This window comes from Pseudorasbora parva, chromosome 3 (genome assembly GCF_024679245.1).
Source record: "Pseudorasbora parva isolate DD20220531a chromosome 3, ASM2467924v1, whole genome shotgun sequence".
NCBI lineage: Eukaryota > Metazoa > Chordata > Actinopteri > Cypriniformes > Gobionidae > Pseudorasbora > Pseudorasbora parva.
Genome location: NC_090174.1, coordinates 15691542 through 15763630, shown reverse-complemented (window position 1 = coordinate 15763630; position 72089 = coordinate 15691542). Strand labels below are relative to the sequence as shown.

At 42.4% G+C, this 72089-nt stretch overlaps 3 protein-coding genes across 4 annotated transcripts in view; 1 reads left to right on the top strand and 2 right to left on the bottom strand.

Annotated features, from left to right (window-relative positions):
- npr2 (natriuretic peptide receptor 2) overlaps positions 1-7005 on the top strand; it is a 72949-nt gene extending 65944 nt beyond the window's left edge. The window contains 3 exon segments of the mRNA XM_067437918.1: positions 514-605; positions 6528-6575; positions 6577-7005. Coding sequence (XP_067294019.1) covers positions 514-605; positions 6528-6575; positions 6577-6666 — 230 coding nt within the window. The 3' untranslated portion in view covers positions 6667-7005.
- Positions 7006-32218: 25213 nt separating this feature from the next.
- On the bottom strand, positions 32219-62647 carry spag8 (sperm associated antigen 8). 2 transcript variants are annotated; one of them, XM_067439986.1, is made up of 7 exons: positions 62593-62647; positions 62404-62500; positions 62136-62301; positions 55417-55462; positions 33309-33423; positions 33053-33115; positions 32219-32977 (listed from the first exon to the last, which is right to left on the bottom strand). In XM_067439986.1, the coding sequence occupies exons 2-7, from the start codon at positions 62470-62472 to the stop codon at positions 32846-32848; spliced, it is 591 nt and encodes a 196-aa protein (XP_067296087.1). In that variant the 5' UTR covers positions 62473-62500; positions 62593-62647; the 3' UTR covers positions 32219-32845. The 2 variants fall into 2 exon arrangements, with proteins under 2 accessions (XP_067296087.1, XP_067296088.1); XM_067439987.1 differs by having other exon boundaries at positions 62136-62295.
- LOC137072158 (uncharacterized) lies at positions 50408-52750 on the bottom strand. The gene is made up of 5 exons (XM_067440375.1): positions 51766-52750; positions 51592-51651; positions 51460-51507; positions 51136-51375; positions 50408-50952 (listed from the first exon to the last, which is right to left on the bottom strand). Exons 1-5 carry the CDS (start codon positions 51860-51862, stop codon positions 50408-50410), a joined length of 990 nt encoding a protein of 329 aa, XP_067296476.1. The 5' UTR covers positions 51863-52750.
- Positions 62648-72089: the final 9442 nt, after the last annotated feature.

Genomic DNA, 72089 nt, shown 5'->3' with positions numbered 1-72089 from the left:
AGTTTACTCAGAAATAAAAATTCTGCCTTTGTTTGCTCCTACGACTCGTATGACTTTCTTTCTAATGGAATATGGAAATATGTTCTGTAAAATCAAAACATACAGTGACATGGGGCTGTAAAGAAAAACAATATATCATACTGTACAAGTAATCCTTCATTTTATAAAATAAGATTTTCCTTAAAATGTAAAATGCTTTATTAATAAAATGTATTATTAAATTAGTATTAGTATTATTATTATTAATCCATTCAGTCCTCTGAAAGTATGTGCAAATATGATATTTTAACTATATATGTATTTTTTACATATATAGTTAAAAATATGTATTTTTTATTACCTTTTTGGAGCTCGACAGTACCTAGTCACTGTATGCTGCATGGAAAAGTGCAGATTTTACATTCTTCAAAATATTTGATAGTGTGTTACACAGAAAATAAACAAGTTTTGTAAGTGATAATCATTTTCATCTTTCGATTAACTCTTGATTTATGATTATAATTTCCTCCCCAGCTCTGAGGATACATTTGTCCTCAGCCACCAAAGAGGTTCTGGACGAGTTTGGCTACTTTGAACTCCAGCTGCGAGGAGATGTGGAGATGAAGGTATGGAGCTCCAGTTGTGCTAATTTTCTAAAGTTGTTCACACACACACACACACACACACACACACACACACACACACACACACACACACACACACACACACACACACACACACACACACACACACACACACACACACACACACACACACACACACACACACACACACACACACACACACATATATAATGAGATAAATAGTTTTTATATACACTGCCTGGCCAAAAAAAAAAAAAAAACAGTCGCTGTTTGGATTTAAATGGGCAAATGCTTAAGAGTCAGTGATTTGATCAACTGGCAACATTTCTAATTGATGGAGTGTGTTAGCTTTTCATTTCTTAAACAACCATGTAGGAAGACACATCATGGCCATATTCCAGGATAACTATGTCAAGATTTATACGGCTCAAATTGGGAAAGAATGGTTGGGAGGGAGCATGAAGAATAATTTTCACACATGAATTGGTACCTCTTAGTCCTAAATTAATTTAAAGTCCTTGGGATGTGTTGGCGGAGACTTGACAGTGCTTGACTCTTGCATTGTCAATACATGATCTTGACCAAACATTAATGCACGTCTTGATGAAAATAAATGCTATGATGTTGGCCGGGCAGCATACTTTTTTTTTCTGCTCAGGTGAGCTATTTTGTGTGAGTAATTTTAAGGAATGTGTGCAGATTTTCTAAATTGATCCCATTTTCTTATAGATTTCAACATAACACTAAATTAAAAATGTCTATTCACAGCAAGTGCACATAGTGTGCCTTGTTGGCATGTGCTATTTGCACTAGCTTCAACTAACAATGCCTGGCTGTGTTTATTTGGCAACATATAAAATACAGCTCTCAATTCACCATCTTCAGTGGCGCAATCAGTAAAGCATATGGCTAATGGATCATTGTTTTGACGCAAATCTACCCTTTGCAGAGCTCGCTCTTCTCTCTTTTCTCATCACAAATCACATCGGAAAGGCATTTACTTTCAATAAAAATTTAGAAAATTTTCTAATAAAGTGCCTAACGAAATGTTTAATAATAAAAGCATTTATTGGGTAGGGTTAGGGGTAGGTGTAGGGATGGCTTTTATTGTCCCATCAAAGACAGCATCCATTTAATAATTTAAATGAATATAATAATTTACACTCTGTTATTATTATATCCTGTTAATGTACAACAACACTGAGGTGCAAATAGTATGTATCTGTCAAAATAAAGTATAAAACGTAATTACTACTTATATTGCAAATAATTGCTACTTTTATATAAATATCACTATTTTCACTTAAGCATCTACAGCTATTTGTGCTTAGTTTAAAGGTCCACTGAAGTCAAAATTGAAGTTTTTTTAGCTTTTAGTATAAGTATGTTAGCCTTAAAGTTATGAATAAGCTGGTGTGTTCAACAACAATGACAAAATTTGCCTTTTAGGAGATATAAGCATTTACAACTTACAGTCTCTACAGTCTCTCACTTCCGTTAAGATTCTGTTAAGAAATTACAGGTTTTGATGACATCATCGCAGATTTCACCTTCTCGTCAAATCTTCTGTCCAATCAAAATGCTCTCTAGAATCTAAAGCCCATCCCCTATACTGCTAGCCTGACAAGCCAGACCCACATCAAGATGTTTGGTCTGGAAACTCACTATTGACAGGGCCCAATCCGAAGGGCGGTATAAACGGTTGTCTTTCAAAATCCCTCTGCACGGCGTGCACGCAATTGGATAGCGCTAGACTCTTCCAGAGTCGCGGTCAAAGCTGATTCGAAAGACCACCGTTCGCCAGCTTCTATGTTTACTAGTAGCACGCAAGCTCAACTCGGCCGTCATTATGTTAAGCCCCGCCCACCGACTCTATACACAATGTGATTGGCCCGACCAGAGTTTGGCTTTTACAGCTCAGAAGTGTATTGAGAGTTGCTAGACGACACTCGAGGCAGATTAGATTTGCTGCCGATAGGGTGCGTCTAGATTTCTAGGCTAGTCACATGATGAGTTTTAATGTTTTCTTTTTCGTTTATTGTGTAATGTATCTATTTGTGCATGTATACGATCTGAAAAGTTACAAAGTGATTTATTCTGACTGATCCAGACTTGCCTAAAATGCCTTGATCAAAGTTCAGATAATACTTCCTCAAGCATCCACGCCATGGTGTGAAATATTAGCCCGCCCAAAGGCATACGCAAAGAAAGAAGGCGAGGTTTCGGTGAATCGAAATGTTGTAGGTTCAAAAATTGTCGTAGAGAGGCTATGTTTGGATGCGAAAGCAAATCAGAGGTCAATCAGAGGTTACGATTTATTTATTAAGCTGTTTCTGAGCTGTACAACCTCAAGAGTTTGCTTGTGCACAGTGCATTTTACAGAGGACATTTTCCTAAATTTTGGCCAATCACAACACGCTGGGTCAGCTGGCCAATCAGAGCACTCTGATTTTTTCAGAAGGAGGGCCTTTGTAGAAATCAGTGTTTTTAAGACACACTGGCAATAGAGGAGCAACAATAATGTACAGTATTTGAAAAATAATGTGTTTTGAACATTAAGGCATGTTAACCTATTCTATTACACCCAATACTCCAAATAATGAACTTTTAAAATATCATCATATGACCCCTTTAAATTCTGCAGGATGTTACTTCATCCAGATTTTTTTTTCAAATCTTAGTAGACTTTTGATCGGTTCTGTTTGAATCCTTGAGGATTAGTTCCAAAATATGCTTCCAATAGGAATAATTTTAATAGGCAATATGTTCAACATCATAATGATAAATAATCTGTTTCCATTACTTGCAGATTTTCAAATGACAAAATATCTGCTACATTCAATGCTACTTAAGTCCTGTGAAATCTGAACTTTTAGCAATGCTCTCTGTGTTGGCTTTTCATGCCGATCTGAGTCTTATAACGGTTGGATCACAAGAGAGGACCAGCTTCCACCTACTGTGCAGCATTCTTTATTTCAGTGCTTAGTCTATGGCCGCATTTACACTACAGATCTACACTACAGATCACTTTTTTAATTGCATACTACAAGCATTGACTGACAAGGGATAATACAATCTGTCCGCTTACATGGCAGACGCAGATGCATGTATCCGAGTCGTATCAGATTTATTTCCACATATGAGTATGCACGCGATTGGATAGCACTACAACCAACCAGAGCAACGTGAAGCGGAGCTTATTGATAGATTAAACATTCACTGTATCCGGTCAGCAAAACTCTGAACACATCTTCCCTTTTTAAGAACGACTTCAGTGCTGTTCTTTGTTCTTTTCTCAGAGAAAAGCTTAACTCCGTCTTCCAGAGTCACGGTCAAAGCTGATTAGAATGCCGTTCTCCAGCTTCTGTGTTTACTAGTAGCATGCAAGCGCAACTCGGCCATCATTATGTTAAGCCCCACCCACCGACTCTATACACAATGGCCCTCATTTATCAAAAGTGCGTACACCAAATTTCCAGCGTACACCTTGCGTACACCCAACTTTGACTTTGAGATTTATCGATATGGACGTTGGCGTACGGCACGCTCAAATCCTACGCCAGCTCAGGAGGTGGTGTACGCACATTTGAGTTAGTGTGAAAATGCGCAGAAAAACAATTCCTAACACCACGAAACGCACTGACAAAAATATGCTGTATTATGATCCACTGTAAAACAACAACAACAACAACAACAACATAGTAATTATAAACTTCAGTGTTTATTTTTGTGCAACATGGACTTCAATGTTTAATTTGTGTGATACCAAGCATTTGATTTGTAGGCATGTATTCCTCCAGTCGCGAGCCTGTGCACTTTATGACGTTTAAGGCCCGGCAGCTGCGGACAGACTGGGACTGAAAATAATTCAGACTGACAAAATAATAAAAATGACATTCTTCTTCTTTTAAATAATAATAATAATAAATTAAATAATAACGACCTTCTTCTTCTAAATAACAATAAGCTTCATTAATAATAAAAACCATAATAATAATAAGAATCTTACAAATTGTCATGCAATTATTAATGTGAATGAATGGTGCTCCACATTACATCATCATCCCTATCGTACACCCCAATACATGTGATACGAAATTAAATGCTAATTGCTTCAAAACATGTCCTGTAAAATAATGCATTGTAATAATTTCTCATCCAAACAGCTATTTAAACTGCCGGAGTGCGCTTCTCAACCTCCACACTACTAACAATACTCTTAATTTAGGTCCACATTTTGTTTTTGTGGGTGCCTTTAATCCCACTCTTTAAACTCTCAAATAAAACAATTTCGGGTTTTTTTTCCACTTCCCTGGTGATCGGTTTGATGGTCGCGTCTCAATCATATCACTAGTTCAGTAGGCTAGTCAGGGCACTGCTCAGGGAGTCAGCCCATTGACTTCTGTCCTAATCAGTGCCCTGACTAGTGGACTAGTGAGATGATTGAGGCGCGCCCGATCTCCACGTCGGAGAAGTTTCGCTTCTTTGCCGTCTTCCGTGTGTCCATGGCGTAAAATGAGGGCGTGGAGGAGGCGGAGACTTGAATATATAGGGGCGTGTTATTCTAATGACGATCGTTTTCAGCCGCGGCATTTATCAAGGGCAGGTATTGCGTACACCTGAATTGCAGAGGTGCGCACAGCTTCATAAATCAGGCGGTGAGAGGAGTGTAAGCATAATCTTACGCCAAAATATACACCAGTTTCTACGCAAGATTGATAAATGAGGGCCAATGTGATTGGCCTGACCAGAGTTAGTTTTTTTTAGCTCAGATGTGTATTGAGAGTGGCTAGACGATGCTCGCAGCAGATTAGATTTGCTGCCGCTAGGGTGCGTCTGGATTTCTAGACTAATGAGTGAGACCTGAAATATCGGGATCTATGTGCTTTTTTCCTGCTCACACTTTCCTGTTTGTGGGTCAAATCTGATCTGTACCACAAGGGAGGAAAAATCGGAATTGGGTCACTTGAACCATGTAATATAAATGCAGCCTATGTCTCTGTCTTTTCATTAAAGGATTAGTTCACTTTAAAATTAAAATATCCTGATAATTTTCTCACCCCCATCTCATCCAAGACATTCATGCCTTTCTTTCTTCAGTTTTTGAGGAAAACATTCCAGGATTTTTCTTCACATAATGTACTTCAATGGCAACCAAAATGTTGAAGGTCCAAATCAATGCAGTTTAAAAGGGCTTCAGAGGCTCTGCACAATCCCAGCTGATAGATAGGGTCTTATCTAACAAAACCATTGGTTATTTTCAAGTAAAAATGTACATTTATGTACTTTTTAACCTAAATTGCTCATCATGTGCTGCTCTGCGATGTCACACTAGATGTAGGCAGAAGTAACACCCCAAGTGAAAGTGCGAAGACTAATACAAATGCCCTTAACAAAAAATAACTTCAGCTCCAACTTCAAAATTGTCCAACATTTCACTTGCACGGTGTAAACACGTGGGCGGTACTTCTGCCTACGTCTATGGGGACTTTTCTGACATGATTGCGCAATCCGTAGCATTGGCAAGATGAGCAATTTAGGTTAAAATGTATATAAATGTAAATTTTTACTTATAAATGACCAATGTTTTCACTATATAAGACCCTATTTCTCATCTGGGATTATGCAGAGCCTTTGAAGCCCTTCAAAGCCCTTTGAAACTACATTGATTTGGACCTTTAACATTTTAGTTGCCATCGAAGTACATTATGTGGAGAAAAATCCTGAAATGCTTTCCTCAAAAAACTTAATTTCTTTTACACTGAAGAGAGAAATACATGAACATCTTGGATGGCATGGGGTGAGCAAATTATAAAGACATTTTCATTTTGAAGTGAATTAATCCTTTAAGAAAGAGCATATTGCCTATTGTTGTTTAGTTCCTCTAGCTGTCTGAGTGCTCATTGATGCATCCTATTGATCGGTGTTGTTCCTCTCTTTCAGGGTAAAGGCAAAATGAGAACGTATTGGCTTCTGGGAGAGAAGACAGAAGTCTATGTTATCTGAGAGCACTGTTGATGACGGAAAGTCATCAGGATCAGAGCCACTGCTTATATTTGTTCTGTGTCTTGCTCTTACATAGAACAACACATTATAATACCTTTTGAGGGAGGTCAATTCAGGTATATTTCATACCTGCTTAAAAACTGCAAACATTGTATAGTTGTGTTTTTTAACAATGAAGTTTCTTGTGCTGAGAGATAAGTATGTCTTTCCAGGTGAAATTCTTATTTTTTGTGCTTTCTATATTCAGAATTTTGGAAACCAGTTATGTGTATTTGACATTTTCTTAAGCGTTAAGCGCATTGATTAGTGGTTGTCAAGGCTGAGGATAGAGTGATGTTTTACCAATGTAATATTTGTATATATGTATATCCAAGACATTGTATGATATTTTGTTCAATAAACTGAATTAAAAGCAGGTTCTCATGTTTTCATTATTAGAAAAGTTTCTTGTAAATATAGTCTTCACAGTTCTAAACAAATATGAATATTGATGCTTGTCCACTCAACACACCTTCCCAACTAGCTTTGCAGCTTATTATCACAAGAGAAAAAGAGAAAATTGCACACTTGAATATCTCACTTTTCCTCAGAGCTTCATTAACCGAGCTAAATAGATAAATACTCCAGTTTTTCCTCATCATTGTATTTAATCTCATCCAGGTCATCTTTAAACTTTAAATATGATATGATCCACAGCTTATTTCCAACCTATTCTAAAAGTAATACCTATGAAAAGTATATATATATATATATATATATATATATATATATATATATATATATATATACAGTGCCTTGCAAAAGTATTTGGCCCGCTTGAACTTTGCGACCTTTTGCCACTTTTCAGGCTTCAAACATAATGATATGAAACTGTATTTTTTTGTGAAGAATCAACAACAAGTGGGACACAATCATGAAGTGGAACAAAATTTATTGGATATTTCAAACTTTTTGAAAAAATCAAAAACTGAAAAATTTGGCGTGCATTATTTGACCCCTTTACTTTCAGTGCAGCAAACTCTCTCCAGAAGCTCAGTGAGGATCTCTGAATGATCCAATGTTGACCTAAATGACTAATGATAATAAATAGAATCCACCTGTGTGTAACCAAGTCTCCGTATAAATGCACCTGCACTGTGATAGTCTCAGAGGTCCGTTTAAAATCTGATCTGGCCTTTATGGAAGATTGGCAAGAAGAAAGCCATTTCTTAAAGATATCCATAAAAAGTGTCATTTAAAGTTTGCCATAAGCCACCTGGCAAACACACCAAACATGTGGAAGAAGGTGCTCTGGTCAGATGAAACCAAAATTGAACTTTTTGGCAACAATGCAAAATGTTATGTTTGGCGTAAAAGCAACACAGCTCATCACCCTGAACACACCATCCCCACTGTCAAACATGGTGGTGGCAGCATCATGGTTTGGGCCTGCTTTTCTTCAGCAGGGACAGGGATGATGGAGTCTGTAAAAGACCTGAGACTAGGACGGAGATTTGTCTTCCAACAAGACAATAATCCAAAACATAAAGCAAAATCTACAATGGAATGGTTCAAAAATAAACATATCCAGGTGTTAGAATGGCCAATTCAAAGTCCAGACCTGAATCCAATCGAGAATCTGTGGAAAGAACTGAAAACCGCTGTTCACAAACACTCTCCATCCAACCTCACTGAGCTCAAGCTGTTCTGCAAGGAGGAATGGGCAAAAATTTCAGTCTCTCGATGTGCAAAACTGATAGAGACATACCCCAAGCGACTTACAGCTGTAATCGCAGCAAAAGGTGGCGCTACAAAGTATTAACTTAAGGGGGCTGAATAATTTTGCATGCCAAATTTTTCAGTTTTTGATTTGTTAAAAAAGTTTGAAATATCCAATAAATTTCGTTCCACTTCATGATTGTGTCCCACTTGTTGTTGATTATTGATTCTACAGTTTCATATCATTATGTTTGAAGCCTGAAATGTTGAAATGTGGCAAAAGGTCGCAAAGTTCAAGGGGGCCGAATACTTTCGCAAGGCACTGTGTATATTCTATTCACCTAAAGGATTATTAGGAACACCTGTTCAGTTTCTCATTAATGTAATTAATTATTAATCAACCAATTACATGGCAGTTGCTTCAATGCATTTAGGGGTGTGGTCCTGGTCAAGACAATCTCCTGAACTCATATCTGAATGTCAGAATGAGAAAGAAAGGTGAACTTAAGCAATTTTGAGTGTGGCATGGTTTTTGGTGCCAGACGGGCTGGTCTGAGTATTTCATAATCTGCTCAGTTACTGGGATTTTCACGCACAACCATTCCTAGGGTTTACAAAGAATGGTGTGAAAAGGGAAAAACATCCAGAATGCGGCAGTTCTGTGGGCCAAAATGCCTTGTTGATGTTAGAAGTCAGAGGAGAATGGGCCGACTGATTCAAACTGATAGAAGAGCAACCTTGACTGAAATAACCACTCGTTACAACCGAGGTATGCAGCAAAGCATTTGTGAAGCCCCAACACTCACAACCTTGAGGCGGATTGACTACAAAAGCAGAAGACCCCACCGGGTACCACTCATATCCACTACAAATAGGAAAAAGAGGCTACAATTTGTGCATCCCACAAATCTCCATCAACTGCAAGATGCTATCCTATTAATATGGACCAACATTTCTAAATACTGTCATACTGACGCAGGGTCAGTATGGTACTGACCCTGCGTCCCAATTCGCATACTACCCATACTAAATAGTATTCGAAAATAGAATTAGTATTTCCCAAATCGTAGTATGTTGAAAATAGTATTCCAAAGATTCCCGGATGGTTTACTATTTCCGGTCAGAATTCGAAGTGTGGAACGATGCGCATTCTAACGGCTGATATTACCCACAACCCATTGCGAGTTGGACAAGGATTTAATTAGAACTACAAACACGGATAAAAAGTGTTAAAAACCTACAAACATGAAGGATGTGCGAGTCCGACGGTTAAGTAGAGAGGTTTAGATAATGGGCTTTGAGTGACCATCTATCACTATTTAACCTGACTAAAAGATATTTATTCAGTGTTGTCCAAATTATATTTCACCTGCAGCAGCATTGTGAACTTATGCAATGACACGTTTGGCCTTTAATTTTTTAAAGCATCATTATATTTAAACTGCAAACACACGAGGAGAGTCTCTGAATTAAAGTCCCACGAATGGCAGATCAACATGCGGCTATATTTCTCTCCGATAAGGTAAGAAATGAAAACTGTATGTGGAGGATTTGAACTGTGACGATGATTGACGGCAGTTTACACAGTGACGGGATGCACGTAACTAAGCCACAGCGTCCGTTAAAGATGACGAATTAGTGTTCCCCAAAGCTTGCATACTCTTTTTCTACATACTCAAAAGTATGTACTTTTTCTTCACAAAAGAGTACATACTTTTAGGACGTAGTATAAGTAAGCGAATTGGGATGCAGCATGAGTTTCTTTGTGTGAGCAGGGCTGACTTGTTTCCATTCTCCTTGAAAGGATGCGCGATCCTCAACAGCCCAACCGTCAGTTCATTATCCATTTTATATTATTATCCACTAATTATCCGGACACGCCTTAATCTCGAGCCCCAATTTTTTTTAGAAAAAAATTAACAAAAAATTGAACGAAAATGTAACGAAATGTTGTAGAAATGTAGTGGAGTAGAAAGTATAATAATTGCTGCAAAATGTATGCACTTTTGATTCTACTTTGAAGTGTGTTCCACTTCGTGAAGTGGACGAGGTAAGTTAATATGGATAGACCCTCGATTTTGACCGAGGGAGCAAGTCCACTTCATATGTACACTCAGGCAGCTTCATATACCACAATGCAATACAATGTGATGTCACCGCATATTCCGTTTAATTTACCCCACTATTAACAACAAATTTAAACAATATTTTAATTTTTAAAAAACATTTAAAGTAACCCAAACACACATTTGAAAAAATAAAAAAAAAAAATCTCCATAGTGGCTTCCAAATGATCAAGGGCTTAGGACGTTCCAGTTCAGTCCATTGCAAAGGTTCTGCCAGTAGTGGGCACTCATGCAATGTAAGCTATGACGCACACCCGAATAGAGGGACGTTTGCAAGTGAAGGGCATAATAAAAACAATCTGGAACGCAGCATCTTTTGTGTATGGTGGTGTGTCTTCTGCAGGTCTATTTAATGTGTTTCTGTCCTGTGTTTGTCAAATCGTTTGGTTGTCTCCCATGGCCTAGTTCTGCTGCCTGCTTATGTTTGCTGGCATTTCTCCATTCCTGCTGGATTCTGTGTCTGCTTTTCCTGGTTCACCTGTCATACTTCATTCTGTGGACCTGGTTTTGCACCATGCCTGGAGGATCTATGAACCACCTGCCATTGACTCTGACCATCTACAGGGAGAGCAGAATTATTAGGCAAATTAGTATTTTGACCACATCATCCTCGTTATACATGTTGTCTTACTCCAAGCTGTATAGGCTGGAAAGCCTACTACCAATTAAGCATATTAGGTGATGTGCATCTCTGTAATGAGAAGGGGTCTGGTCTAATGACATCAACACCCTATATCAGGTGTGCATAATTATTAGGCAACTTCCTTTCCTTTGGCAAAATGGGTCAAAAGAAGGACTTGACAGGCTCAGAAAAGTCAAAAATAGTGAGATATATTGCAGAGGGATGCAGCAGTCTTAAAATAGCCAAGCTTCTGAAGCGTAATCATCGAACAATCAAGCGTTTCATTCAAAATAGTCAACAGGGTCATAAGAAGCGTGTGGAAAAACCAAGGCGCAAAATAACTGCCCGTGAACTGAGAAAAGTCAAGCATGCAGCTGCCAAGATGCCACTTGCCACCAGTTTGGCCATATTTCAGAGCTGCAACATCACTGGAGTGCCCAAAAGCACAAGGTGTGCAATACTCAGAGACATGGCCAAGGTAAGAAAGGCAGAAAGTCAACCACCACTGAACAAGACACACAAGCTGAAACGTAAAGACTGGGCCAAGAAATATCTCAAGACTGATTTTTCTAAGGTTTTATGGACTGATGAAATGAGAGTGAGTCTTGATGGGCCAGATGGATGGGCCCGTGGCTGGATTGGTAAAGGGCAGAGAGCTCCAGTCCGACTCAGACGCCAGCAAGGTGGAGGTGGAGTACTGGTTTGGGCTGGTATCATCAAAGATGAGCTTGTGGGGCCTTTTCGGGTTGAGGATGGAGTCAAGCTCAACTCCCAGTCCTACTGCCAGTTTCTGAAAGACACCTTCTTCAAGCAGTGGTACAGGAAGAAGTCTGCATCCTTCAAGAAAAACATGATTTTCATGCAGGACAATGCTCCATCACACATACTCCAAGTACTCCACAGCGTGGCTGGCAAGAAAGGGTATAAAAGAAGAAAATCTAATGATATGGCCTCCTTGTTCACCTGATCTGAAATCTGAACCCCATTGAGAACCTGTGGTCCATCATCAAATGTGCGATTTACAAGGAGGGAAAACAGTACACCTCTCTGAACAGTGTCTGGGAGGCTGTGGTTGCTGCTGCACGTAATGTTGATGGTGAACAGATCAAAACACTGACAGAATCCATGGATGGCAGGCTTTTGAGTGTCCTTGCAAAGAAAGGTGGCTATATTGGTCACTGATTTGTTTTTGTTTGGTTTTTGAATGTCAGAAATGTATATTTGTGAATGTTGAGATGTTATATTGGTTTCACTGGTAAAAATAAATAATTGAAATGGGTATAAATTTGTGTTTTGTTAAGTTGCCTAATAATTATGCACAGTAATAGTCACCTGCACACACAGATATCCCCCTAAAATAGCTAAAACTAAAAACTAAAACTTCCAAAAATATTCAGCTTTGATATTAATGAGTTTTTTGTGTTCATTGAGAACATGGTTGTTGTTCAATAATAAAATTAATCCTCAAAGATTCAACTTGCCTAATAATTCTACACTCCCTGTATTTCATCACTGCTGTTTGTTTGAATAAACATCTTTACTTTCATTTGCTATTGAATCCATCTCTGGTTCCTGACAGACCGGCACACAATGAATCTTGGGCCTTCATCATGCCACTGCATGCAGCTTTCAAATGATGCAACCTCTGAATTGGGACACTGTTGAAATGGTCTATTAACAGCCACTAAGAAATTGTATTGTAGCCAACAAAGCACCACACATACAAAGCACCACACAAACGAAGCTATCTGACCTGAAAACGGTGAAGCAGGGTTTTCACTGGCTATAGTGAAAGCTAACCAGCTATTTAAATTGAGCAGAAAGCTAATTGGCTGCAGATGCAATATTTAAGTTTAATTCTTAATGAGATTCATTTTCATGGTATCCCACAGGCAAAAAACAAACAAAAAAGAAAGATTGTGACAGCAGCTAAAAATTAAAACATAATTAATTTAGGTTTCATGACTTTACAAACATTTGACATTAAAGCTACACTGTGTGATATTTCCCCCCATCTAGCGGTGTAAAGGTATGACAATCCAGTGAATATTAGTTTCTGTTCCTCTCAATTCTGATTTCGTTTGAACTCCTATGGTGGCTGATTTAGTCCAAAATTAACATGGCTTCCAGTTCGACCTCGTCCATGAGTGCCATCGAGTGTTAAAACGCGAAAAGCGAAGCTTGGATTTACGGTTATATCCCTCTTTGGCTAATGTACTTTCAAGATGGAGGGGCAACATGGCGACTGGCATTCGAACCCCTCACCCGTATGTATTTTCAATGGCATATTATAAACTTACGAGAATACTTTATTACTTGAAGAAGTAAATATACATTAATGAGCACATATATTTTTGAAAGAACTAAGTGTTTTTAGCTAAGAATAAATGAAAAAAGTTACACAGTGTAGCTTTAAATAAATATTATTCAGTGTCTATTTCCAGGCGCAGCAGCTTTTATGAGGCAACATAACCTAATGCTCTTTTCACACAATTAAATGTTCTCTGATCCCACCTGTTACATTTTTTTTAACTAGGGTAATGAAATAGTTTTAAGTAAAATGTGTTTACTTTAAATGTTAGATTTAATTTATACATTTTCAGATATTTGAAAATGGAATAAGACAAAAATACTCAGTAAGAAAAGCATTTGTGCAGAGTGAATGAACGTAAGAAATATTTAAACACTGTTTATGCCTTAAAAAGTTTACCATATATGCTTTAAAAAATATATATTTTATATATATTTTAAAAGGAAATGTATTTCTGTGCTGGATCAATGTTAAAAACATTTTTGCTGCTTAACATTTTTGATACTCCAACATTTAAAAGTTTGAGGTAAGTATATGATATAAGGTAAGGTAATTATAAGATTATAATTTTTTAAAATACATTATTCAGCAAGAACCGGTAATTGGTTTAAAAATTACATTAAAGACATTTATGTTACAAAATAATTATCAAAACATTTCAATTTCAATAAATGTTTAAATTATTCATATTAAAATGTAAAAGTCATTGTAAAGGGGTGGTTGCATGCAATTTCACTTTTTTTTTTTACTTTAGTTATTGTGTAATGTTGCTGTTTGAGCATAAACAGTATCTGCAAAGTAACAGCGCTGAAAGTTCAATGCAAACGTAGATATTGTCTTTTAAAGATATTGTCACTGATGTGGGTTGGTGACATCAGTCAACCTGTGCTTGGCACTTCAGCCAATAAAAATACATGAAACTACATTTGGCCATCTAACCAATCGAATACCATTGCATTTTTTCGGAGGGATGGGCTTCATAGAAGCAGGAAGCAAGCGAGCCGTTCAAAGGACAGTGGAGACAGCGGTGTGAAATAAAGGTAAAATATAAGAAAAATATGGCGTTTTAAAAAAAGAATTATTAAGATATATTATACTGTGCCCTATAAACACAACCAAGCCCAGAAAACCCCTTTAAATTGCCATAAAATTGCTGTTTTTACGTTTTTGTTTTGTTTTTAATATTTCACATTTAATCAAATATGCAGCTAATCTAAAACCTGTATTAACTGATGTAGGATTAAATCCATCAGTTTAAATTAACAATAATAATATATCCATATCATAAAGCATTGTGTTATACTCTGCTCGTTAAAGAACAGTCCTGATCATTACTGCTCTCTTTGGTGATAAATAGGGATGACATCATAGTCTGATCATTAAGAATCCATTTGGCATCTGGCATCTGTGCCTTTAGTACACTGCATCTGTGTGTATACTCATGTTCACAGCCACTTCTCGCCCCCATGATTCCTAATTACCGCCCACTAGCAGCTCTGTTACAGTCAGTCCTGTTGTTGCCAAGAGGTCATCCTGCAAAGCTTTGCACTGATATACTCGGTTACAAACATGCTTAGCCAGGGCTCTATGAAATATAGTCACAGCTTTCAATTTATAATTATGGTTCATTACAACAACATTACAAAAAAAAAAAAAAAAAATACAGACTTAAACTTAAACAAAATCTTTACTAGAAGTCAAAATCACCCTGCTGGTTTTAAATTTGGACTTTGGACTTTTGTATATGTATAAGTGGGCAGTATAAAAATATTGATGTGGCTAGACACATGACAAAAAGGGATCTAAGTGAGCAACTTTAAAAAAGCCCATTATATAAAAACAAATATTTATAAATGATACAATTGCTTATGAATTAAACCAGTTAAAAAATGATGTTGAGTTCCTCAAAGAAAACTAATTTTGTGAAACAAAAGGAAACTGAAAAATGAAATCTAAAATTACTTGTTGCCATAGTTACCTAGCGTTAATCCCTGCTGAAAGCATGTAAGCGCAGCACAGCGACAGAGTAGCTCTCTGATTGACAGCACAGCTGTAAGAAAGTAAGCCACCCTGATCCAAAGAAACAGCATCCGTCGATTTTCAGCAAATGGCTAGAGCGGATCTTATGGTGAAAAGGGGCAGATGGCTGCTGTCTGCACCCAAATAACCATTTCCTCATTTGTCAGTTTGTTTTATTAGACAAAAATTAAGTGTTTACTTACTCTTCATTAAAATCTTTAAGTCAGAAAGTCATACTTGGCATGGAAAATGTTATTTACAACTTTGCCCACAAAAATAGTATTTAATACTACACACTATAGGGAACATGGGTTCCCATTCGAATGGGAACTCGCGCTGCGACAGCTGACGCTACGTGGAACGCCTTCAGCGTGACAGGTGTCTGAAATCGCTATCAAATCACAATCCTATTGACCGTCGGCAGCTGGTGATGTCATCACCGTGCGACCAGGAAGTATAAAAGGGGCACCGTGCCAACATGATGCTATCCTTTCGTCTTCAGGGACTGTTCTGTCTGGTTCGCTAGAAAGTCTGTCTAAAATGAAATGCACACATAAATCGAAGTTTTTCGATTCATGTGGGGACGGGGTAGGCGTCTCTTCGTGGTGCGAAGTTAGTCTGGTTTTTGCTAGCCCCGCCCCCCAGAGCTAGTGCGGCCGCCACTTCTTGGCGAAACCTCGTCATAAGGTAGGTCCCTGGATGAGTCCCCAGGTAGTGACTGGATATCCAGTCCTCATCAGCCAGCAGACAAGCCACTGTCAGCCCGACTTATGAGGGCTCGCTGAGTTTCAGCACGCCTCAGATGGCGTCCCCTGAGGGGGTGACCTAGGGTTCCGACCACTGGTTGACAGGATCTAGGCCGCTTTAGGCCTCCTGTAGGGTGAGCCCCGGTTCCCAGGTCTTGCAACAGTGTGCGTGGGTGCTAGCCAGGCGGCTAGCATGGTCTGCTATCAGGGGCAGGCCGCTTCAGGCCGTCCTAGGGTCGTTTCCCGGCCCTGCAGGGTTTCCGGTGGGATTTGCCATTGGATAAGCACCGTCTGTCACCAATCTAATAGGGAACTGCCATTCGGCAATAGGCCTCTGCAGGCCACCCTAGAAGACCGGACTATACGTAGGCATCAAACAGGCCTCCCTGGAGGCGAGCCCCGGGAACACAGCAACTCCTGACAGTTTGCACATTGGCTGGCAGGAAGCAGGCCTCTCCAGGCCGCCTGAGGGTGAGCCCCCGAGCCGGGACGCTCGGTAGGCCAGTGTATTATGCTGTCAGGCCTTTCTGGGCCTCTTTGGGAAGGGATTCCCGGACCAGGTCTTGGTGACAAGCTAGCCATTAGCATGGGTGGCTTCTGGGGTTATGGCCTCATGGGCCCCCTGAGGAACCAGTAAAGCCACCTTCCTGCGGCTCTTAACAGCTAGCACTAACGGTGCCAGGTAGAGGAGCCTCCTGGCCTCCCTGGAGGGGAAACGGTTCCCTTGAGCAGGAACGTATAACTGGCTTTGTGCTGACAGCTAGCGGCTGCCCGCCGGTGGGTCCCGGCCTTGGCCGGTATAACTCAAGGGCGGGCTCATGCCCTAGCACGACGAGACTTTATTTCTGCTGCGCAGTCCCTTCAGGACAGGGACTGGCTAGCCTACAGCATGGTTTACCTACCAGGCTGGCTTAAGAGCTTTTCAGGCCTCCTGAGCACCCCTGTAATAAATGTGTTCAGTAGATCCTAGGATCGAGCAGAAGAGACTCTCCTCGCTGGCAAGGGTAGGAAGCACTAAGCTGAGTACTGCTCTCCAGGATTCCCATCTCCGAGTTCCGGTATGAGGAGGACATTGCCAGTTTGCAGTTCCTCAGTCTGGATGCTCATGAGTAAAAGCGATGTCCGGAGGCTCTGTTTTGACAGACAGGGTTGGCCAAGCTGGGGTGTCCCACAGAAGTAATGCCAGGTGAGGCCTCCCTGGTGGCATTCGCTGAAGGTTTTTCCGAATTAGTGATGGCTGGGGCGCCCTCGGGTCCCCTAGCCACATTCCCTTAAGGGACTCCTTCCTTCGAAGTAGTAGGTCCCAGGCCCTCGAGCAAGCCGAGAGTAGGAAACCTCAGATAAAACTTGATAAGGTTCTCTCTTAGGCATATAGCTTGGGCTATGACCGTAGGGGATGATGTCACTGGCAGCCTGTGTGGCTAGAGGGGGAGTGGTTCAGACTTTCTGAGAACTCTCGTCCAGGCAGTTCTCACTGCCAGTAAGGGGCGTGCACTCCCCTCAGCATGGCGGCATGGGTATATCGTTCCTAGGGTTGGCCATCGAGAACCGTTTAAAAAATAACGATTCCATTGGAATCGTTTAGAAAATTTGTTTTCGGTTCCGATCATTGGTTCCAAACGCGCAAGTTTTGGTTTCCATGGCCACCTGATTTGCTTGCGCGCCCGCTTGTTCTTTTAGCCATGGAAGCCCGGTAAACGGCGCTCTGAAGTGTGGATTTATTTCACTTTTAAAAAGCCTGTGTCGGCACAGTGCAACTAGTGTTGTCAAAAATATAGATACTGAAATATCTGAAAAGATACGATAGCCTGCTCAGTTTCTACAATATCGATCCCAGCTGCGCCCTCCTCTCCTCTCCTTCTCTGACCAACAGCGAGTTGACGCGCAGCCGCATATTCTCACTCAGCCCGGTTACACGGCGAACGCGCGTTCTGCTGGACTTTTCCTTACGACAGCGTGTTAGTGTGTGTGATCGGTCTGAATTTCGCGCGGGGCATTGCACATAATTCTACGAATCCCTCAGATTTCAGGCTCACATCTGAAGCGCACACACACACATACCGTAATAAAGCCCTCTCTGACATACAAGTGCAAATATTTGCTTCTTTTTCCAGCTTATTATTGGTCAAATACAATCAACCAAATTGTCAGTGCACATTTTGAAGAGTATTAATGTAAACACCGTCGTAAACAATTCAGGAAGAAATGAAGAATGAGTAACAGGAACAGTGTTCAGGATCCATGAGAGCGGCAGTTCTTAAAGGGACCACAGTCATTTGTTATTCAAAGTCAAACTACAAAAAGACAAAAGATCACACTGCTCTTGACTGATCAACGTGTGTAACTTTAATGGTTTTATATGAAACTATTTAATTTTTTGCAAAAAACATTATCCAATGTTATTTTAAATTTAATTAGCCACTTTGCATTTTTTAATTCAGTTTCTTACCTGCATGTTAGACCTACCTGAAAAAATAAAGCAGTCTTTCATTTATATATTTTATTCTATTTTATATATTTGTGCTATTTTTTGTAATATGTTTATTTGTTCTTATTTAATTACTGTTTAGTCGTCTTTTTAAATTCAATTTACCATTCGAAATCAAGCCTACTTGTGCTGTGTGTAAGCTATGCAACACAATTACCCGTTGTAAAAAATACATTGAGTTAGCAAATATTTGTGAGAGAATTTTAATAGTAATTGATCAATGTTTATATAGGAGACTTTCAAAAGACAAAAAAAAAATAATTATATAGAAAATATCTAATTGACAGTATATGCAGCGTTTTCCCCCCGTGGTATTGAAAATAGCATTGAATATCGATGTGACATGTTTTGACTCCACCCCTCAAAGAATCGGAATCGAGAATCAAAAAGAACCGGAATCGAAAGTAAGAATCGGAATCGGAATCAGAATCGTTCAAATCAAAACGATGCCCAACCCTAATCGTTCCCCGTAGCGTCAGCTGACACAGCGCGAGTTCCCTTTGGAAAGGGAACGTCGCCGGTTATGTATGTAACCTTAGTTCCCTGAGAACAGGGAACGAGACGCTGCGTCACATGGCCATGCTTCAAGGTGTGCCTGCCCACAGTCCCTTCAGACAAAGCGGATAGCGTCATGTTGGCACGGTGCCCCTTTTATACTTCCTGGTCGCACGGTGATTACATCACCAGCTGCCGATGGTCAGTAGGATTGTGATTTGATAGCGATTTCAGACACCTGTCACGCTGAAGGCGTTCCCCCGTAGCGTCAGCTGACGCAGCGTCTCGTTCCCTGTTCTCCGGGAACTAAGGTTACATATGTAACCGGGGACGTTTCCTTTTGAAGGGGGGCCAAAACACGCAAAAAAACAAAAACAAAAAAAAACTCAAGAAACTTTGCACACGCATCAGAAGTGGTGAAAATATACATCTGATGGCTTTCAGAATTAGGCGTGGCAAAATGGTTCAATAGCACCACTTAAAAAAATTTAATCAAGCGTCAGTCGCACTACGTTTCATGTATGAGTATAAAAATTTGGTAGACGCATTCAACAGCCCAATACCTACAAAAAATACCTTGCCAAATCGGAAAAACCTTTTTAATTTTTTTTAGGTAAATTGGGGCAGTTTTTGCCATTGCCAGACGTTGTACTTTAACAAACTCCATGATATGATTTAATCATATCAACATCATATTTGCACAGTCTAATCTAAAGGCCTTTGTGACGTTAAATTGTGAGATCTTGAGTTTTCGCTGAAGGGTGTGTCCGTAGCGGCCTCACACATTTTGATGTTTCGCCATGACACAGGAAGTTGTTATAACTCAGGCATACAATGTCTGATCTGCCCCAAACTTCACATGTTTGATAAGAGCATTGGCCTAAAGACATCTACATGCCAATATTCAGATCACAAGTTATCGCACCACCAACTGGCAGCAGGAAGTGTGTCCATTTTTGAAAATGTTTTGACTCACTGTCTTATTTTCAACCGATTTACCGATTAACTTGTAGACATACAAATGGATTCCTGCTATTTTAAATACTATTGCCATGGCAAAGTGTCAAAGTTTACTTATCTTTTTGGGTATCTATTTAAGAAGCATAGTTTCTTGTTTGCATGGCATGTGGACTTAACAAAATCCTTATCTTGAGGAAAATAAGCAAGCTGATATTTAGTACAATCTATATCTTTTATTTCGAATACATACAAATGTAATTTATGTCTTTTAGTTTGTCAAGAGATTTAAAGCACCTTTTTTGAAGAGTGCACATGTACGTACATGCTCTAGTATTTAAGAACGTGCCTATGACTGAATCTGGAAAAAAAGCTACATAACTTATAAAAGTCATGTCAACTTTATTTATATAGTGCTTTTACAATGACGATTGTTTCAAAGCAGCTTCACAGTGAAAAACAGGAACATATTGCAACAAAATTTGATTTAGCTGTACAGTCACTCTGGAGAAAACATGTGATAGACAGCTCATCTCAATTTATCAGATAGCGACAATGTGGGCAGATCAGTAATATAGCTGAGCCCTGAGACAGTTAATTTAGTAATTAATTTTATTTGGATATTTAGTTGAAAACTTAGATCTAAATTTTAGTGTGCCCAAGTCCCAACCGAGCAAGCTAAGCCAAAGGCAACAGTGACAAGGAACCAAAATTCCATCAGGGCATGATGGACAAAAATAAACCATGGGAGAAACCACTCAGTCGGGATGCCAGTTCTGCTCTGGCCTATTAAAAAGTAATAGTGTCTCATTATTATTCTGACAACCTTACAGATCAGAAATCATATTAGAGCGGAATATTCTAAAGTTCAAAGTATCGTGGAAGAAACGTGTTTATTGAGGTTGCTGCGTTGATTAAACAAAAATAGGAATATTCGGGTAGGATATATCTGAAAAATACAACACGACAGGATGCGCTGATCTTGTCTGGGCGCAGGTCCAAAATCTGATCTGGATACGGCCCGGATATGGCTGAGTGCAGTAAACTTAGGGATAAACAGGGAGACTAACATTAGCGTAGATGCCATTCTTCTTATGATGTAACGAGTACATCAGGTGTTATGGGAAGTGTTGCTGGTTCCAGCTGACCAATGTTAATGCAGCCTAACAATCATTCAATTGATTTGAATAATAAAAGTTAAAAATGTTTTATGTGTATGTCATAGTAAAGAGATGTGTTTTTAGTCTAGATTTAAACTGACAGAGTGTGTCTGCTTCCCGCACAATGCTAGGAAGACTATTCCAGAGTTAATTCCAGAGTCTAGTAAGAACTCGAGCTGTTGTCTTTTGGACAAGCTGGAGTTTGTTTATTAAAAGAGCAGGGCAACAACCTAGTAGAGCATTACAATAATCTAGCCTTGAGCTCATGAATACATGAACTAACTGTTTAGCATTTTGCATTGAAAGCATGTGCCATAATTTAGATATAGTTTAACAATGGTAGAATGCAGTTTTACAGATGCTAGAAATGTGGCTTTCAAATGAAAGATTAGTATCAAAGAGCAAACCCAGGTTCCTTATGATGAGGGCTTGACAGAGCAGTCATCAAGTATTAGACAGTATTCTAGGTTGCTACTTGACTACTAGGAGTTTTTTTGGTCCAATAATATTTGTTCAATTAAGTTGTAGTACTATTCATCCATTTTTTTTATATCAGCTACCCAGAACCAGATGCACAAACTCTTTCAAATGTAAACACAAGTTCACAATGGGAATTTGCATTAATCAAGTCCTATAGACTTGTACGGACGAGAGGCCAAATGGCTGAAAGCCACACCCACCATACACAAAGGCAAGATATCTTTAAACTCTTAAAACATTTATGACATTATAGTTTACTTCTGTGGAGTTGAGATATTTGTACCAGTCGCACTGAGACATTCAAATGATATCAAACACATATTATACTGTATCGTGAGGATTGACATTGTAACAAAGAGATTTCTGGTGCATTTCAGGTGATCTCAATATGAGTGGGGAGCAGGAGTTTGGAGGAAGTTTCATGTGAAAGAAAAGGCATGTAAATTAGTGTCATTCGTAGATGGTTCACTCAGTGTGATGTCATCTCGGATGTAGACACTTAACTGTATGAATGATTTCAGATGCTAATTTCCTTTGTTTTCTCTGAGTCCTTGATTAGACATTTCGGCATCTGCTAGTTTTTTCCAGCCTTACACTAGTAAAGAAGTTCATAAAGTCATTACTGCTTGTGCTTTGTCTAAGCTGTCAATCATAACATCACACCCCCGTTTGTATGGCATCAAATAACTAACTAAAACCAAACTTATTTAAAGAATGAACACTTGAACTAACATCAGTTTGATAAAAACTGCCTAAAAATGACAGAAAACAATATTTGGAAAAAATGTATTTAAAGTGAAATTTAGTGAATAAAGTGATTGTTTAGTTTGTCTATAGCTGTGTCTCATTTTGTTAAATTTCGAAGGCTGCATCCTCCGGCGGACACGTCCTGTGCAGGATGCAGTATACGGAGTGTCCTCAGTCAGAATTAAACGAGACGTCCTTTGTAGGACACACAGGCAGGAAGAATCGTTGCTATGCCAACATGTTCAGCCTCGTTGCGTACTCACGCCACTTCATATGAATGAAAAATATTTATAACTTGAAAATTACTATGAAATGTTTCTTGTCTTGACAGCAATGTACTGTTCTAAATGTTTAAAAAGCACTAAAGCGTTGTAATCCTGTTAACCACAACTATCTGTTTGAGGTAAAAGAGCTTAAAAAACGAAAACAAGCTTGAATTTATTTTAAACACCAAACACGCTTGCATGTATTTCTGGCAGTGGTGCAGTTTTTTTTCTTCATATAATATATTTTTAAAAAAAAATATGACGGTTGTTAACGGCGACACAAAGAATTGCAGGTTATCTCCAGCCACGAAGGCTATACCTCATGCACACTCCGAAATCCTGAGAAAGAAGGACGCATTCGAAGGTCACATTTGGAGTGTCCTACTCACTGTTTTGAAATGAGATGGCCTTATGATGCATGCAGCATCAAATGCGACCTCCGGAGGACGCAGCCTTCTGAAATGAGACACAGCTTATGTCTCATTATAGTTCATGGAGAGGGCGGGGTTTATGACCTATACTGCATACAGCCACCTGGAGGCGATCAAGATGCTTTGGCTTCCCTTTTCAGGACACTTGTGAAGGACAGACGAGGCGAAAGAAAAGGAGATGAGGAGAGACGTTTAGTGAGGAGAGACAGAGGGGAGAGAGGGGAGAGAAGAAAAAAAATCTTGGTCCGGTTCCCAAAACGCATTGCCATCCGGTCCTCCACCAGCTGGGTGAATTCCTCCGCAATGACTGGTGGTGATGCTGGATTATCCCTCTGTGAGCTGCCCTTTGATTCCCCACAGCAATGAGGGCTCTATGCAAGCATGTTCCTTCTTCCTCCTGGGTTTCAGCACCAATGTTACAAAGTTAGTAATCAATCCTTCTTTTATGCTACCGGAGCTCCTCCGTGAGGACTTGAAGCCGGTGTGGCACAGGTGACACTAATTAACACTTGCTCCACCAACTTCGCACTGTTCCTACAGCTCCTGGCCTCATCCTGCTTGCCACATACTCTCTTTCTTCTCCCCCTCCCCTCAGGGTGTGTGTGGGGGCACTAGAGGTTGATCCAAGCACTTGCATCAAGCTCTGAGGCTAAGACTGATGATGTAAAGTTAGTATGTACAGTTTTAGGCTGCATTAACTAGGTCTGCCGGAACCGGGAACACTTCCCATAACACCTTATATACTCATTATGTCATAAAAAGAATGACATCTACACTAATGTTAGTCTCTCTACTTATCCCAAGGTTCACTGCAGTCAGCCCAATCCAGGCCATATCCAGATCAGATGTTGGACGCGACCAACACAACCCTGTGTCTGCAGAGACTGTGTCAACTAGACTCTCCTCCGTGACGGCCTCATTGACATGACATCCAGTGGCACTGATCCTCAACAAACCCCGTCTCCTGCATGATGACTCAGATCTTCGGCCAGATGGAACTGGACAAATATTCCAATCTAATAGGACTTCTGACTTGTAAATATTGCCTGAAACATGTACTGTTGAAGAGAACTGGCACCCCGACTTAGCCTGGTTTCTCCCAAGGTTTTTTCTCCATTCTACCACTGATCTGCCCACATTGACACTACATGATCATTGAACTGAGCTGGATGACATCACTTTTTTCTCCAGAATGGCTGTACAGTCAAATAAAAATCTGTTGTATTGCTTTCCTGTTAACACTGCAAAGCTGCTTTGAAACAATCAGAATTGTAAATCGCGCTATTTAAATAAAGGTGAATTGACTTGACTACAATCCGGTTGTTAAGGCTGACGTCACATGGCAGCGCTTCCGTGTCCAAACACAAGATCTTATTCCACAAGAAAAACTACAAACGGTGCTAATATACACACACAATGTGGTGTGATACTACAAAAAAAGCTATAATCTTAACCTTTTTCTCCATACCAAAATTCCAGATGGCCAGACAGTGATTCATCTTTTTTATATCGTTAAAAATTTGAATGTATGTGATGCTGTGAGCACAGAGACTGTTGTGTAGGCTGTAAGTATTTCAAATGTTAAACTTTTTTAAACGTTTGATGTTTAATATTGATAAATAGCACTCTTAAACTGGTGTTGATTCTCAAGTGAAACGAGTTGAGGCTTGGACCCAGAAACGGCGTTCCTTACTTAACAAGCGGATAACTAATGTGTTTTGCATATATCTTTGCATATATCAACTATCTTCTGGCAAATTGCATAAGAGTAAAGGCCCTTTCACACTGGATGCATAACGAAAAAGCGAAGTGAAAATCGAATATTTTACATGCGAATATTTCATTTTCGTCTTTCAGATAAGATGTTAAACTGAGGTCCTGACTCTGTGGTCATTAAAAATCCCATGGCACTTCTCGTAAAGAGTAGGGGTGTAACCATGGCCAAATTCCCTCGATTGGCCCTTACCAATCATGGCCTTCTAATAATCCCCATCCACTGAATTGGCTCTATCACCCTTTCTCCTCTCCACCTATCGCTCCACCTAGCGCACTGGTGCTGTTGTACTGTGGCTGTCGTCGCATCATCCAAGTGGATGCTGCCCACTGGTGGTGGTTGAGGAGAGACCCCTGTCATGAGTGTAAAGCGCTTTGGATGTACAGTAGTATCTATGAAAGTCCAATATAAATGCCTCATTCATTCATTCAAAACCATAGACTGTAAAAAAATATGGACGTAGTGTCAGTGACATCACCCATAGGATTCCTATAAGCCGCTCTGAAGTGTAAAGTAGAGACGAGCTGGCCGTTGCTATCTTGCTAGCGTGTCCTCGTGTGTCACTTCCGGATAACAGAAAATGGGCAAAGAGGTGGGATGTGGGTGGGACTTAGGTTACACAACGACTATAGACGCCGGATAAATGGCTATCCACCTGTCACTCAGTGGCCACGCCCTGAATTATGCAGAAATTTAAGGCTTTATGTAATGCAAACGAATGAGTTATAAAAAAAATCACCTCCTCACAAATTAGCCGTATAGGCCAAAATCACAATTTGTACCAGGCTGTAAACATGCTTTTTTCTGCTGTAAAGTTGGGAATTTTAATATGGGGCTCAATGAGATTCTGCTCCCTTCTGGAGCCTGTCCCTAGTGGCCAGTTGAGAAATTGCAGTTTACATTACTTCCATATTGGCTTCAAGAGAGATTGCGGGAGGTTGCTGCTTAGTCAAAACCATTCACATCAGCCGCAACACAAATTTGCGACGTCTGTGACGTTTCAGAGTCACAGAGTGTTCCAAAACATTCATGACAACAGCATAGGCGTCGATTTCGGGGAGGATGGGGGGCCAGATTTCGTCATTTTGTACCCACCACTTTTTTGTGTGTTGAAAACCTTCAAATCGCAAAAAGCTAATCGTTTTTTTTATTTAACAATGGCACAATGCAAGTAAACACTGCAATTTTGAACAATGTCTTTCTCTTATTATCTGTATGACCAAAATTACAGATGTTTCCTCTGCTCGTACGGCAGCCGCCTGATGCGCGCACATATTCCAGCATTGCCAACTTGACATCGCAGTCGGTTCATTATCAAAATAAAATAGCCAAACGAATATATAAGAAGTTGCACAGCTCAGTTTAAATAGTCAGTAATAGTCACTGCTCTGTGGTTTTTCCAAGTAGAGACGAATTTTATACCTTTTCCTAACCTTCTCCCGCTACCGTCCACATTAAAGTATAAATAGTTCCCTTTATCGAGGGAACTCGCACTGCGTCGTCGAGTGACGACACTCTGGGGAACGTCTCTGAACGTCTCTGAAGTATGAATGAAATCTGCCACCAATCTGATTGGTGCTACGTCATGATGTAGTAGGTGACGGCATAAGCGGAAGCTATAAGAAGGCGCCATCTCATACTACAGACAGTCTTTGCTCTTCAGCGAGGCGCTCTGTGTATGAATTGTCTGTCTATTTGGTGTTGTTTGTCCAAAAAAGTATCGTGTGAAGTTGGCAGGCTCGTGAGCCAGTGTCGGTCTCGCGTCTGTTGAGGCACCGCGGCAGATCGATGGCTCGCAGATGGACGTCAGAGGGGGAGAAAAAAAAAAGAATTCTGAGAGGCTGGTTCCCCTAGTCGAATATCTAGGCGCATAGTTATGCTCCCGAATATATCGACTTGGGCCCTGTGTACCGTGGGCAAAGGGTACAGACTGCAGTTCAGTGTTCCAATACCAAAGTCATTGGTTTTGTTCTGTACTGGGGTGTACCCAGCCCAGTGGCCTGCTGGCCAGCCCCCTCTCCCAGGGAGGGATCGAGGTCGCCTCCTCTGTGGAGTTTTCTGGGAGTCGATGCTGCAATCCGCCGTCTACGACGCTCGGGCCACATCGATTTCCAGCGGACACATGCTGCTCCAGCTGCCTCTAGAAAGACATGCAGCTGGGCAGCGACCGCGTTCGCACACTGAAAATCCTTCCCGACTAAGCTCTGCAGGGTGGCCTGCTTCAGGGGGTTGGGCAGGGGGTTCGGTGGGTACCAGAGACCAACCCCGAGGTCGGTTCCCCTAGTAGAATATCTCGGCGCATGGTTATGCCTCCCGAATATTTCTGCTCGGGCCCTGTGTACAGTGGGAAGGGGGTACAGACTGCAGTTCAGAATTCCACCAACGAATTCTACGGTGTGGTCTGGACCGTGGTCCCCCCTGCCCAGAGGCAGGTTAGGGAACATACTTCATTGTTCCCAAGAAGGATGTGGATGTTGCGTCCTATAATAGATCTGAGGTACTTGTATCGGTCTCTGAGGAGATTCAGGTTCAAGATGCTCACTATTCCAGACATCATGAGTCAGAGCCAGTTCGAGGACTGGTTCGTCACGATAGATCTAAAGGACACATATTTCCACATCCCTATCCTCCCTGCCCACAGGAAGTTCCTGAGGATCGCTTTTGGGAGCAGAGCGTACCAGTATCAGGTTCTTCTTTTGGCAGCTGCACTGTGAAGCAGTTCCAGGGACGGCTGGGTCTCATGGCAGCAGCGTCCAACGTGGTTCCGTTTGGCCTGCTATACATGAGACCCCTCCAGTGGTGGCTGGGAACCATTCTTGGTTCCTGTCCCAGGGGCCAGTGTAGGGAGCGTCATGTTGCAGGAGGAGCCTTCCAACAGACGCCTCCCTCACTGGTTGGGGCGCGGCCATGGAAAGCCGGTTTGCAAGAGGTCGGTGGGGGCCCCAGCATTCTTCCTGGCACTTCAATTGCCTGGAAAGTTTGGCGGCTTTCAAAGCTCTGAGGAGCTTTCTCCCGGACCTCCACGGCCACCATGTCCTGATACGGTCCGACAGTATATTGGTGGTATCGTATCTGAATCATCAGGAGGGTCTGAGGTCGCGCCCACTATGCAGGTTGGCGCACCAGATCCTTCTGTGGTCCCAGAAAAACTGTCTGGAAACTGTCGTCTCTCAGAGTGATGTATGTCCCAGGGGATCAAAACCAGGGAGCAGACGTCCTGTCGAGGCAGGGGCTGAGGCCCGGGGAGTGGCGGCTCCACCCCGAGGTGGTGGAGGCCATGTGCGAGAGGTTCAGCCCGGTGGAAGTGGATCTGTTTGCTTCTCAAGAAACGACCCACTGTCCACTGTGGTTTTCCCTCAGACATCCGGCCCCTCTGGGGTTGGATGCCATCACTCAGGCGTGGCCGAGGCTACGTCTGTACGCATTTCCCCCGATCGTTCTGCTCCCGGGAGTTCTAGAGCGGGTCCGCCAGGAGGGCATCAGCCTTCTCTTAGTAGCCACCCCGGTGGCCAACCCGGGTTTGGTTCTCCAACATCGTGGCACTCCTAGACGGCCTTCCTTGGCTCCTCAGGCAGGGGGAATGATATTTCACCCCAGGCCCGAGCTGTGGGACCTCTGGGTCTGGCCCTTGAGGGGGCACAGTTCCTAGGGGATGGCCTGCCACAGGATGTCGTAGAGACCATTCTCAGCTCTAGGGCTCCCTCTACGAGGAAAATGTATAGCCTAAAGTGGAATGTCTTTTCCAGCTGGTGTAGTGGACGGAGGGTGGACCCAGTCAACTGCACTGTGGCTTCAGTGCTGGAGTTCCTCCAGTACCGTTTCTCCGCCGGTTTGACCCCATCCATGCTAAAGGTGTATGTGGCTGCCATAGGGGCTTTCCACTCGCCTTTAGATGCAGGTCCACTGGGTAGACACCACTTGGTTGTACGGTTTCTCCGTGGGGCTCAGAGGTTGAGGCCTGCGGCTCATCCCAGAGTCCCAGCCTGGGATCTGGCAGTGGTTCTTGAAGGGTTGGTCGAGGCCCCCTTGGAGCCACTGGAGTCGGCTGAGGCGAGAAACCTGTGCCCGGTTGCATAAAACACCTTAAGTGAAAATTTCCCTTAAGATCGCCCTTAGGTTTCCCTTAAACTTAAGGGTGTTGCATAAAATAACCCTTAAGTGTCACTTAAGGGTTTCTTAAACTGAAACGTCATAAACCCTTAGAATTATCCTCAAATGTCTATTTTTCACTTAAGTAATCCCTTAAAAACCGTTAAGTGTTGCATAAAGCCCCTTAACTGTCATTTTCCTAAGTATAGTTTAAGGTTAGGAAAACTTTACCTTAAGAGTTGACGAACATTAATGAGAAAAAAATAGCTGAGTTTATTGATCCTGTTGAAGATGTAAATGTGCCAAAGCGAATTTCTCGCGATAGGGAGAATCCTCTGGACCATCTTAGCAATGAAAAACTGCTTTGTGAATATAGATTTGATCGCCGCGGGATATATGAGATCGCTAACAAACTGGAAGGTGATCTTGATCATGTTACCCAGCGCAACCACTCACTACCCTCTGTGTTGGAAACACAGAAAATGTGTTTCACTACACTAAAACACTAAAAATATGATTAAAGTTATTCAACTTATTATACAAATAAAATATATGAATTAGGTCTTATTTAATTCTATAAACTATAATACTGATCTGCCAACATTGTCGCTATATGATAAATTAAAATAAGCTGATAACATCACTGTTTTCTCCAGTACGACTGTACAGCCAAATCTAATTTTGTCGCAATATTATCCTGTTTGACACTGTGAAGCTGCTTTGACACAATCGTGATTGTAAAAGCGCTATATAAATAAAGTTGATTGATTGATTGTTACAGTTGCTTATAGCAGTTCTTTGCAACTGGGAGTTTCCAGTCTGTGGGAGATGTTTTCCATGTTCATAAATCGTCAGTTAGTAGAGTTATTCACCGGGTTGCAGGGGCTCTCTGCCGTCATTTAAGCCAAACTGTGACATTTCCATCTCGTGTTGAACTGGATGCCATTCAAACCTCTTTTTTTCGGAAAGCGGGGTTTCCTCGAATAAGTGTTGTAATTGATGGCACACATGTCAGAATTCAGGCTCCCCGCACGCATGAAGATCAGTATGTTAACAAAAAAAATTACCATTCTGTTAATGTGCAGCTATTGTGTGACCATCTGTGCAGAATTAGAAATGTTGTTGCATCATGGCCAGGGAGTACACATGACTCTAGGATTTTGACAGAGAGCTATAGCCTATTAACTTTAAAAAGTTGAAAATTAAGTAAAAACATAGGCTATTGTCAACTTATTGATCATATTTTTTCAATGTATTAAAATGTATTTTGACTGATCCTAGGAAAGATACAACAATGCGTTGACACACACACGGTCTATAATTGAGAGGACGATCGGACAGCTTAAACGCAGATTTCACTGTCTCCACAGCGAGCTGCGCGTTGAGCCTCCAAGGGCCTGCAAAATTATTGTCGCCAGCGTTGTTCTTTTTAACATGTCAAAGATGTATTGTGAAGAGGGAGATGATGTCGAAGAAGAGGCTCAAGAAGCAGAAGAGGCTCATGAAGAAAATCAACAAGATTTTCAACGGGCTGGATTTGTTGTCAGAGATGCCATCGTAAATGCATTCTTTAATTAGTTTAGCTAGTAGCCTATGGACAATAGTCATAAATATAAATAAATAAAATATAAATAAATAAATCATAAATAAATACAAAACTTGTCAGATCTGTCATAAAAAAAATATTCGTCAATTGATGTGCATTTTATTTTTCCTTCACTTTGTAGCTGCATTAGTTTGTTATTAAGAATGAAGTTGTAAAGGTCTTGATTATACTTCTCCTTTTTAAGTTTTTCAATCTCTAATTGCAGTTTTCTCTTTTGAAGCTGTAGGATGTCTCTTCGCAGTTCTAGCACTTTTTCTCGTCGCGGCTGGAGAGGATATTTGCGTCTTTCTGCACTTCACAAGTGTTTTGAAGGAATAATGAAAAAAATCTAAAAATTATATCGAGGCTGTTCTAAGTAAAATTAACAATAGACTAAAATAATTGTTAACAAAGAGCAATAAAACCTCACTTTGCTGCATGGTTTGGCGTGCTGCTGGCGCTCTGCCGGTGTTAAAGCTGATTTGATTGCTGAGAAGGTCTAACGTGTGAAACAAATAACGTTACCAAGCATATTATTTTATTTTGTCGTGATCTTCAAATCGTTTATCCTCAGCAGTGATCATTTTTATTTGATTTAAGACAATAATGTTCTCTCACTCCATGTAATATTCCTCTTGTTGAATCTCAGCTTCACTCTCTAACCCGCCAGCGTAGCGTGTCTATGGCAACAATATAATTTTTATAACGGTAAAACCTGGGTCGCAGTCATGAAACACTTAGCGGTGTCCCTTACCTAAGAGAACCGTTTAAGGGATTATATGCAACACCCTTAAATCATTCCCTTAGATAAGGGGCAATCACGCCTTAAGTATCATACTTAAGGGAAAAACTTAAGGTGTTTTATGCAAGTACCTTGACCCTCAAGGTAGCTTTTCTCCTCGCCATCACTTCTCTGAGGACAGTGGGGGACCTCCAGGCCTTGGCGGTTATGCCAACCTGCTTGGAGTTTGCCCCAGGTGGGGTGAAAGCTATCTTGCACCCCAGGCTGGGCTACGTGCCCAAAGTTCCATCTACGGGGATGAGGTCAGTGCTTCTTCAGGCATTTCATCCTCTGCCTCATGCGACAGCAGAGGAAGCTAGGCTGCACCTGCTCTGCCCGGTCAGGGCTCTGAGAGTTTATGTTGAGAGGTCAGTTCATTGGAGGAAAGCGGACCAGCTTTTGGTGTGTTTTGACCCTCCCAAGAAAGGGTTGCCTGCGGCGAAACAGACGATCAGTAACTGGATCGTCCAGGCAATAGCCACGGCTTATCAGGTGCGCAATCTGCCTTCACCCATGGCCGTGAGGGCTCACTCTACGAGGGGCTTGGCCTCCTCGGTGGCCCTCCTTTGGGGAGCTTCGCTTATCGAGATTTGCGAAGCAGCGGGTTGGGCTAACCCTCACACCTTTATTAGATTCTATAAGCTGGACCTCCCGGCTACGCCGGGTGCTAGGGTGCTCGCGTCCTAAGTGTGCCTGAGTTTGTCAGCTTCACACTAGGACGGGCGTGCTTCGGTGTGGCATAGTGGGTATTCGTTCCCCAGAGTGTCGTCACTCGACGACGCAGTGCGAGTTCCCTCGATAAAGGGAACGTCTCGGGTTATGTATATAACCCTTGTTAACCCTTGTCCAAGAGCTAATTATGTCAGAGAGAGAGAGTTTCGGGTGGTCAATAAAGAAGGGAATGTAATATTAATAATTTGTTGCTGTCAAAATACATCATGGTGGTGAAAATTAATTGTAAATGCATGGAGGTTTTAATCGCAGGTTAAATTATAATCCTGATTTGTTAATCTAGGTTTAAAATTAAGTGGTGCAACACAACTCGATTTAAAATAAATCCTAGATCAACAAATGCTAGATTAGCTCTAAACTGTGCTTAATTTAATTCTTGTTTGGTGCAACACAAGTGTTCATAACATCAGATATGGTAGCCGCTAATGGTTTTCTAATGATATTTTCTAATGATAATGTCTTTCTTTTGGTAAGCCTTTTTTGAGCCATAGATGGAGTAAGGTGTTATCTCCCTCCCCCACTGTCCTATCCCAGTTGAGTTCAGAAGACAGCGTTCACATCATCTAAACAAACCGAACTCTAACATCAATCGAACCTGTGAAATAGCCCTAAGAATTCCAGAGAGCCGTGCAATTCAAAGGCTTACATTTCTATCAATTAACTTTTTATTTGTGTTATAAAAGGGTTATAAACTCACCAAAATTAAGATATTTAACAGGAGATCATGAAATTGTCCACAAAAAAAATCTCACAAATTTGCATCATTTTGTGGTAGGTACAGCTCTGTGTCATCCAGATGATCTATTTGTTCACCGATTGGTGTACTAAAGGTGGCATTTCTTTTAAATGGACTATCTTTAATTTTAACTGCTGTCACACCCTGTGAAAAGAAAACATTATCAACATTGTAAAACTACTCCAATATTGCAAAAAATAAATCTCACTATATGCTGACCTGAATCTTCTTATAGTTATCACTCCAAAATGTAATGGCCTGCTCGGTTGTGTAATCATGATCCTGTGAGAGACAAGCAAATTAACTCCCAAAAGAGAAAGGCTCACAAATTCACACACACCAATACACTTATGTAAATGTACAAAAATATTTATAGACGTTTTTGTCACTTCAAACTGAAATGCTTTGCCCAAGAGATTATTACTCCATAAAGTCAAATATTACTCCATAAAGGTTATGGTGAATAGAAACTGACCATGGTCAGTGGTGTGTGGACAGACTTAAAGCCCTCCACCTTGTAGTCTGCTTTGGTCATAGAGCACATCTCAGTGTCTGGAGGGTCTGCGTTCAGCTCTGCATGTATTTGATCACTGAAAAACAGATTAAAATGTGATCACCTTACAAAAATTATTAGGCAATTTGTTCAGGTTTCTCAGAAAACAAAAAAAACTGTAACCAATAACTTCAAAGCATAGATTGTCGTTCTTCTTGATGCAGCTGTCATCTAGGCTGGGTAAACCCAGCCTGATCTGCTGGCGTTTTTATTTTGCCCTGCAGCTCAGTATGTAAACCTGTACATTCATTTCTATTGCTTCTGTTACACTTGTGCAGGAACCAATCACAGACTTGTGCCTGGCGCACTATTGGCGGGTTTAAAACGATGACGGATAGAGAAGCAATGGGTCAGTGCCCGTTGATCACACCTCTTGTAGTCTGACTGGTTGAAGGACTATCCAACTACAGAGTCATTTGAATTATGCTCGTTTATCACCGCTCTTGTGCAGTAGAAAATTCATAGCAGACTCCCCATACCAGTGTTTAATCTTAAATTGAGTTTGGTCTGGTGATTGCCAGCCAAGCTGTCATCTTAAATAGCTTGTAAAATTGCTTAAGTCTCATTGTCTTTTGACTAATAATCTAGGCGCAGAAGGTCACACGCCAGTGTACCTTTTGTGCCGGTCCCAAGCCCGGATAAATAGAGAGGGTTGTGTCAGTAAGGGCATCAGATGTAAACATTTTGCCAAATCCATTTTGCAAATCCCGAATATGACTTCCATACCAGATCGGTTGGGTCCTGGGTTAACAACGACCGCCATCAGTGCTGTTGACCAACAGGGCACTGGTGGAAATTGGGCTACTGTTAGTCAAAGAAGGAGAGGAGGAAAGCATGTCCGTAGGCAGAAAGAGAAGAGGAAAGTCAAGAGTTTAGGACTGAAAGTAGGGACTTTGAATGTTGGTACAATGACAGGTAAAGGCAGAGAGCTAGTAGATATGATGCAGAGGAAGAAAGTTCACACTCTGTGTCTCCAGGAGACCAGGTGGTAAGGGAGCAAGGCTAGAAGCATTGGAGCAGGGTTTAAACTGTTTTATAATGGTGTGGACAGGAAGAAAAATGGAATTGGAGTGATCCTGAAGGAGGAGTTTGTGAAGAATGTTCTGGAGGTAAAGAGAGTGTCAGATTGGTTGATGAGTCTGAAGCTGGATATTGAAGGTTTGATGTTGAATGTTGTTAGTGCCTATGCTCCACAAGTAGGTTGCAAGCAAGATGAGAAAGACAGATTCTGGAGAAAGTTGGAGGAAGTGATGCAGACTGTTCCCAGAGGTGAGAAAGTAGTGATAGGGGTAGATTTCAATGGACATGTTGGGGAAGGGAATAGTGGGGACGAGGAAGTGATGGGCAGGTTTGGTCTTCAGGAAAGGAACCCAGAACTCAGAGGTTGGTAGACTTTGCTAAAAGTATAGAGATGGCTGAGGTGAGCACGTATTTTCAGAAGAGGCAGGAACACAGGGTGACATATAAGAGTGGTGGCAGGAGCACACAAGTGGACTATATCTTATGTAGACGCTGTAATCTGTAATCTAAAATTAGCGATTGTAAAGTAGTGGTAGGTGAGAGTGTAGCTAGACAGCATAGGATGGTGGTGTGTAAGATGACTCCGGTGGTGAGGAAGATGAAGAGATTAAAGGCAGAGCAGAAGACAAAGTGGTGGAAGTTGGAAAAGGAAGAGTGCTGTGTGGTTTTCAGGGAGGAGTTGAGGCAAGCTTTAGGTGGTCAGGAGGGGCTTCCAGATGACTGGACCTCTACAGCCAAAGTGATCAGGCAGACAGGTAGGAAGGTGCTAGGTGTATCATCTGGAAGGAGGAAAGAAGAAAATGAGACTTGGTGGTGGAATGAGGAAGTCCAGGAGATTATCCAGAGGAAGAAGTTAGCTAGGAAGAAGTAGGACAGTGAGAGGACGGAGGAAAGTAGACAGGAATATAGGGTGATGCAGCGTAAGGTTAAGATAGAGGTGGCAAAGGCCAAAAAGAAAGCTTATGAGAACATGTATGCAAGGTTAGATAGTAAGGAAGGTGAGAGGGATGTGTATCGGTTGGCGAGGCAGAGGGATAGAGATGGAAAGGATGTGCAGCAGGTTAGAGTGATTAAAGATAGAGATGGAAATGTTTTGACAGGTGACAGGAGGGTGAGGGAAAGATGGAAGGAGTACTTTAAAGAACTGATGAATGAGGAAAATGACAGGGAGAGAAGAGTTGTAGAGGCAAATATTGTTGACCAGGAAGTAGAAAGTATTAGCAAGGGTGAAGTTAGGAGAGCTTTGAAGGGGATGAAGAGAGGAAAGGCAGTTGGTCCTGATGACCAGTGGAGGTATGGAAGTGTCTAGGAGAGATGGCAGTGTTTTTAACTAGGTTGTTCAACAAGGTCTTAGAGAGTGAGAGGATGCCTGAGGAATGGAGAAGTGTTTTGGTGCAGATTTTTAAGAACAAGGGAGATGTGCAGAGTTGTGGCAACTACAGAGGTATTAAGCTGATGAGCCATTCAATGAAGTTGTGGGAAAGAGTAGTGGAAGCAAGGCTAAGGGGAGAAGTGGACATTTGTGAGCAGCAGTATGGTTTCGTGCCAAGAAAGAGCACTACAGATGCATTATTTGCCTTGAGACTGTTGATGGAGAAGTACAGAGAAGGTCAGAAAGAGCTGCATTGTGTCTTTGTAGATTTAGAGAAAGCATATGACAGAGTGCCAAGAGAGGAGCTGTGGTATTGTATGAGGTCTGGAGTAGCAGAGAAGTATGTTAGAGTGGTCCAGGATATGCATGAGAGCAGTAGGACAGTGGTAAGGTGTGCCGTCGGTGAGACAGAGGACTTCACGGTGAAGGTGGGACTGCATCAAGGATCGGCTCTTAGCCCCTTCTTGTTTGTGTTGGTGATGGACAGGCTGACAGATGAGGTCAGACAGGAATCTCCATTGACTATGTTGTTTGCGCATGACATTGTGATCTGTAGTGAGAGGAGGAAGCAGGTGGAGGAAAGTCTAGAGAGGTGGAGGTTTGCTCTGGAGAGGAGAGGAATGAACGTTAGTCGCAGCAAGACAGAATACATGTGTGTGAATGAGAGGGAACCAAGTGGAACATTGAGGTTACAGGGAGAAGAGGTAAAGAAGTTGCAGGATTTTAAGTACTTAGGGTCAACAGTCCAGAGCAATGGGGAGTGTGGAAAAGAGGTGAAGAAGCGTGTGCAGGCATGTTGGAATGGGTGGAGAAAAGTGTCAGGTCTGTTGTGTGATAAAAGTGTACCAGCAAGAATAAAAGGAAAGGTGTATAGGACAGTAGTGAGACCAGCGATGTTGTATGGTTTGGAGACCGTTGCACTGAGGAAAAGACAGGAGGAAGAGCTAGAGGTAGCAGAGCTGAAGATGTTGAGGTTCTCTTTGAGAGTGACGAGGATGGATATGATCAGGAATGAGTACATCAGAGGGACAGCACATGTGAGATGTTTTGGAGACAAAGTTAGAGAGGCCAGGTTGAGATGGTTTGGACATGTTCAGAGGAGGGAGAGTGAATACATCAGAGAGAATAGAGGGCACCATGTGTCAGATTTGATTGATTGATGGGGTAATAAAAATTCCATAACCCCCCCTCCCTCCCACCGGACTGGACACCTGTTCCTGGACACAATTTCCGGACACCTGTTTTATGACTATCAGTTTGACCATCTGTTTTCTTACCACCCTCCTCCTCCTATACACCCCCCTTTCAAAGGAATTTATGACTGTTTTTGTAACTTTGTGTATGTGTGTTTTCGTAACTGTTTGAAAACAATCAAAGAATGTTTCAAATGTACTCTTGAGTGGGGTTTTGGGATAGGAATAGCAGTGACAAGTATAAGATCATGGAAATCAGTTTTTATTAAACAAAGATTGTATTTCACATACATTTTAGATGTTTTTAGATGTTTTTTAAAAACGTCTCTGTTAAATACAAGGGTATGGTATGTTTAAAGATAAAGACAAGTTAAAGTTGTTTTTCTTTTTGACATACATACAGCTTGTTGTTAAAAAAGTCAATGTTCAATCATTTAAAAAAGTCAATGTTCAATCATTTAAAAAAGTTTTTCAGAAATATAAAGTTATAGAGTAGGTTCAAAAAAGGTATATGTATTAAACATATCAAAGAAAGAAAGTACGAATAATGTTATTTCACTTACACGAGTTTTCTTTAGGAAAAAAACAATGTTTTCTTATGGAGCTTGGTGTAAAAGCGTCCTCTCTCTCCGATGGCAGAAGCGGAATGAGCTGTGGGAGCGTGTGTAAAGACACACCCTCAGTCTCCGCCCCCAACACGCCCATCGGCGCTGGAGAATGCACCTGCTCCCCCCACACTCCTTGCGGTGTGTGTTTAAAAGGCCGAGCAATTCAGCAGTCTATCTAAACACAGAAAGCAGCTTGTGTTTTATTTTTGTTTTCAAATAGAAAACTATTCTGTAACAATGGCTGAAGCATCTGCACCTAAAACTCCAGAGAGAACCGTTGTCGAGTCTATGGATCATCTATCTTTAGCCCCGAGAAAGAAACACGGGCCTTGCCTATCCAGGTTTCTCCATGAACCGCTGGATAATGTCAAATACGATTTTCATTTGACGGGCACTCGTGTGTGTAGTTACAATTTTAACAAAAACGCACGAGAGGTTAGGTTGATCAATATCGACAACGATGATAGATACACGGCGAATACACCGGATGACCCAAAACTGGTTTTCACAGAAAAGGAATGGATTCTATTTTATACACAAGTGTGGCGCGATTTGAAAGACGGAGGAGACGAGCCCCTGTTTATAGCCGAGTGGAATGGGTTGACGGGGACGAGATTCAGACTGCTCGGAGATCATGTTAACAAACACCCCGAAGATTATGTGTACATACTCGGAAGCGATTTTGGAAAGGAACTGCCGGAGCGTACGTGGCCCATATCTGAGGCGGATCATTTGAAATACTATCGCATTAAATTTATGTTTCAGTGGAAAGACGTACCTGTGCTGGAAGATGTATTTTTTAAAATAGACAGGATGTTTAAGTGGTGTGAAGCGTTTGATCGCTACAACAACGTCAAAGTGAAGCTATTTCACCCTGAATGGTGCGTTCCTAGTAGGCGTGGTGTTCATGTAGCCCCACCCACATTCTACAAACATTAAATATCTGCCGCAGAAGAAGCCTCTACAGCATTCAAGCATCATGTCTCAAGAAAACGAAGCTACACCTCTCAACACCGAACAACTTTCATTGTCTACAGATGGATGTCATCACCAAAAATGCAACACCTGGCTGACTACGCTCTGCACAGAACTGGGCTTTAATAATCTGGCATTCCTCGCAAACTATTCTCCCCCAGGACCCCTCGCCGGGGTTCCCGATGAGGATAGTGTGGATGGCTGCATTGGTGTAACGGGGCACAGAATCATTAAGGCCGTCGTTACAGTCCTTCTGGAACACCTGATCGATAAGCGAATGAAAAAGGAATGTGCAGGCTGCGAAGTGGATCACCCGTCGCAAACAAGACACTCATGTCTGTTTGAACCTGCTCCCTATTATTTTTACGGCTGTTACGACGAGATCAGTCAAAAACTGCTTAAGCCCGAGCTAAAAAACATTTTAGCAAATACGCTGAAGCCGTTCGGTCTAACACCTCATCTGCAAAGAATCCAAGGTACTGTTGAATCTGTCTTGTGCGATCTAAGAGATGAGATCTACATTGTGGAAGAACTGGCCTCTATGAGGCAGAAGCTTGTGGATGAAAGCTGCGAGGAAGTGATTTACAACGCCGTTGACAACTGGAAGTTAGCCGCCGAGGCTGCTGCTGCCGTTGTTGATTCTACCTGCTGATCCTGCAATGGGAAACCTTCTCTGCTCTAACTGCCTGTCTGAATATTTCTTTAAACAACGGGTCAGGTGTGAAATATCAAATTTGCTGTACAAGATTGTTAATGTAACAGACAGTGATGTGTGTAGACGATTAGTGAAATTAAAGATCCAAATGAATGTTGTGAGGAGATTGTCAAACGAATGGGGCGATATGATAAACATGGCTATTGGCTGCAATGGTATACCATGTACAACTATAACAAATATTCTCGAAATGATGCCTGAATGTAAAGAATCCTTTAAAATAGGCAACATATTATGTCTTTGTACTTATGTGACTGATGTATGTGTAATACTGATGACAAGAAATGAACCTGACGATGTATGTAAAATTATAGATACATTGGTTGATTACATGTTAGTGAAAAATTATGCAACGTGTGTGAATTTTCTTTTTTATTTGGACGAGATATAATTTGTCCTTGTAAAACATGTACTTTTTATATATTCTGAAATAAAAATTTGTATGTCACCGCTCATCTGATCATTATTTTGTGAAACGCAGAGAGAGATAGACGACATGTCTGAGCTCATGAAAAAAATATATTACAATCCATCAAGCCCAGGCGCTTTTGGTGGTAAACAAAGATTAAAGCAAACAATATTACAAGAATATGGTATACGTCTGAAAGATAAGGATGTGATCGACTGGCTGTCCAGTCAAGATACCTATACACTACATCGGACGGCCCCTATAAAATATAAGCGAAACAGAGTTGTAGTGTACGGAAAAGATGTACAGTTTCAAGCGGATCTGGTCGATATGTCTGCTTATTCAAAGGATAACGATAACATTAAATTCTTACTAACGTGTATAGATGTATTTAGCAAATATGCATGGGTGCGACCGTTGAAGAATAAGACGGGACAGGAGGTGACTAAAGCGTTTGAATCGATATTAAAAGAGCAGCGGGTGCCAGAAAAGCTCCAAACGGATCAGGGAAAGGAATTCCTCAATAAACATTTTCAGCAATTAACAAAAAAGTATAACATACATCATTTTACCACAGCCAGTGATTTAAAAGCTTGTGTGGTCGAGAGGTTTAACAGGACTCTAAAAGGCCGCATGTGGAGATATTTAACGGCCGTCAACTCTACACGCTACTGCGACATCTTACAAGATCTAGCCGACGGGTATAACTGCAGTTATCATAAATCCATACGAATGAGACCAATTGATGTTCATAAAGAAAATGAAACAACCGTATTCAACAACTTGTACGGAAAGCTCCGTAAAGAGACACCTGTCTTTGCTTATAAGATAGGCGATGTTGTTAGAGTGTCTAAAGTCAGAAATATATTCTCTAAAGGATATGAACAGAATTACACAGAGGAGTACTTTACTATAGTAGCGTGTTTACCCCGACAGCCACCGGTATACAAGATACAAGACTACGATGGAGAGGTTATTGATGGGTGTTTTTATGAAGAGGAACTACAGAAAATTATTGTGAGTGATGATAAATCATTCAAAATAGAAAAGATTTTAGATAGACGTCGTAGGGGTAAAACTATGCAGGTTCTTGTAAAGTGGTATGGCTGGGGCCCAAAATTTAACTCCTGGGTATCTGAAAAGGAGGTGGTGAACTTACAGAAGCCCTTAAAGGCTTAGGGTTTGTAAGACACCTGTCATTTAAGGAGAAAAAAATTATTCATCATGATCGAAGAGGGTTTCTACATTACATTACCGTGCAATGCATCGAGGGTCGTCTACCCAGAAAACAGAATATCTAATTACAGAACCCGACTGGGAAAAACTATAAATCTGAAGGGGCCGTGGGAAGTGGCTCTAGCTGAATTTGAATATCCCATATCATGGCATACGTTTAATGAAGAGGACGCTTCCTTTATTATCAACTGTGACCAAAAGCTGCTACAGCCTGTTGCCGGGGAACATTTTAACGTTAGTGACGGTATTAATATACATATCGATAATAAGGCTCAAACTATACCCGTGCTGCGTAATAGTTTAAAGTCCGGATATTATGAGGATGTACCATTTTTGCTCCGGGAGATAAATGCGTCGCTACCTCCACAAACACATCTCGGGTACGATCATATAAGGAATAAGGTTTTTCTAAAATCCTCTCAAAGGATCTCATTAACATTTTATGGAAAACTGGCGGTCATCCTGGGGGTCCAGCCAGGGGTTTCTATAGAAACGACCCCTCACATCCATGAAGGTCAAGAACCCAGAGCTGTGACTATAGTATATGCACCGTACCAATCAGACATAAGGGGTGGATTTTACACGTTATATCTGTACACAGACATTATAGATTATCAATCGGTCGGTGACGTATTCGTTCCTTTATTAACAACCGTACATATAGACGGTGAGCCAAACAAGATAGTCAGTGTTAGATACGACAAGCCTCATTACGTACGTGTTAATAAAAGCACTATTACAGAGATTACAATTGAAGTGAAAGACGACCAAAATCAAGACGTACGGTTCACTTACGGAAAAGTAGTCGCCAAGCTTCACTTCAGACCTGTGAAACATCACCTGTTTTAAAATGGCTCATCTCACTCCATACAGACCCGATCCCGATCGATATGTTGAATATTATCGGAACCAGGCCGGTAGCGGTTTGCCGGGTTTTATTGGGTCGAACGCAATGTATGGTTCTGGAATCGGTGGAATTTTTAAAAGTTTTTTTCGTGCGGCCCTACCGTTCTTAAAAAGGGGATTCAGTATAGCTAAACCTCATTTAAAAACGGCTGCGAAAAATATATTCGGCGATGTTGTTACTACAGCTCTAACAAAGCCTTATAATAATAATAATAATAATAATGGACAGGACGGCAGTGGGTTGATGGTCATGACCCGTAAAAGCTATAGGCCCCCGGGGGTTCGGGTGAGAAGGGGGAGTGGCCGTCACGTGAAGAAGAAGACTAGAAGCACGAGCAGAAAACTCTCAGTTGCAAAGAGACCTCGGAGTCGTCGTGTGAAAAAATCTACAAGAACTAAAAGACGCACAAACACTATTTTCTAAAAGTATGGCGCTGTTACATTGCATGTCGGATGAATGTATTAAATCGGAATTAGACCTTTTTACAGTGCCTTTGACGCAAACGGCAATTGAAAAAAATACCTATGTGGAGGTTCCGCCCATTACGGCTATAACAGACAACTCTCCACTAGAGTTTTTCATAGCAGGTACTGGCGAGGATTACACAGATTTGAATAATACCCTGTTATATACACGAGTCAAAATCACAGGACCGGATGGCTCTAACATACCCGACGGTGCACCTGTCGGTCTGATAAATTATCCTGGAGCGTGTATATTTTCACAGGTTGACGTCTCTTTGGGGGACCGTCTGGTTTCACAAAGCTCCAATACTTACCCTTACAGGTGTATCGTGGAAGCGCTTATGAACTATGGAAAAGATACCCTGGAGAGCAACTTTTCACCCGGTCTTTTTTACAAAGATACGGCCGGTCATATGGACATCACAGATCCTGCAGGTGCAAACGCCGGTTTAACGAAGAGGGCCGCTTTCACAAACGCGAGCAACATCGTAGAATTATTAGCCCCAATCCATAGTGATATTTTCTTTCAGGAGAAATTACTGCTAAACGGTGTCGATATAAAGATTCGTATGACCAGGGCAAAAGATGAATTTTGTCTAATGAGGAGTGACGCTGTTGCTTATAAACTCAATATTTTATCAGCATCTCTTTTTGTGAAAAAAGTGACGGTTTCACCGGCAGTGCGTCTGGGCCACGCCCAAGCCCTTCTATCTACCACTGCAAAGTACCCCATAGAACGAGTGTGTGTAAAGAATTTTTCCATACCTGCTGGCTCACGAGTGTCTAATCAGGAAAATCTCTTTCTCGGGACACTACCGAAATCTATCATCGTGGCGATGACAGATAACTCTGCTTTTACAGGTGCATATGATAAAAACCCCTTTGCCTTTAGACATTTTTTTCTTGAATTTATGGTTCTATCGGTCGACGGAGTGAGCATCCCATCCCGTCCGCTCCAGCCGCAGTACGATAACGGGTCTGCTGTTAGAGAATTTTATCAGCTGGTCCTAGCGACAGGAAAACATCTCAAGAATCAATCAATGTCTATAGACCGTGAAGATTTCCTCAACGGCTACACACTCTATGCCTTTAACCTTAGCCCCGATGAAGGCTGTGGTCAGCATGTGTCTCTAATTAAAACAGGTAACATCAGATTAGAAGCACGGTTTCGAGAGCCTCTCAGACAGACCGTTAATATCATCATTTATTCGATCTTTGATTCTATCATCGAAATTTCCAACAGAAGACAGGTACATGCTGAATACTACTGAGTGAAATGAATACGATACAGCTGACAGGTGTCATGGAGAAAATCTCCTGTAACGCTCATTTTTTAGGAGTATTCCCATGTGATCACCTCCCCAAAGAGCCATTAATGGACTTACCATGCTATTTTATAGCAAACACCGACCCCGCAAACATGGCTGGCGAGCACTGGATTTGTGTATATCTAAACAAAGATGGAGTGGGATGCTTTTTTGACAGTTTCGGCAACAAACCAGACGCGGAGTGCTTTCCATTATCCTTTCAAGACTTTCTAAAAAACAACTCTCGGCACGTTCAGTACTCTAACAAACAAGTTCAGGATTATGCATCTGATGTTTGTGGACAGCATTGTGTGTTTTTTCTGTATCACATATCAAGAGGTTGCAATTATGAGGATGTTATGAAGTTGTATAATGATGATTTAATTAAAAATGACTTAATGGTATCTCTTTTTGTGAAGAAATTGAAGCCTGGGTCATGCTGTGGTAAAACATTTAAGTGTGTCCAGTGTGTACAAACTGGAAAAATGTTTCAGATGATGTGTTAATCACTGCTGTGTGTGTGTGTGTGTGTGTATACCCATGTTTAACAAATAAAAAAGGATTCATAAAAACCTTTACATTTTCTTTTTCCTTTATTTATTGTCAGCATAAAAATATACATACATAAATGAGTGATCACAATCACATAATTATGGTATACATCATTTAAACAAAAGAACTAATAAATTAATAAATGACCATACACAGGCCTACAGACTTAAAAAGTCAACCACTGACTCGAGTCCAATAGAGGCGAATTAAATACATTTCCATCTGAAATATTACCTCGGAGGGGTGATGATGGAGGGGGGTACGGTTGTTTTCCAGACTTGTGTCTTTTCTTTTTAGACCTTATAGGTGAAGCAACTTCAATACCATCTATAGACGACTTGCTTTTAAAAGATTCAATCATACGTTTAACATGATGATTACTTATCGTCGAGAATGGTATGTTTAAACCAGCAAATGCCTCCAGAAATTCATGCCAGCCTACTGGTCTGCGATCATCACGTATCATATGAGGCCTTGTTATGCTTTTCAACAGATCAAGCATGTGTGATCCTGCAATGGGTTTTCCTTTAAACACAAATTCTCCAGAGTCTGTCCATGAGCACACATCCTTAGCTTTACCCATTTTATCTAGAATGTATTTGATATTTTTTAAACTCCTCTGAGGGACATTGTTTAACACTTCGTTCACAATTTCATCCTCTGCATTCACACTGTCACTGTTAGTGTCAGGCCTATTATGGCCCTCAGCCCCTGCTGTGTGCGCGTCACCGTAGCGTGAATCGGGTTGAGGTAATGTAAGGGTTAATGAGTTACTCTCAGCGTCGCCTTGTTTAACCAATGCCAGAAATCTTTGCAAAGCTTTAGTGTAAAGCTTAGCTTTTCCGTGTGCGTCCAGATCATTCCTCTGTAATATGTCTCTTATTGTTACGTCCAAGTTGTCCTCAACAACTTTATGAATTGTTTCACGGGGATGCCCCGTTCGCAACTTATCCAGCTGATGTTTCGGTACGAGATACATTTTCTCGGCATACTCCATACTTTTTCACTATCTAGGCGTTATCAGACTGGTAATAAATGGTATGGCAACGCTCAAGAGTGGCAGTAGAAACCCCCCTCTTTGATTAATCATGCGTCTTTTTCTCTTAATGTTAATTTTCTTATTAGCTACGTATTTTATCTCAGTTTTCCTCTTTCTTAATCTTCTGTGTTGATTCGCTGTAAGAGGTATTATACCGTGAAGGACGTTAAGAGCAGCTTCGCATAGGGCCAATATGAATTCATCAGAGGCCGATTGTAAAATAAGTCGTCTTTGCTTGGGCGTACCTTTGTATAATAACTTTAAAAGAGGTAAATTTCTGGAAAGCCTCGAACTCATGGTGATATCTGCTTTGCTACTTTCTGCCCCTCTGTATGTATACCACTGGGTTGGATGAGAGCAAATCTGTTCTGAGCCTAAATCTTTCAGGCGTTTTTGCTTTATAATCTATTAGTAAATAACCATACGGCAATTTTGTAGCATCTTGATATGCCTCTATAAAGAATTTTGCTTCCCCGGGATACATCTGTCTCCCCAAAACACCGATTTGCTGTTTATCTCTAGGATTTTTAAAAATAATTAAATAATTTGCATTAAGACTTATAGTCCGGCTAGATCTCCCCTGAAAAAACAAGTTTTGAATTATTAATATTGTACTTATTGAATTGTGATGGGTATATTGCGTGAACGCTCGCTGAACTTCTGTATTAGAAGATGCATTATCCATAATATCATCAAGGATTAGCAATGATTTCTTATGGGGAGGGAATAAAAATTCATCATTCAGTGATTTTGGTATACCTTCAATAAATTTAATATCAAACACTTGCATCAATTCATCATATAGTGGCTGCCAACAGCTGTAAATATATATAAAATTGTCAAATTTTACAGAACACATCTTTTCTGAATTATACATCAAAGTTTTTACAAAATAGGTTTTCCCGCTGTTACTCGGCCCTGACACCAGGGCTGAGAAGGGATGTTGCAGTCTAAAGTCAAAATCATCGGTTTCACACATGTTACAATGATTCAAAATATTACTAGAATCCATAAGGTATGGTTGTATAATCAGACAGGAGCACACGTTTGTTGTACACGACTCTGAAGCTTTTTACAATTGTTCTATTGTGAAGTGTGAATCTCCTCTTATCACGAACAATGGCATCTGTCTGCGCCAGCAGGTGCGATGTGTCACGTGATTCTACAAAACCACGGACCAGACCAATCAGACTCTGTAGGGACACTATTTGGGAATTCTCAGCAGTAAGCGTAATGCCTTTAGCTTTAAGACAAACATGCCCTTTCGCGGTTCGATACCCGTATGATTTTGGTCCTGAAGAGCAGAACTCCTGGATTAGATCATTTGGCTCTAATTCACTCGTAAGATCACCTAGGTATGGACCACATTCCGGAACCCAGTCCCCGTTTTTGGATATGAAAATGACAGAGTCTGTATCTGTATAAACAACACGCTCCCCTAATTTATCCAACAGCTCGTAAAGCTCCAAACGCGCGTACGCAGTTGTAAATGCTCCAATAAATACATTAACGTCACGTGTCAGGCACTCATCCTGCCCCGCATACGACCACTGTATCAAAGCAACCTTGTCAGATACGAAAGAAAAATGGTTTATCACACGCCCCGTACCAAAAATGTACTGCGCAAACTCTTCGGGTTCTGTCAAAAGCTCCGTAGACGGCTGATTTGGGCGTAATGCGAATCTTCCCCACAAAGAATTCAACATATATTTGGTTATAGTTCTTTTTGCCGGATTGTGTGCTATTTTTTCAATGTCAAGCGTAATCCCCTCTTTATCAAGATAATTCTTGATGTATGTCTGTTTGTCGTCGTCTGTGACTACGTGCGAGGGAAATCCTGATGCTTCCTGTTTGACTTTGAGAAATGTCTTCACGTAGCCACTGAATAAGCTGTCTGACGTCTGAGAAAAATGCCAGACTTCGTCTATTTTCACAACTACATAGCCGTGTTTAATAGCTCGCGCCAATTCAACACTGACCCAACAGCCGCGCAAAATTCTTTGCTCATCAGTGTGGTTACAGGGGATTGTCTGAATCTCGCCCTCAGCACACGTCCTACAGAGTGGAAACATTAATTTTTTCGCACATCTGTAAGGCAACACGGGGTGAAAGAGTTTTCGTGGAGGCAGCACTTCGGCCTTAATGAGTCCAAAATAATTCTCCACCGGCTCAAAATCCTTAAAAATAATTCTCGGGTGGCCGGTCGGATATGTTTTATGGGACTGTACGTAGGGGTAAAGTGAACAGAAGTCAAAATAATCAATGCGCTCTTCCTCTGTAATTTTGTGATAAAGTTTTATGGCATTCGTACGTCCACCAAATAACGCGTCCCGTGGCCTCAAGCGCTCGGGAGTGGTGTAAGAGGCCATAAAGGCCATAACACCCGGGTCACGTTGCTTTAAACGTTCCCATTCGCACTCCCATAAAGAGATCACACGTAAGGAGTACACGTCACGCAAAACCTGCAGTTTATTATCAGACTGTCTCCTGAGAACACCGAAAGGCACGTTTGATAGTGGATTTAAATCGTTTGGATTAAATCTACAATCATGCCCATGATAAAAACACCCGAGGAATTCTAATGCTATTTTCTCACCACTAGATTTTTCGTAATATCCATCCACATGATAAGGCCCAAATTTAACTTCACCGTAATTTAATGCATGATGCACATCCACGTTTTTCGTTTCTTTAATGTACTCCAACCACTGGATTGACGTGTTGGAGTATGTCTTGAACTGATTGACGTATGCATTATTATGCGTCAATGCCAAAGTGTCTCGACTCAGAAAATTAGCTTTGAACACCTTCATACAGGTACCGGCCAGCGTTATGCATTTAAACGGATCAATTTTTGAACACTCCACAAATTCTGCCCGATAGCTAATACACGCCTCCCGCAGAATGATTACATCATTGCGACAGTAAAATGCCAACTCCTTTTTAAGGTCAAACACGCCACCCTGTACGCAGGTGTACCACGTATCAAATTTGGAACGATCAGCAGTGCTCATTTTGTCATACCCGTAAAGTTCTTTAGACGGGTACGGACCTACGTAATCAGCGTTCTCTATTCTGTTAAATAAATGAGGGAAAAAACCTTTATCTCTTACGGGAAGATTAAGCGCGGCGGGTATCTTACTCAGAGACATAGCCATATAACTCAGTGTATCTATATATCTCTGTTTGAATGCCGTATCGTACATATAAATAATTCTACAACCTTGCATAATGATCTTGGGGGCTATCCCTTCGCTTACGAAATATTCCAGTAATATGTGCGAGTCAAACCCTGATGCGTTGTGGGCTAAAAATGTGTAATTAGAGTATTTTTTACGTCGAAAGTGTTTGATCATGCTCTCCACACAAGTTGTACCAGCCGCTGTAAACTCTTTGCCATCGTGGGTTATCGCACAGACATAATTAGGTACATGTTTGCCTCCCTCGTACATCGTTTCAAAATCATAATATACGTATTTCTCGTCAGTTTCATCCGGTTTGACAGGTTGTATGTAGCAATTATGTGTGCCTTCAGGTGCCAAAACTGCATCGCAATGTATGCAACGCTTGGGGGCGCACTTGTGCTTTTTTTTATTTTTATTTCCGCCACCTGTCATTCTGTAATTCACACAGCACTTGTCACAATATTTCACCACATCGCACTGTGGCCTCTCACCGGGTACTCGAGACTGTTTATGCTTTGCGTAACAGTATGCGGATCTGCAAATTCTGTTGCAATCATTGCATCGTGAGGTTTTTTTAGTGTGCGTGTGACATTCAGAGTCGAGGCAAATATCGCATGCGTACTTGCATTTGTGTAGTCTGATGTCGTTAAACCCTTTGTAGCAGAATTCGCATACGTAACTATTACCTACGAATGCTTTGAGATTTTTGATCAGATAGTAGTGTGATTCATGAATGAATAAATGGACCGTCTTTGAGTGCAATTCATCACTATTTTTGTACACTAACAATTTCCCTGAACAGTCTCTATGAAACACAACTATTTTCAAGTCAAGAAATCTCTCGAAGATACTGATGTCATGAAAACCTATTTTGGTTTGTGTTGTATAACCAGCCCTAGTGTGTATCTCTTCGGCTATTTTCTTCAGCTCATCGTCTGGAACTTTCGGATTCAAGAAATGTGCTAGGCAGTAGCTAAAACACATGTTGTCTTCGACATTTATGGGACAGAATAAATTCATTTTATTCTTTCGGATTGTTTCGGTGATTGCAAAATCTGTTATTTTGCGGCGGACGCCACCAGATCTATCCATCGCGATCGATACCCTAAAATTCATTTGAGTATCATTTGAAAACTCTTTATTACTTTGAGCAGTCCGTTCTATCTGATCTATGAATAAATCTGCATTGTGATTATTTTCAGGCGTTAAAACCGCATTAATAGCCGTAGGTAGATTGGCCCCTGTTAGTGAAATATTGATATACCCCGTATCCCCAGCCATTAGCCTGGAGAATGTAACGATTTCATCTAAAATCGTATTGAGAAGAATGTTATAGGCAGCTAGGTCCGTAGTAGCTATATCGCCCGGGTTTAAAGTTCTGTGAATTTCTAGACCATTGAATCTTGGACGTGCTACTACTGTGAACTCTCCAAAAGTGCCCCCTTCTGTGGCAAGTCTACGAATTTCGTCTTGGTTTAAATTAATATCAGGCATTAAGGATTCTCTAGCTGATGGGATCACGCCCCCGACCTGTTCGTTATTATTATTATTATTTTGTGTAGTCAATTGCAGCCATTCATGTTGGTTGCTTATGAGATTTTGTAACGTTTCAGTTCTGTTAAGGATATTGGGGTTTATCATGGTTAGTTGGTGATTTATCAGATTACGCAGTTCACCGCTTCTAGATCGGTTAGACTCTGGTTCCCCATCAGTTTCCCCGTCTTGTAAATTATAACATCTTTTAGAAGCCATTGTTTTTGCTTTTTGTTTTAGTTTTTATTGTAAAGAGACAAAATTTATATTATAGCAAAACGTGTGCCCCCGTTGCCATACACATACATGAATGTCAAGTGTTTTACAAATAACAAGCACACCTGTAATACATAGAAATACCCAATAATGACGGTACAAAATATTGTAAACGAATCAAAAATGCATAAATGAAATACAGATGAATCAAACGGTTACATCAACAAAAATTAACCAAATCAGTTACTGCTACTACATCAAGCGAAATAGCAGAACTACAAAAAATATTATCATCTTCTATCCCTCATAATTATATCATACAAATCAGTCAACACTCTTTGAATAATGTTTAATCTCTCGCTAAATAATGACAGTGTTATTACTGAAAGCTGTTGCTCGTCTCTTACTTCGTGTAATGCACCGGCCAGTTCCATGCGTAGTCCACGATTTTCCTGAATAATCTGCTCGTGGCTATTCATCCAGAATTCAATCGCCCGGTCTAGCGTTTGTTGGTGTTGAATCTGAGCGTCGATTATGGTTTGTAGATTAGCGGCGATGGTGCTTTGAGAAGCACGCACGATCTCCTCGGTCTCTTGATACGACAAGGGTCTCCCCACAAGATCTAATATACGTTCGAAATTACGATTCGTACGACGCAGGGTGTCATAAGACAACCTGTGTAGATCTCTTTCGTTGAACAGCGGCTGTATTTCCGCGTGGCCCGAATCGCTCTCATCAGAACTTGACTCGGCTGAGTCTGAGAATTCAGCGCCGTTCCACGCGTCCAGCTGGGAACTCGTAAATAACTCCAGTCCTCTATCTTCGTAGTCTTGTCCTGTAAAAAAAAAAATATATATATATATATATATATACATATAATTTATTATTATTATTATTATTATTAAAAAAAAAAAAATATATATATATATATATATATATATATATATATATATATATATATATATATATATATATATCAGGCTAGGTAAAAAATTATGATTACACATTGATAACTTACCGTTATTTTCTGATGTTCTTAAACGCTGTGTACCGTGAGGGTACACGCGATCGCCATAAACTTCCCTGAGTCGCTTTTCCCCACGGGTTGATGTTGTCGGTATAGCACTATCATCGGGTAATGCGGACGAATTGCTTGGTCCCGCTGACACCTGCTGTGGAGCGATGACGTCTTCAGTGACGCTGCTCGAGCTGGAATCTGGTACGTCACCTTGTATCTCTGATGGAGCATCTCCAGCCACTGAAATATAGCAAATATATTATTATAACAATAAATAACCCTTTACAATATAACGACAACAATCGCTGGCCTACGGACTCTCACCATTAATAATATCTTGAACGACATCCCCGACCAACAACGCTTCGTCAACTATAAAAGACATACACGTTATTAAAAAGTATCGTTATTAGATTCTGCAATGGTTGTTCTTTTAATAGATGGAAGAACACTTACATATTTCGTCCAGAATTATTTCAAGGCCTTCATCAAAATATAGACCAGATTCGGACACATCTGTAATGTTGAAAAGTAAAAATGTTAGGTCTAATACACACATGATTCATCGAATATCTAAAATATGTATAACAGACACAAACGATATAAATATGTAAATAAAAATGTTTATACCTGCGTTAGAATTTGATGCCATGATGTTGGAGTTTTGAGTAGACGACTGCACCCACGGGAGACTGAGATCGAATTTGTTGTAATGTCTATAGGTCATTATCTTACATTTTAAAGGTTTTCAGCTTGTCATAAAGTTTTTTTCTTTCTCCAGAACTCTAACACCCCCTACTATCACCTGGCACCCCATTCCTCCCCTTCGTAGTTAGTTTATTGTTTAAAAGGCTCACGATGCTCTCTTTTTCCCACGCAAAAACGCACTAGACCAGCAACAGATATTTTTAAATTACAGCTTATCGTGATTGCAGCTATACCCTTTAAATTTTAACACATGCCAGATCTGCAGTCGTAAATGACAGCGTTTTTCCCCGCGCAAAAACCCACCACGGGATTTTACACGTGTGTGTGTGTGTGTGTGTGTGTGTGTGTGTGTGTGTGTGCTGCGGGTGTTTGCTACGATAAACTCGGATGACTGGTTTTATGGATCCGAACCCTTGTCAAAGTTCACCGGCCACTGACCGACCAGTCACCCCAATCACTATGTCACGAACCATCTCTAGAATATCTAAGAGAAAATAATTATACGCAGGCCTGCTAAGGTGTGATAACCCGTCACAGCATGTGTCCCCCTCTCCCCCTCTGCGCGCGCGCGCGCGTGTGTGTGTGTGTGTGTGTGTGTGTGTGTGTGTGTGTGTGTGTGTGTGTGTGTGTGTGTGTGTGAGAGAGAGAGAGAGAGAGACTACAACTACAATTAGAGTTGAAAGAGTTAAGAGTGAATAACTAAAGATAAAACTATGATGAACTAAACAAAAATGTTAACTAAAAACAACCATTATTTTAAGTGTTATTTGTTTTTAATTATTTTACCATTATTTAGATCTTCACCTCTGTATAGACTGGGTGTTTTCTTCTGCTATGAGGGGAGTGTTAGGGGCGGAGACTGGGGGGGCTTTTACACGTACCCCTGGCTTTCACTGACGATTTAGCCATCGAAGGGAGAGGATGCTTTTGCACTGAACTCCATAAGAAAACATTGTTTTGTCTAAACTAAATTAAAATGTAACTTTAAAATGTAATGTGAAAATAACTTAATATTTTCTTTTAATGAAAACTGTGTGTGTGTGTGTGTATGTGTGTGTGTGTGTGTGTGTGTGTGTGTGTGTGTGTGTGTGTGTGTGTGTGTGTGTGTGTGTGTGTGTGTTGAAACAATTAGTCTTGATAGTGTCATGAACAAATAAATAAACTACATTGAACTAAACAACACATGTTAAAACAAAAATAAGTATTATTAACTTTTATTTACCATTATTGAACTAATGCATTCTCTAGCATTGAGGGGGAGTGTTAGGGGGCGGAGACTGGGTGGGGGACTTTACGCAGCCTCAAGCAGTTCATTCTGCTTCTGTCATCGAAGGGAGAGGATGCTTTTGCACTGAACTCCATAGGAAAACATTGTTTTTGTCTAAACTAAATAAAAATGTAACATTACAATCTAATGTGAAACAACTTAATATTATTTGTTTAGCTTTTATTTTTTATTTTACTTTTATTCATTGTACCAGATCAATGGGAGTGTTAGGGGCGGAGACTGAGGGTGTGTCTTTACACACGCTCCCACAGCTCATTCCGCTTCTGCCATCGGAGAGAGAGGACGCTTTTACACCAAGCTCCATAAGAAAACATTGTTTTTTTCCTAAAGAAAACTCGTGTAAGTGAAATAACATTATTCGTACTTTCTTTCTTTGATATGTTTAATACATATACCTTTTTTGAACCTACTCTATAACTTTATATTTCTGAAAAACTTTTTTAAATGATTGAACATTGACTTTTTTAACAACAAGCTGTATGTATGTCAAAAAGAAAAACAACTTTAACTTGTCTTTATCTTTAAACATACCATACCCTTGTATTTAACAGAGACGTTTTTAAAAAACATCTAAAAACATCTAAAATGTATGTGAAATACAATCTTTGTTTAATAAAAACTGATTTCCATGATCTTATACTTGTCACTGCTATTCCTATGCCAAAACCCCACTCAAGAGTACATTTGAAACATTCTTTGATTGTTTTCAAACAGTTACGAAAGCACACATACACAAAGTTACAAAAACAGTCATAAATTCCTTTGAAAGGGGGGTGTATAGGAGGAGGAGGGTGGTAAGAAAACAGATGGTCAAACTGATAGTCATAAAACAGGTGTCCGGAAATTGTGTCCAGGAACAGGTGTCCAGTCCGGTGGGAGGGAGGGGGGGTTATGGAATTTTTATTACCCCATCAATCAATCAAATCTGACACATGGTGCCCTCTATTCTCTCTTACATCGGTAAAAGGATGCAGAGGTTAGAGCTGACAGACAAGAGGTCAAGAGGAAGACCAAAGAGGAGGTTTATGGATGTAGTGAAGGAGGACATGAAGGTAGTTGGACTGAGAGAAGAGGATACAGAGGATAGAAATAGATGGAGGCAGATGATTCGCTGTGGCAACCCCTGAAGGGCACAGCCGAAAGAAGAAGTCTTTTGACTAATAAAACGGCCTAAGTCACACTCTTGACATAGGCCATTTTATTACAGGGATAGTATTGCAAGATTTGTTCAAATGAGGATCTGGGTGATTTTACCAGAGGTGGCCAGCATTATGAGGAGATCAATTGTGCAAAAAAAAATTGTCAAAAAATTACTAAGGCAATTATTTAAGGAAGGTGACAAAATTTAACCAGGGAGTTTATTATACCTAGAGAGAGGGAGAGAGCTATCTTTTAGCATTTCCATTCATCTCAGTATGGTAGTGATTGTGACACGCCTGGAAGTACAGGATGCTGCCTTCTTTGCTTCACGCCCAGTCAGTTCCAAAGAAATGTTTGATTCCTGGTATTGATTCGCTACAATGTCTGAAGATGTGAGCTAACTCATGACTATGAGCAAAAGATGGAATCTCTCCAAATCAACAGATGGTAGGGGGAAAAAAACAAGCTGAAATATATGTAAGCATCTGTCTTGTATATATTCACTGATCTGACATAGAAGAAGAGCCAACTCCTTATATAAAAACAAGAAATTAATTATGATGCCAAAAACAAGATATTTGTACACTGTGGTTAGAATTTCATAAATAAAATAGTAAATGCAACTATACAGTGCAATTCATTCAGCTTTAGATCCATTAACTGATTTATCCTAAGAACTTCATAGAACATTTCCGGTAATCAACAGGAAGTGTACATTTTCTGTGAAGTTCTTAGGATAATGTAAATAGCCCACATTTGGCTTTCCCTACCAACCAATACAAAATCTGTGTGTATGAGGTACTGCCTCACTTCAGTGTAATATTTTCCCATTTTTGTCTCTTTTTTCATTTAAAAACTATATTGCAACCACTTGTCTGGGGTCAGAGACTTGTTGTCAAGGTAACATTAAAAAATAAGCAGAAAGTTGCATGATAAATAAAAATTATTTTAAATAAAATGCTTTAATTGAACTATGAATCTAACCATGACACAAACATTCTTACATCATTCCTCTCCCACTGTTTCCTCTATTCACACATGAAACAATAAATGTGGGAGGACAATAAAATGTAATTTTTTATTTTTACACAAAATGAAGTCGTTGAACATTAAACTTTAAAGTAAATGTTTGTTTATTTAGCTACCTTATTCTTTTGATGAGTTCATTTTCCAAAAGTTCAGTTCGTCTTCCTAAAATGAAAACCAAAGTGTTTTATTTAGTTAAAATGATTATGCAGCAGGAAAAAAAACGTCTCAGGTTACGTATGTAACCCTAGTTCCCTGAGGGAACGAGACGCTGCGTCGAAACGCTGTGAGAACGCCTCTGTTTAAATGCGTCGTGAAGCGCCTGTAGAACCATTCCATCGGAAAAAAGATCGATCGTCGGCGTGATGACGTCATCGACCGGAAGCTATAAAACGTCCGTGAAAACAAACAGGAACTAACTTCTGATAAAGCCTGAAGTAAGTGATCACGGACACGCCGGGAGTATGGCAAAGCGACGCAGCGTCTCGTTCCCTCAGGGAACTAGGGTTACATACGTAACCTGAGACGTTCCCTTTCGGGGAACTCGAGCTGCGTCGAAACGCTGTGAGAACGCTTATACCCACATCGCCATAGGACCAAGTGTCTCGTATGTGTGAAGCCGAAGCGCACACGGTTACGAGAGTACCTGTGCCCCTACTGTAGATGCCAGGTCTAGTTCGTAGAACCTGACGAAGGTAGAAGGAGACGACCAACCGGCCGCGTTACAGATATCATGGAGGGAAGCCCCCGACAAAAGTGCTTTAGAAGCAGCCATACCCCTGGTTGAGTGCGCCCGGACAGCCAGTGGAGATGGCTGCCCGGTAGCTTCATAAGCAAGTGAGATGGCCTCGACCACCCACTTGCTCATCCTCTGCTTGGATACTGGGGCCCCCTTCTTAGGGGGTCCAAAGCAAACAAACAATTGTTCAGTTTTTCTCCACAGGGCAGCTCTGTGGACATAAGTATCCAGTGCCCTCACAGGGCACAGCAGATTTAATCTTTCCTGGTCTGACGTCATAAATGGAGGAGGACAGAAGGCTTGTAGAGTGATGGGGCCCCGTGGCCTCGTAGGAACCTTGGGGACATAACCCGGCCTGGGATGCAGAAATGCTTTCACCATCCCTGGCGCAAACTCTAGACATGAGGGCTCTACCGACAGAGACTGAATATCTCCTATCCTTTTAAGAGATGATATGGCCAAAAGGAAGATGGTTTTTAGAGTGAGGAACTTATCCGAAACCTCCTCCAGAGGTTCGAACGGAGGTCCGGACAAGCCCCTCAAAACAATGGCCAAGTCCCATGCCGGGACCCTCGAGTGCATAACTGGCCTCAACCTTAATGTGCCACGAAGGAAGCGTGTAATTAGAGGGTGTCTTCCCAAAGACACTCCACTGCAAGGGACGTGGACAGCACCCAAGGCCGCCACGTACACCTTAAGTGTGGAGGGGGTCAACCCTGCAGAGAACCTCTCCTGCAGGAACTCCAGCACTGTACCAACCGGGCAGTTAACTGGATCCCACTGGCGTTCTCTGCACCATGCTGAGAAAAGTCTCCATTTCAAAGCGTACAGCTTCCTTGTGGACGGAGCTCTGGAGTGTAGGATGGTCTCTACGACCTCGGCCGAGAGACCCTCCTCTATGAGCCTAGCCCCCTCAGAGGCCAGGCCCACAGTTTCCACATCTCTGGGCGTGGGTGCAGGAATCTCCCGCCCGCCTGAGAGAGTAGATCCCTCCTGGTCGGAATCTCCATCGGAGAGCCTTCCAGGAGAGATATCAGGTCCGAAAACCATACTCGGGTCGGCCAGTTCGGAGCCACTAGAAGTACCTGGGCCCCGTCCCGGCGTACCCTCTCCAGAACTCCTGGAAGCAGGACAATCGGGGGGAAGGCGTACAGAGGCAGCCTCGGCCACTCCTGTACCATGGCATCCAGCCCCAGCGGGGCCGGATGGGTCAGAGAAAACCACTGCGGGCAGTGAGAATTCTCCGCCGAAGCGAACAGGTCTATCTCTGCCTTCCCATAAACCTTCCAAAGGAGCTCCACCACCTCTGGGTGGAGTCTCCATTCCCCGGGCCTCGGCCCCTGTCTCGACAGGCTGTCTGCTTCCTGATTCAGGGCCCCCGGGATATATACTGCCCTGACTGACAGCAATTTCCCTTGGGCCCACAGGAGGATCCGATGTGCCAATTTGTCCAACGGACGAGACTTCAGACCCCCCTGGTGGTTTATGTAGGCCACCACGGACGTGTTGTCTGTTCTGACTAGTACATGGTGGCCCCTGAGGTCGGGCAGGAACTGTTTCAATGCAAGAAACACTGCGAGCATCTCTAGCCGATTTATGTGCCAGTGCCGCTGATGCTCCTGCCATAGACCCTGGGACGAGCGACCACTCATGGTCGCCCCCCAGCCCGTGAGAGAGGCGTCTGTCGTTAGCGTTACGCAACGAACATGAGCCCCCAACACGGGACCCTGAGATAAAAACCCCGGGTTTTTCCACATGACCAGAGCACGTAGGCATCGCCGCGTGACTTTGACCGTGCGGAGCGGATTTCCCCTCGGGGAGAACCCTTTTGTCTTGAGCCACCACTGCAGTGGCCTCATGTACAGTAGGCCAAAAGGTATCACGTTGGACGCTGCTGCCATGAGACCTAACAGTTTCTGGAACTGTTTCACAGTGACGGCTCGGCCCAGCTTCTGTTCTTTGGCGGCTGCCAGGATCGATGCTATGCGTGTTGGCGATAATTGCGCCCGCATAATTACCGAGTCCCAGTTCACACCCAGAAAAGTGGTTCTCTGAGCCGGAGAAAGCACACTCTTCTTGGCGTTCAGCCTCAACCCCAGCTTCGACATATGGGCGAGAACAGCATCTCGATGCTGAACCGCCATCTGCTCTGTATTCGCTAGAATCAGCCAGTCGTCGATATAGTTCAGTATGCGGATGCCCTGTAGACGCAGCGGCGCCAGAGCTGCATCCACACACTTGGTGAACGTGCGGGGTGACAGTGCTAGACCGAAGGGAAGTACACGATATTGGTATGCCTCTCCCCCGAAGGCAAACCTCAGGAACTTCCTGTGATGTGGAAGGATGGAGACATGAAAATACGCATCTTTGAGGTCTATGGTGACAAACCAATCCTCCGATTTGACCTGCGCTACAATCTGTCTGAGTGTAAGCATCTTGAATTTTAGCTTGGCCACCGAGCGATTCAATAGCCGCAGATCTAATATCGGGCGTAAGCCCCCATCCTTCTTCGGCACGATGAAGTAACGGCTGTAAAAGCCAGACTCCCTGCTGGGAGGGGGAACCCTCTCTATAGCCCCTTTTTGCAGGAGTGTCTCTACTTCCTGTGCCATTACCAGAGCCTGCTCCGGGCCCACCTCTGTAGGCAGGACACCGCAGAAAGGAGGTGGCCGACTTCTGAATTGAATGGCGTACCCCTTTTCTATTATCTGCAGGACCCAACGAGATATATTTGGTAGACGTTTCCACTCGTCTAGAAAATCTACTAAGGGAACCAGCCTCTCGAGGCTGGCCTCTGGTGTACTTTGAGCAACAAGCGCAGTGCCCTGAAGCGGCGGACCGGCAGGGAACAACTGACTTGACTGCTCGGGGACCCCCCGAAGGGGGTGCGGACCACCCTCGGGTGGCCCGCGGAGACCGACTGCGCCCCGGCATTGCGGCAGGGTTGGCAGCGCGGCCCCCCGAGGGTGCCGTAGGGAAACGGGTACCGTAGGCAGGGGTAAGCACCGTTTCCCTACGGGGGGAACCACCCTCAGCGTCCTGACGCTTCTGGCGTCAGGAACGCTTCGACGAGGCCTTCTTGGCGATCAGGACTGTCCGCAGATCAGCCCTGCCCCTCGAAGGCCTCGTCTGAGAGCGCCGCCCCTCGTCCCCACGCTGAGGGGGAGCTCGGGCAGCGACGCTCTGTTTCTGCTGAGCCCTGTAGGAGGAGCTCGTACTCGGCCTGGGCTGCTTGGTGGTATCAGCAGCAGCCCCAGGGACCTGGACCCGGAGAGGGAGGAACTGCTTGAGCGCCGCAGCTTGCTTTTTCGACTCCTGGAACCTCTCGGTGACAGTGTGAACTGCGTCACCGAAGAGGCCTCCAGGAGAAAGCGGCGCATCAAGCAGAAAGGCTTTCTCCCTCTCCTTGATGTCTGTGGGGTTTAACCATAAATGCCTCTCCGTAGCCACCAATGCTGCCATGGAGCGGCCAACACATCTGGCCGTCTCCTTGGTGGCCCGGAGAGCTAGATCGGCTGATGATCTTAATTCAGCGATAATATCACCCCCCACAGCATCACTACCGTCCAAATCCCTTAGCAGGTCAGCCTGGTATGCCTGCACGATAGCCATCGTGTGCAGGCATGCAGCCGCTTGACCCGCCGCCGAGTACGCTTTACCCACCATCGCCGACGTTGTTTTTAGAGGTCTGGTGGGTAAAGTCGGGGCCTTCAGGGACGATGCCGAGGAAGGCGAGAGATGGCTCGCAAGCGTCTCTTCAACCTTTGGCATCGCCCCATAACCATACTGTCTCAGCCCGCAAATGTTGCTGTAGACCGAAGTCTGCGGGCTGAAGACACGATATGAAGCCGGTCTCTTCCACGATCTTGCCACCTCGGTGTGCAAATCGTGGAAGAACGGCAGGCCCCGTCGCTGAGGTTCTGAAGCGCGAGACGGCAGGAAGCGTTCGTCTAGCTTACTATGGCGTTTTCTTCCTGCCTCAGATCTTTCAGTGGGCCAGTCGATGTTTAATCTGGCCACTGCTCGCGTCAAAACCTCAACTAGCTCCTCACTAGCAGGGGACTGAAGTGGCGAATCTTCAGTATCGATACTTTCAACGTCCACCTCCTCAGAGCTGGACAGATGAAGTACCGGCGGCTCTCTCGGGGGGGAAGAAACCGCCATGCGTGCTTCCATGCCCCGAGAAGAACCGCTGGATGGAGCAGGTGAGGGCAGAGATAAGGCAGCGCCCGTCTCTAACCCCTCTGCAACATCCAATTGTGATCCCCACGACTGCAGCCTCCGCTCCGCCTCGGCGGCAGCGGGACCAGAGCCGCGGGGAACACGAGCCGAGGCACCCTCCTCGAAGAGTGCCCGGCGGGAGCGCAGCGTTCTCAGTGGCATACGCTCACAGTGCTCGCAAGCAGCCCCCTCGAGGGCTGCCTGGGCATGCTGCGCTCCCAAGCATGCAACACAGAGAAGATGTGTGTCCCCGCCCGTGATGTAGCGTGGGCAGGGAGGAACACACTTTCTGAAATTGCTGCTTTCACTCGCCATTTCTATCTATTTTATTTTCTCTTTTTTCTGTTAATATATGGAATATTTAACAAAAAGGGTGGAAAATCTCTGCTTTCTTATATAATAGACAGACAAAAACACCAAATAGACAGACAGGTTCACACAGATCGCTTGCTGAAGGCTCAGAAGCTAGTTCCTGTTTGTTTTCACGGACGTTTTATAGCTTCCGGTCGATGACGTCATCACGCCGACGATCGATCTTTTTTCCGATGGAATGGTTCTACAGGCGCTTCACGACGCATTTAAACAGAGGCGTTCTCACAGCGTTTCGACGCAGCTCGATTTCCCCGAAAGGGAACAGGCTTTTATTTGAAATTAGCTCTGTAGACTTATCTGAAGAATGAAACAGTTAATTAATGTTTTATATATATATATATATATATATATATATATATATATATATATATATATATATATATATATATATATAATTTTATTAAAAACATTTTTTATAAAAAATACAAAAAGTACAACCATGATACATACAACCATATATTTTATATTTTATGCAGACCAGCTATGCATTTTTACTTACTGTATGTGTGTCACATTATAAACATGTTTCAATTTCAAAAAATATATATATTTTGACTCATTTAAAGGGCTAGTTCACCCAAAAATGAAATTTATGTCATTAATGACTCACCCTAATGTTGTTCCACACCCGTTCATTTTCGGAACAGAGTTTAAGATATTTATATTTAGTCCGAGAGCGTATGAAAGTTTATGCACACTATACTGTCCATGTCCAGAAAGGTAATAAAAACATCATTAAAGTAGTCCATATGTGACATCAGTTAGTTAATTAGAATCTCTTGAAGCATCGGAAATACATTTTGGTCCAAAAATCACAAACACTACTACAACTTTATTCAGCATTGTCTTCTCTTCTCTGTTTGTTATTAATCCTCAAATAAAGATTCAAATGGTTATGAATCAGTGTATTGATTCGTGATTTGGATCACGTGTCAAACTGCTGAAATCACATGACATTGGCAATCCGGATCATGAATCAATACGTTGATTCACAACCGTTTGAATCTTTATTAGAAGAGGATTAAAAAAACAAACCCGGAAGATTTTTGGAACAAAATTTATTTTCGATGCTTCAAGAGATTCTTATTAACTAACTGATGTCACATATGGACCACTTTGATGATTTTTTTTATTACCTTTCTGGACATAGGCAGCATAGTGTGCATACACTTCCATACACTCTCGGACTAAATATAAAATATCTTAAACTGTGTTCTGAAGGAAGTCTTATGGGTGTGGAACCACATTAGGGTGAGTCATTAATGACATAAATTTCCTTTTGGGCTAACTAACCCTTTAACGTTATTATGTTAATTTTCACGTGTCATCAAGGTAAACTCATTCTAGCTAGATAAGGTTTTGTCGAGAATGGTTTTGTCGAGGCCATCATGGCATGGCGTATATAACTGGTCTGCATAATTCCTAGCATATATATATATATATATATATATATATATATATATATATATATATATATATATATATATAATAACATTTAATATATACCTTTTTGTCGCACCCCAAGGATTTTAGGAGCATTGAAAGCCGCTTGGAATGTACTAATCCCCTGCACTTCAGCAGCCACGTCCATGGTAAGAATCCCTGTGTGCCCGTACTTATGCACACGCGATCTAGGCACAGTCCTGTCTAGCAATGATGTAGCCCTCTGAAGCTCATTAAAGAAAGTATGTCCATGAGTATGCCAGTATTACAAGCATCATTTTGCTAAAGTTTCAGCCTGCAGAATTATTTAGACATGCTGTGTGAAACTCACCTCCTCAACCCAGTTTCCCAGTAAACACCTTCCATCCGGTTTATTTTCCTCATTATCCTCTGAGGTCATTGCACTGATGTTTGTTTGCGATTCGACGCTGTTTTATAAGAAACGAATTGGGTTAACTAAAGACTTTCAATAGTAGAATCTTGTGAAAAGTACTGTTGCACTCGAAATTGTTTTATTTACCTCTCAGCTCAGTTCAGATCCTGGCTACGAGCACGCAGCTTTTGTGGCTGTTGCCATGGTAACGAACAAACAAACTAAATAATTTCGCTTTCCATTGGTATGAAAGTAATTTAATATTTTATTATTGTTATTATTATTATTATTATTATTATTATTATTATTATTATTATTATTATTATTATTTATATGAAGATCGCTTAAAACAATGTTGGAAGCATCTTCTTTTTTTTATTTTTGCTACTTTTGAAATGATCTATGAATATCGCCCACTACACTTTACTTTAATAACCTATAGCCTATATAACCAGGAAAACATAAAACATATAAATAAAGTGTGAAATTAATATATTAATTAATTATTATTGTGTGAAAATTGTTATTCAGATTTTTTTAAACAAAAATTAAAACCGCCCCCCTGCAAACGTAGCCTAAATGATGCTTTAATTTTTGGGTGAAATATCCCTTTAATGCATAAAGGTGCAACAATAACTCTTGTAGGCAATTTCAAGTGACAACAAATCACATACAACATCTTAAAAAAAAGAAAAATAAACAAGTCTCCATGGGAAGTGTCAACAAATCACTAATGTATTAATTTCTAATGGAAAATAAACAGGTCTCCATGGAATAAAAAAAAGGTTTGTGGCAGTACAACTCAGCAGCATTAATTTGCACTTTTTAGAGGTTTTGAGGTTTTGAGGTTTTGCTGCATCAAGTTCCAAAAAAAGATTTTGGAAGAAGTCAAATGTGCATTTAAGGGGCTACGTTGAGGGCATATATCAACCCATCAACAGAATGCATGCTGTGGTTTTGTTTCCACATCCAGTCAGTACTTTGTTAACTAGGCTACCCTCTTTAACAAACCACAAATCTGATGGATCCTCCTCGGGTGTGGGATTGTGCATCACCAAAACTTTCATTACTTGGTTTGTGTGGCCCCCAAGCTCGTCCTCCTGTTAAAATTAAAAAAAGAACAATTTTATTATGTTAGTTTACATTTTTTTTCAATTGCTAACACACTAAAATTACATGAACAGCACAATTATTTAAACTGACACACAGAGAGCAAAACCTCTTCTCAAGTCTTCAAAAGTCTAAACACATTTTCTTCTTTACACACATTTTGCAATTCAACATGGCCCTTTTTAAATGCACTGAACACGGTTCTTTGCATAAGACACAACTATCTGACATAAAAGTCACGTTTGCCATTTCAAAACACTGGCATTCAAAATGACACTACATAAGCTATATGGCCAATACATGAGCCTGGCCAAACACCTCAATCGTTAATTGTTAACACTTCAATCAGGATGTAAGCACACCTTATTTTAACATTCAACAACTCCAAAAAAGAGCACTTCTGTGAGGTAGCTTGAACAATCTGTGGGGGAAAAATCTTTAGTCTGCATTGTCCAAGCCCTATATATATTTATTTTCCTTTTTTTTGAAAGGACAGGGAGACGAAACGATGGAGGAAGGGGCCAAATGTTCACCGGGGTACAGGAAGCTGGCATTGTAAACTTGGTTTTGGAAAATAATGAAATCAGATTACGAAAATTTCAAAGCCACATCATCCAAGACAACGCCATAATCAACAACATTCAACGAGTCAGTCTGTCCACATTGGCTCAGATTCTCAAGCGAAACCAAATCAGATTGAAACAACTTTATAAGGTGCCGTTTGAGAGAAACTCTCAAAGAAACAAAGAGGTCAGATGAGCTTATGTGGATGTAACATGTCTGTCTGTTGCCACCGTCATCTCTCATTAGCCCTGTTATGTTAATTGATCATCATCTGTATCACCTGTCCCCCTCGTTATGTTCTCATCAGTCTGTGTATTTAGTTCCTCTCACTCTGTGTTTGTCCGTCGTCGTCAGTACACCCGTCTCTGTACCTGTGGTCCGAGTCCTTTGATTTTGAGTATCTGCCGATACCAAGTCCCGATCCGATTCTTCTAATATATAAAAAAAAAATTAAAGAAGAGCGAAAAAACTAACCAGGATGTTCCTTATTTTTTATTTTATTCACCTTATTTTAACATTCAACAACTCTAACAAACAGAGCACTTCTGTGAGGTAGCTTGAACAATCAGGTAATAAATAACATAAATTCTTCACTTTTGGATTTTAGTGCAACAGTAAATATAAAAAAATCCGGCACCGGAGTTGTGCAGAGCAGGAAGTACAATGGCGATATCAAAAGCACACCCATACTCTCACAGTTGCAGAAAAATTATGTTGGTGTGAAATAAACAGTTATGGAAATTCAATTAAATTAAATAATCTACTCCCAAAAATCCAGAAAAAAGTCTGTTAGTGCCTCAGTGGCAACTTTACTCAGAGAAGACGTCGATCTCAGCTGTCAATCATCACACAGCTGGTTTTATAGCATCAAATAACTAACTAAAACGAAACTTATTTAAATAACGAACACTTGAAATGAAATCATCGTGATGATAACTACCTACAATGACATAAACTAACTTTGGGTAAAAATATATTTGAAGTGTAATTTAATTGAAGTGTAATTAACAATGCTTTTCAGGTTTTTATAGGTCTAACATTAGTTTAGATAGTTTAGAATTAGTAGAGAATTTGAATAAAGTGGGCTAATCAAATGTAAAATAGCTGCATATTTAACTGTTTAAATTAAAGACTAATCCTTACAAAAGCTATTCAATCAAGAGCAGTGAGTGATTTCTCATCTTTTGTTTGACATTAATCAGACAGACTGCAGTAAAGGCTACTGCCCCTTTAAGACCTAATGGAAGGCTCTGCGTTGTCTTTCTCGACTGTATAAAGTCCTCTTAAGGCATATTCAGACTATGTCTGCTTGGATACTCATCAAGATGGACATGTTGACATACTTCTTGTGTGAGTTGGTCTGTTTAAGCGCAAAACTTGAAAGATAACTCAATATTTGCGCGCTGTGAGACGAGTGCGCGCTTCCGGATGATGTGCAGAGACAGCGTGTGTTCTCATTCGCGTCTTCTGGCGAATATACCCGGGGGATGATTGTGAAAATGACTGCTCATATTCGAACATACGGCAGCACGCGCATGAATTGAACAAAGTTTACACAGATAGACTGTTTTGCCCACGTTTTTCTTTTATTAGCGCTGTTGTAATGTATCACTGAGGAGCCAGCACGTGTATCCATCATCTACACAGAAACATACATAAAGCATTATTTTCAAGTTACAACCCATATTATTGATGCTTCATCAGATGTGAGATGAAATGCGGTGCAAGTGCGCACCTTTTACATGGCACCCCTGCTCACCTCACCTCAGAATATATCCGAGTCCTGATCGGGATGTAACGTCCGATTCCAATCGAGTCTGAAAACACGTGATCGGGCCCGATTTCCGATCATGTGATCGGATCGGGACATCCCTAATTAAAGTATCGTTTACTAAAGTCTTCTTCCTCATCCTTTTTCATCTTCTTCTTAGCGCATTATCAACACCACTGGGGCGTGACAGAACGACGGACCAAACAAACCAACTAAAAGTAAACCAAGATCGACGTTTGTAGAAGTTCTTTTTCTTTTCCGTGTTCAGTGTTTTCTTTTTCGCTTTTTACCCCTGCGTGCACTATGACCCTTCCCGTGGTTGAGCTAATGTGCCTGAGCAGGGAGAAAGCTCCCTCGAGAGACATTTAGAACTCTTCATGGATCTCGCCCATCAGACCACCTTCCCGGACTACTGCTCGTTCCTGTTAGTGGGACTCAACGCCGCCACACAAGCACAGCTGTCCGGGGAGGGTCCTCGAGGGAGCTTCTCATCGTATGTGGAGTGGGTGCGGGCATCCTGCAACTCACCGGTCACCATCGTGGATGCCGCCAGCCCCACTCCTGATCCAGGACCCAGCCCAGTACCACCTTGCGACAAAGAATGGCAGGACGTGCACACCGCAGATGGAGAGAAGACCTCGGCAGCGAAGCCTGAGGGGAATTCGTCTGACCAGGTGTGCGAGCCGACTGACCCTTCCATCGCCGAGGGAGTCCTCGTGGAGTTCGAGGGAATGGAGACGAGCCCCACCCACCCTCCCACCACTGAGAGTGAGTACCGCTGGATCAGCTTGGACAGTTTACTGTTGTGTGGAGAGAACAATTTCCCATACCCTCTCATCGCAGCTAAACCTTCGTCATCAGTCCTGTTAACCCCACCCATCCTCCCTTTCCCACCACCTCTCCAAACTGCCAGCTACTGCCATAGTCCTGTGAACACCATCAGTTGTCTTCAGTCTCCTCCTCAGTCTTCTACTACTCCTACAGACCAGTCACCATTTCCTACTATCAGTCCCTCAGCCTCACCTCTGCCTCTTTTCAGTGGCGTGGTCAACCCTTGGATCTGCTGGGAGTCACCGATCCCTGGAAGGTTGAAGCCTGTGGCTCTGCCTCCAGCCTCCGGGGGCTCCGCTCCACCTCGACCCGTCATCCTGGCTCCTGTGCCCTCACTCCTTCCTCCCTCGACTCCAGCAAGGACCATCGGCCATTTGGAATCGCAGGGCTCCCTCGGTATGTTAGCTCCACCTGGGTCAGACATCGCCATGCCTCCGCCGCGGACTTGCGAGCCGTTCGCTGCTCTCCAGCACTCCACCCCTTCAGCCTCGGCAAGCTCTGCCTTCCCTCAGGCTTCACTTCCCCCCTCGGTCGCTCCTGCTCCACCTCTGGCCTCCGGATCCCTGCTTCCACCTCGGGGGGTCGTCATGGAGACTCCGTCGCTGCTGCCGAGGTCTTCAGTCGCGCTCCACCCCATCGGCCTTCCGTCTATGCGGTGGGATTCATCCTCGTCGTCACCGCCCTTGGTCGTCCCAGCCTCCTTGGCTCCTCCCTCCTGCAACGCCGGAGGCTGACAGAGCGTAACTGGTGTGCAATGTCGTCAGACGTCAAGCATTTTGAACTGCGAGAGGCGATGGGCGCTACACTTTTTCCGTAAGTTGAATACTTCTAAAGGCATTTATTACAGTTTTTTTGGATTACAGTGATTTGGATTTAGCACAATTTTTAAAACAGGGCCCATGTTTTAAAAAAACACTACACACTTAGCAAAACACTTAAGATCCTTTGCATAATTAAGCATTCTTGTAGAAAATGTCTCGGTTACATCTTTAACCTTAGTTCCCGGAATGGGAACGAGACTTTGCTTCACCGCTCTGGGAACGCCTCTGCGTGATTGCGTCGTGTAGCACGTATGTAATCAGTCCAATGGAGAGACGGAACGTCATAGGCGGGTGATGTCATTGACCCGGAAACTATAAAGTCTACCAGCAAACACAAGCCCCCAGCTTCTGAAAAGGCCTGAAACAAGCCACTAGAGGGCATGCAGGGAGTATGGCCGGGTGACGCAGCGTCTTGTTCCCATTTCGGGAACTAAGGTTACAGACGTAACTGAAACGTTCCCGTTCAAGGAACTCGAGCTGCGTCACCGCTCTGGGAACGAGAATACTCACATCCCCATACGAGCCGGGTGCCCGCCTGTTGAATTGTCTAAGGAGCGAGCACCTGAGCCCCAGAAGTAGAAGTTATGTCTAGTTCATAGAACCTGACAAAAGTATGAGGCGAAGACCACCCAGCCCGTCAGGGAGGCATCCGTGGTCAGAGACGCGCGTTGACACAGTGCCCCCAGCAACGGTCATCATTTCCTCCCATCAGTCCCTCAGCCTCACCTCTGCCTCTTTTCAGTGGCGTGGTCAACCCTCGGATCTGCTGGGAGTCACCGATCCCTGGAAGGTTGAAGCCTGTGGCTCCACCTCCAGCCTCCGGGGGCTCCGCTCCACCTCGACCCGTCATCCTGGCTCCTGTGCCCTCACTCTTTCCTCCCTCGACTCCAGCAAGGACCATCCCTCGGTATGTTAGCTCCACCTGGGTCAGACGTCGCCATGCCTCCACCGCGGACTTGCGAGCCGTTCGCTGCTCTCCAGCACTCCACCCCTTCAGCCTCGGCAAGCTCTGCCTTCCCTCAGGCTTCACCTCCGCCCTCGGTCGCTTCTGCTCCACCTCTGGCCTCGGCAGTGGCAGTGGGGCGGCAGTGGCTCAGTGGTTCATGTAGGTTGTCTACAAACCAGAAGGTTGATGGTTCAATCCCCGGTTCCACCTGACCAAGTGTCAAATTGTCCATGAGCAAGACACCTAACCCCAGCTGCTCCCGACGAGCTGGATGGCGCCTTACATGGCTGACATCGCCGTCGGTGTATGAATGGGTGAATGTGACAAATATTTACAGTTAATCAGAAACCATTTATATTAATATAAATAAAATTCAAGGATGGAGACATGGAAATATGCATCTTTTAGATGGTCACAAACCAGTCCTCAGACCTGATCTGTGACAAAATCTGTTTGAGTGTGAGCATCCTGAACTTGAGCTTTGCCACCGAGTCGTTCAAGACGCAAAGATCTAAAATAGGGCGCAGCCCCCCATCCTTCTTTGGCACTATGAAGTACCGGCTGTAAAACCCAGACTCTCTGTCCAGCAGAGGGACTCTTTCTATCAACTCTTTCCGTAGGAAAGTCTGTACTTCCTGAGTCATGACCAGAGCCTGCTCGAGGCCCACCATCGTGGGCAGAATCCCGTTGAAAGGAGGTGGACGCCATCTGAACTGTATGGCGTACCCCTTTTTTATAAACTGCAGGACCCAACGAGAAATATTTGGCAGATTCTCCCACTCTGCCGCAAAATCTACTAAGGTATCCTCTCGAGGCTGGCCTCTGATGTACTCTGCACCTCGAGTGCAGCACCCAGAAACAGTGAACTGGCAGGGAACAACTAACTCGACAGCGCCCCTCCCCTCCTTAGAGGGTACTCGGATGGCCCATGACGGCCCTCCACGCCCCGGCTCTCTGGCGGGGTTGGTGAAATGACCCTGTGAGTGCACAGAGGGCCGACGGGTACCGTATAATGAGGCCCCCGGAAGGGACCACCCTCACTGTCCTGACCACACAGGCGTCAGGACTTTTTCGACTTTTTCTTCTTTGAGATAATGACTGTCCTCAGAACAGTCCTACCTCTAGAAGGCTGCGGCTGAGAGCACCGCCCACTGCCCCACCCATTCTGCGGGGGTGTGCAGGTGGCAATGCTCTGCTTTTGCTGCGCTCGATGGGAGGAGCTAGTACTCGGCATATGCTGCTCTCTCACAGCAGCAGATGAGGCCTGGGGTTTGCGGGGATGGAATTGCTTTAGCCACTGCCTACTTTTTGGCCTCCTGAAACCTGTCGGTAACGGTAGTCACCGAACAGCCCTCAGGAGACAGCGCAGCATCCAACATAAAGGTCTTATTCTTCTCCTTTATCTTGGTCAGATTTAGCCACAGATGTATTTCTGTGGCCACCAGGGCTGCCATAGAACGGCCTATATATTTGGCTGTCTCCTTGATGGCACGGAGGGCTAAATCTGCCGAGGATCGGAGCTCATGCACTATTTAAGCCCCGATCTCATCACTTTCCCCCATGTCCTACAGCAGGTCAGCCTGGTATGCCTGCATAATAGCCATTGTACGCAGACATGCGGGGGCCTGACCTGCTGCCGAGTATGCTTTACTCACTAAAACAGATGTTGATTTTAAGGGCTTAGTGGGTAAAGCAGGAGCTTTAATGGCCGATGCCAAATCGGGAGAGAGATGGCTGGCGAGCGTCTCTTCCACCATCGACATTGAACAATAACCATCCCTTTTTAACCCCGCGATGTTACTGTATACTGCTGTGTGGGGGTTGAAAACACAGGATGACATGGGCCGCTTCCACGATCTCAACACCTCGGTGTGGAGATCCGTGAAAAACGGCAAGCTCCACCGTGGAGGGTGAGCAGAACGGGCTGGCAGAAAGCACTCATCAAGCCTGCTTTTTACTGAGGCGCGCTCCTGCTGTTCATTTGGCCATTCAGTATTTTATTTAGCCACAGCCCTGCTCAAAACCTCCACTATCTCCTCACTCGCGGGGGTTTGAAGGGGCGAATCTTCAACCCCCGCATCGATACTGCAGACATCAACCTCTTTGGAGAAAGATAACTGCAGCAACGCTACAACCCCGGGCGGGAAAAACCACAGCACGGGCTCCCAAACCCGGAGAAACCGCCATGGTTCTAACGGGTGAAAGCTGAGAAAGGGTGGGGCCCGTCTCAAACCCCTCTGTTAGATCCAGTTGGGAGCCCCATGACATGAGCTTCCGCTGTGCCTCGGCAGCAGTGGGGCCCATGCCGCGGGGAACGCAAGATCGACAGTATCGCAGCACGTGGAGAGGCAGAGCCTCACAATGCTCGCAGCCGCCATCCTCGAGTGCCGACTGCTCGTGCTGTTCACCCAAACAAACAACGGACATTGGGTGTGTATCCCCACCTGTAAGGAAGCGCAAGCAGGGAGTAACACACCTTCTAAATCGCTTACTATCAGTAATGTGTGTATTTTTGTGTGGAAAAACAACAAAGTCTGAACTCAGACACAACACAGCGACAGTTTTGACAATGAACAGAGCACTTGTTTAATGCAACAGAACTGTGTTTGCTGGCAGGCTTTATAGTTTCCGGGTCGATGATGTCACCCGCCTATGACGTTCCGTCTCTGCATTGGACTGATTACATACATGCTTCATGACGCAATCACGCAGAGGCATTCCCAGAGCGGTGACGCAGCTCGAGTTCCTTGAACGGGAACTATACACTAAACCACACTTTGTTACCATTTGAAACACACGTTTCACATTACTATACTCTGTTTGCACAAGTTACACTACTGTGATTCAGTTTTTTTGGATTGCTTAAGCACGATTTTCAAAACAGGGCCCGTGTTTTCAAAACACCACACCCAATTAGCAAAACAATACAGATCCTTTGTATAATTAAACACTGTTGTAAAAACGATACACTTCTGTTTAAAAAAACACACTTTGTTAACATATGAAACACACACGTTTCACGTTACTATACTCTCTTTGCACGAGTTACTCTCTGCTGTGATAAACCTAAACACTTTCAGCACTTCTACTTCCCTATTATTAGAGTAGGCTGCCATCAATGTACAAATATAATGTAAATCCACCAAATGCTACACAAGACCAATGTTGCAGACTGAAGAAACTCATTTATTTCAAAATGCCCAAAATGTTGACATGGACATTCATAATACTATAACAAAATGTCACTTTACACATTGTACTGTAAACTTACTGTAAAAAACACACACAAAAAACAAAAAAAACAACCTTGACATTGTCTCTTTGCCTAGCTGGATCTGGCCAGAGATTTTCATCAACATCACAGGCAATGTTGTCATTAGCAAGACACCTTGGAAAGAAATGACTTGAATGACGAATCCATCCTTCCATTGCTGCTAACTCTATCTGGTCACTGGCCTCCTCCTTGGCCTCCTCGTCTTACTCTTTCTCTGACTCTTTCCATTGTGCTTGATGACTGATGAAATCCCCTTCTGCTTTTTATAGTGCTTATACACCTGAATCGTGTGTCTACAATTAAGAAAACAAGTGTTTGCACACCTAA

What these genes read in the sequence shown, in the direction of transcription:
- spag8 (XM_067439986.1), bottom strand. Translation starts at nt 62,472, where the DNA reads ATGACCTCAGAGGATAATGAGGAAAATAAACCGGATGGAAGGTGTTTA. An exon ending in TCCACACACCACTGACCATG is followed by an intron (nt 33,116 to 33,308) that starts GTCAGTTTCTAT and finishes TGTCTCTCACAG; the next exon opens with GATCATGATTACACAACCGA. An exon ending in ATAACTATAAGAAGATTCAG is followed by an intron (nt 32,978 to 33,052) that starts GTCAGCATATAG and finishes TTCTTTTCACAG; the next exon opens with GGTGTGACAGCAGTTAAAAT.
- LOC137072158 (XM_067440375.1), bottom strand. Translation starts at nt 51,862, where the DNA reads ATGACCTATAGACATTACAACAAATTCGATCTCAGTCTCCCGTGGGTG. An exon ending in AATAATTCTGGACGAAATAT is followed by an intron (nt 51,508 to 51,591) that starts GTAAGTGTTCTT and finishes TGTCTTTTATAG; the next exon opens with TTGACGAAGCGTTGTTGGTC. An exon ending in CGTTCAAGATATTATTAATG is followed by an intron (nt 51,376 to 51,459) that starts GTGAGAGTCCGT and finishes GCTATATTTCAG; the next exon opens with TGGCTGGAGATGCTCCATCA.